This window comes from Ziziphus jujuba, chromosome 6 (genome assembly GCF_031755915.1).
Source record: "Ziziphus jujuba cultivar Dongzao chromosome 6, ASM3175591v1".
Taxonomy (NCBI): domain Eukaryota; kingdom Viridiplantae; phylum Streptophyta; class Magnoliopsida; order Rosales; family Rhamnaceae; genus Ziziphus; species Ziziphus jujuba.
Window position 1 is genome coordinate 29,716,659 of NC_083384.1, and position 72,089 is coordinate 29,788,747.

General features: G+C 32.8%; 5 protein-coding genes and 1 long non-coding RNA gene across 7 annotated transcripts; all 6 read right to left on the reverse strand.

The window, feature by feature from the left end:
• Positions 1-14,208: 14,208 nt before the first annotated feature.
• LOC107429756 (disease resistance protein RPV1-like) lies at positions 14,209-32,695 on the reverse strand. The gene is made up of 6 exons (XM_060817964.1): positions 32,235-32,695; positions 16,511-17,630; positions 15,979-16,332; positions 15,670-15,893; positions 14,819-15,365; positions 14,209-14,580 (listed from the first exon to the last, which is right to left on the reverse strand). The coding sequence occupies exons 1-6, from the start codon at positions 32,693-32,695 to the stop codon at positions 14,209-14,211; spliced, it is 3,078 nt and encodes a 1,025-aa protein (XP_060673947.1).
• Positions 32,696-37,338: 4,643 nt separating this feature from the next.
• LOC132803948 (disease resistance protein RPS6-like) lies at positions 37,339-38,314 on the reverse strand. Its single transcript, XM_060817801.1, has 2 exons — positions 38,090-38,314; positions 37,339-37,932 (listed from the first exon to the last, which is right to left on the reverse strand). The coding sequence occupies exons 1-2, from the start codon at positions 38,207-38,209 to the stop codon at positions 37,540-37,542; spliced, it is 513 nt and encodes a 170-aa protein (XP_060673784.1). The 5' UTR covers positions 38,210-38,314; the 3' UTR covers positions 37,339-37,539.
• Positions 38,315-44,839: 6,525 nt separating this feature from the next.
• LOC132804089 (uncharacterized) lies at positions 44,840-47,721 on the reverse strand. The gene is made up of 3 exons (XR_009639237.1): positions 47,521-47,721; positions 46,982-47,056; positions 44,840-45,106 (listed from the first exon to the last, which is right to left on the reverse strand). It is a non-coding gene; the product is annotated as an uncharacterized LOC132804089 (long non-coding RNA).
• Positions 47,722-51,163: 3,442 nt separating this feature from the next.
• LOC125419196 (disease resistance-like protein DSC1) lies at positions 51,164-55,727 on the reverse strand. The gene is made up of 4 exons (XM_060818004.1): positions 55,528-55,727; positions 53,255-53,602; positions 52,181-53,170; positions 51,164-52,086 (listed from the first exon to the last, which is right to left on the reverse strand). Exons 1-4 carry the CDS (start codon positions 55,585-55,587, stop codon positions 51,439-51,441), a joined length of 2,046 nt encoding a protein of 681 aa, XP_060673987.1. The 5' UTR covers positions 55,588-55,727; the 3' UTR covers positions 51,164-51,438.
• A 1,372-nt stretch (positions 55,728-57,099) lies between these two features.
• LOC112493346 (probable disease resistance protein At4g19530) lies at positions 57,100-60,137 on the reverse strand. 2 transcript variants are annotated; one of them, XM_060818122.1, is made up of 3 exons: positions 59,661-60,137; positions 58,769-59,566; positions 57,100-57,300 (listed from the first exon to the last, which is right to left on the reverse strand). In XM_060818122.1, the coding sequence occupies exons 1-2, from the start codon at positions 60,045-60,047 to the stop codon at positions 58,937-58,939; spliced, it is 1,017 nt and encodes a 338-aa protein (XP_060674105.1). In that variant the 5' UTR covers positions 60,048-60,137; the 3' UTR covers positions 57,100-57,300; positions 58,769-58,936. The 2 variants fall into 2 exon arrangements, with proteins under 2 accessions (XP_060674105.1, XP_060674104.1); XM_060818121.1 differs by having other exon boundaries at positions 58,765-59,566.
• A 6,144-nt stretch (positions 60,138-66,281) lies between these two features.
• On the reverse strand, positions 66,282-67,888 carry LOC112493430 (putative disease resistance protein At4g11170). Its single transcript, XM_060817965.1, has 2 exons — positions 66,804-67,888; positions 66,282-66,611 (listed from the first exon to the last, which is right to left on the reverse strand). The coding sequence occupies exons 1-2, from the start codon at positions 67,728-67,730 to the stop codon at positions 66,282-66,284; spliced, it is 1,257 nt and encodes a 418-aa protein (XP_060673948.1). The 5' UTR covers positions 67,731-67,888.
• Positions 67,889-72,089: the final 4,201 nt, after the last annotated feature.

The following is a 72,089-nucleotide window of genomic DNA, read 5'->3' on the forward strand; positions in this document are numbered from 1 at the left end:
ACCCATCCCAAACAAATTATCGACAAAAGCAAGATTAAGACAACCCATCGCAAACAAATTATCGACAAAAGCAAGATTAAGAAAACCCATCACAAACAAATTATCGACAAAAGCAAGATTAAGAAAACCGATCGTAAACAAATTATCGACAAAAGCAAGATTAAGAGAACCCATCGCAAACAAATTATCGACAAAAGCAAGATTAAGAAAACCCAGCAAACCTCGACAAAAGCAAGATTAAGAAAACCCATCGAACCTAACATTCGACTATAATGAATAAATAAATAAATAAAAAATAACCCGATCCACCACATGTCACCGCCAATCATAAAGTGAAAAGAAACTCATCGAAACCATGGAGACAAAGAAAGAAGAAGCCAAGCTAACCACGAGGGCGACATAGAGAAATCCAACTTCCAGATAGCAATGTAGGCAAATGTAAACTTAAACACGAAATATCCCACTCTTTAAGTCTCTTTTAGATTGCTTCCAATTCTAACACCTATTATGTAGTGTACTAACACGTATTTTGTGAAAGAAATGGTATTCAAAATCCCGCGTAAAATTTGAAAAGGCGCCAAAAATTTTAAGAAAATGGATAAACAGGCAACATATTGAGATAAACTTTGTCGCTAAAGGATAAACAGTTTCCTAGACGCCCTTTTTTTTAATTCTGTTAAAACAAAAAAGTTTCTCCAAGTACTGTTTATTTCCTTTTTAAACTTTTGGCAATAACTCTAAAATTGTAATTTTTCGTTTAAAAAACTAGATGAACTAGCGACTCATTGAAATAAACAAGCGATGCATTTACATATAAAAGGGTCGCCTTATCCAATAGTAATTAAAATTTATTTTTTAATTTTAGTTATTTTTTTTTCAAATGACATCTAAGAACATTTCCACATAGCATTCCAATGAACATCCAGTCAATTAATCTAAGAATAGAAAGCAGTTTTATCAATGCTCTTTTCAATTATTCACATATATGTGTATACACAAACACAAAAACACATCTCATGACATAATTTGAGATAGGATATAATAATTGTAAATTGATCTAAAGCAAGGACCCATAGTCCAATTGCTCGACGTAAGTATGTTCAACGAGTTAAACTTTCATGTTTTTGGCTATCAGTGATAGTTTATTTGAACTCAAATAAAATAATAGATTACATTTGTTTCTTCATTTGAAATAACGACCTTTTCGAAAGACAATAGGAGACGTATAATAATATTTATGCGTTGCTTGTTGGAAAATATTTTTTTATTATGGTTTTTTTTTTTAATTTTCAATCAATCTGATTTTCTTTCCATATCAAATATCCAGTGAAAATATTTAAGCAACTTATTAACTGAACATAATTTATTTTCTTTTAAATCATGGTAACAGGTGACAGATAACAATAATTGTGCATTGCTTCTTAGCAAATCGTTTTTTTGTTTTGGTGGGTGCTCTTCCTGTTTAATTAATCTGATTTTTTTTTCAGCATTAAATCACCAGTGAAAATATTAAAACAATATAAATGAGTATTTTTTTTTTTAAATCATGGTAACAGGCGACACATAAAAATATTTATGCGTCGCTTGTTAGCAAATAATTTTTTTTTTTTGGTGTGTAATCTTTCTGTTTAATCAATCTGATTTTCTTTCAGCATCAAATCACCAGTGAAAATATTTAAACAACATAAATTAGTTTTTTTTTTAATTATAAGTAATAGGCGACGCATAAAAATGTTTCCGTGTCACCTGTTAGCAAATATAATTTCTTTTTCTTTTTTTTTTTTTAACTCAATCTGATTTTCTTTACAACATCAAATATCCTGTAAAAATATTTAAGCAACTTGTTAAATTAACATTTTTTTTAAAATCATGGTAACAGGCGACGCATAAAAGTATTTATGTGTTGCTTGTTAGCAAATAATTTGTTTTTTTTTTTTTTGTGTGTGATCTTTCTCTTTAATCAATCTGATTTTCATTCAGCATTAAATCACCAGTGAAAATATTTAAATAACATAAACTAGTATTTTTTGTTTTTAATTATCAGTAATAGGCGACGCATAAAAATGTTTCCCCGTCGCTTGTTTGCAAATATAATTTCTTTTTTTTTTTTTAACTCAATCTGATTTTCTTTACAACATCAAATATCCTGTGAAAATATTTAAGCAACTTATTAAATTAATATATATTTTTTTTAAATCATGGTAGTAGGCGATGCATAAAAATATTTATGCATCACTTGTTAGCAAATAATTTTTTTTTTTTTTTGGGTATGTGACCTTTCTGTTTAATCAATCTGATTTTCTTTCAGCATCAAATCACTAGTGAAAATATTTAAACAACATAAATGAATCTGATTTTCTTTCAAGTATACTTTATTTTCGATTTAAACTTTCAAAACACTTAAAATTTATATGCTTTTTAATTTTTGATAGGTGATGTAGTTTCTTCTTTATGAGTTGCCCGTTCTAATTTCTTTTTTTTTTCTTTTGTATTTCGATTTTTTCATTTGTTTGTGTCTTTAAATATTTTTATTTGCCCCTAAAATGTTTTTAATAACCATTTTTTATTCCCCAATATTTAAGAAATATTAAAAATAAAATGGCACGTTATTCAATGGGCTTTCTTTTCAACAATTAATCCCAAGTACGGATACTTGAGAGTTGGAAGCAATCTAGGAAGTATGAGAAGATTTTGAAGGATCATGCTCTCATTAGGCATTCGTGTTTCTTTAAAGGGTTTGAAGGATTTTATGGGTTTCTTTCCTAAATTTCAAAGTTCCTTCTTCCTCTGCTTCTTCTTCTTCCCAGTGGCTGGGTTGGAAGCACTTCACCCTTTTGCCGTGGCCGTGGCCATCGCCATGTTGGGTGGGTCATGTACTTCGCCATCGCGGTGGGTGGCTGGGATTTTTGTTGTCTCATCGTAGGGATTGGGTTGCTGGGTTTCTGCCCTGCCATCGCCGTTGCCTGTTGTGGTGGCTTGAAGTTCCTCTTGATTGCTGGATTTGTAAAGATGTGTTGTTTTTCATCTGTTTTGGGGTTTGGTAGTGTATGTGTTTGCTTCAAAAAAATATTCCGTTTGCTGTTTTTTTTTTTTTTTAAATATTTGTTCGTTACTATAATTTTGGTGGGGTTTTATGTTGTCAAAATCATGTCTTGTCGTCGACAACGGGTTAGCTAAATTTTGTTTGGAAAAATAACTATATTTATTTAGTGGGGTTCGATTGTATGTAAAGCAAAATGATATGCTAATATTTGTATTATGTGTTTATATGTTTAAATTCAAGATATAGCCTTTATAAATTGTGTGGGAAATGTCAACGGTATCACAGATGGTGCTCTATTAGGGGTCTTAAAACGACGTCATTTGTACGGCTTAAAATCCATTAGTGATTTAGTTGCCTATTGTGTTTGAAAATCTTAATGACTGTTAAAGAGGATAGATGTTAAGAGAAGATACTATTACTGCATCACTTGGTAAATAAATGACATGAATTTATCCTTTATTATTGTTATTAATGCTTTATTAATTATACTACAACCTATGTTCATATTATTAGTAATATTAATTTGTGTTTATGTTTTTTGTATGTAGAATTATGGATCCTTTTAATGAACATGTCCTCTCGGATGGGGATGGCGCTGGATCACCATCCAGTGATATAGAAAGACCGAATACGTCATCCCTAAGGCATAGAAAATGAGGGGCTACAACAATGAAAGGCCTTAGGAAGTATTTGGCGGGAATTAAAAGCTTGGAACCTCAATATAATGAGGTTGGAGTTGCTATTAACTCTAAGGCCATTCGACTGAACAATTTGGAGGGCTCATTGGCTAGCAACACAATACCAATTAATATACCTAATTGGAGAGATGTGTCAGATAGGTTAAAAGATAACCTATGGGCATCAATAAAGGTATGGAGTGCATTATTGTTAAATATTGTTTATTATGAATCATATTTAATTGATGAAGATTTTATAATTCCTTTTTTGCATTTGTAGCTTGTATGCATTTTACTTGCATTTCTAACTTACTGCATTTACTTGTCAATCAATGTTACTAAATATATATATATATATATATATTTTAATTTTGCAGCAATATATGGGTAAAGATGATAGTTTTAGGAAGGTAACTTTAAAAGATTGTTGTGACAAATGGAGAAAATTCAAAACTTACTTATATAAATATTTTGTTCGACCATATATTGACACACCCGAAAAGTTGAAGCATTGACCCTCAATGTATGAATTCATAAGCCAAGAGGTGTGGGATGATTTTGTACAACAAAGGTTGTCGGATAAATTCCAGGTATAGTTTTATTTAATGCACGTTAATGTTGCATTAAATTGCGCTGTCATTATTTATATAAAAATTAAAATTTGTTATGGTGACTTAAATTATGTGGGTTTTCTAATATGTATGTTTATAACTTTTGTAGGCATTAAGTCAAAAATATTCGAAACAATGGCAATTAAACAAGTATCTGCATAGGATGGGTGAAATGGGCTATGCGAGATTAGAAAGAGCCATTGTATGCAATTTATTTTTATTTACATTTAACCATATTAATTTTGTCATTGTTACTTGATCACTTGCATTATTAAAATTAATTTATTTGTACCTTTTGAAGCAACTTGAAAGAGGCACCGAAGATTATGTAGACCGAGATGACCTATGGATACGAGCACGTATGGGGAAGGATGGAAAATATGCAAATGAAGAAACTGAACATGCAGTGGAAAAAAATGCGAGTATTGTATTTTTTATGAATATTTTTTGCATATATTATTATTTAGTTCATTATTATATAAACTGATATATTTAATCATTTAAACAATATATTGTAAAATGACTTAAAGAAGAAGGCAACAGAAAGAGAAATTCAGCCTTCACCTCCAGTGGATTTCCTCAAACAAGCTTTCGGAAAAGAGGAGTATGGAGGTAGGCTTAGGGGTCAAGGCAAAGGATACATGGTGACTAACTTTTTCCATACTCCTAAGCCGAGTTCACAAAAAAAGACCAAGTCGGAGGGAAGAGGAAACAATGCAATCTATGAGATGCTGCTTAAAGGTCTGGTGGTGATCGTCAGAAATTCAAGCAGCAGTAACATTGCTTAAGTTGATGCGCTCATATTGGCATGTGGTATTGACATTCCATCACTCACTCATCCAGTCGATGCTATTGCTGCTCTTAGGACCCAAGTCGATGATGTTGCTGCTCAAGGGACTCCCTCAGCCGATGATGTTGATGCTCCTAGGACCTAAGTTGATGATGTTGCTACTCATGGGACCCCCCTAACCGATGATGTTGATGCTCCTGGGACCCAAGTCGATGATGTTGTTGCTCATGGGACCCAATCTACATCTAGGGTTGATGCTCCTTAGATCTATCCTGAGGTAATTATTTCATTATATATATATATATATATATATATGTTTAAGTGGGTTATTATTATCTATATAGCTCCCATGGTTGAAGAGCCTTACCTACCGCCATGAGGTCATGGGATCAAGTCTTTAAGTTGAAGGAATATTGTCATATGAACATATATTAATTTTTTATTTTTTTATTTTTAACTTTGCAGGGTGTAAAATGCAATCTTGCACAAGGCAATGTTGGCCATATAGTAGCACGTGGCACTTTGGTACCTTCGCTGCCAATGGATATGTGCCATGGTGTGAAGCTAGGTGCAGCAAATTATAAGGTCACTGTTGATGATGTTATTGATGGATTTGCACCTTTGCCTATTCCGTCATTTGACATCATACGTGTTGGTGATGTTGAAGGTGCATTTGTTGCATGGCCAAGAGATCTTATTATCTTGCCATCTGAGGAGGTATTGTTCGATGCAGCTATATATAATAATGAAGTTTAAAATAATTTCATTTTTGTATATAATAATGAAGTTTAAAATAATTTCATTTTTGTTCTACTTTAAATGTTGTTTGTTGATATTTGTAGGGAAGCTCGAGTAGGTCAAATGTTGAGAATGATTAAGATGATAATGTTGATCCCTTAGTCGTTATCCCAATGATCCGAGAGTTGCTACGTCGGATCAAGGATGTTGATAGCGATCATTTATGGTTTTTTAATATGAAAAAAGAGATCTTTGGGGAAGACCAACAGTTGGGCATAGCGAGGAGTGATATAAATGATTTTTGTTACATGCAAGAATTATCTTCCGAATGCATCTTGTTCTACATAAGGTAAACTAAATTTGGATGTGTTTATAACTAATTCTTCAATTTAATTAATTATACACTATAACTACTTGTAATCGGATTATGTAGGCATTTATGTGAGGGATTGACGGGCTCCTTCGTAGGAATTATTGCTTTGTTCATCCGAATATTATTGCTTCGGTTGGTCATCCAAACCCTCATGAACGGATGATAAATATATTGAGTAGATGGCAAGATGCAAGAAATAATCAACTATGGTTCTTTCCCTACTGTGCAAGGTAATATTGTGTTAGTTTTAATTGAATTATGTTGTGAAAATATTAATTTCAAAAAACATCATATTAACTAAAATATTTATTGGTGTTTTTAAGAATCATTGGATGCTATGTGGTATTGATTTATACAAAGCAGTAGCGTGGTTTTTTGATTGTTTGAAGACTCATAATAATATAATTGATAAGGATCTAAAAACTTTGATCGACGAGTAAGTTAATAACTATAATTTTTTTAATTAATTGTTCTTATATTGGATTTGTACTTTTGAAGCTACAATATAATCTTCTACTATATTTATATTTCTATATAGTTCCTTCGTTGCATGGAACCAAAGAAAGACATCTGAAAAGAGACTTCAGTGGCAAAATACTAAGGTAATTATTATATATAAACTTAGCATTAGTAGTTGTTAGTTAATTTAAATACTTGTATATATTTGTATCTAATATTACACATAATTTACTGTTTGCAAATTTAGACACTGATGTAGCCCAGGAGTATGGAATGTGGTTACTATATTATGATGATAATGCGAGATATCATTAGGTGCAAAGTTCCTCCCCGGGACTTAAGAGGAATGGGAAATTATTATTAATTTAATGATTTCATTATATTTCTATTATGTAATAATTAATATTTATGATTAGTTGTATATGTATTAATATAAGTTTCTCATGTTTAGTATGAAGGTGTCACTTGGTTACAAGCTGAAAATGTCAACAAATTTAGAGATGAACGGGCAATAGCGATGATCACAAGTATCTCAAACCAATGAATATCTATGCATGGTAGTGAAATAGCTAGCTTTGTTAATAGCTTTTGTTTGTACATATAAAATATCGTAGACCAATTTGTAAAAATCGCTCATAAGGTAATATTTTTTTTGCATGAACTTTGGTTTTAAACATACCAATTTTAAAAAAATTCAAACAATATTAAAAATAATTAAAAGAGTAGAGACACAAAATGGAAAAGATGCTTGTGCATCGCCTGATATTGCAAAATGAATTGAAAAAAAAAAAAAAACAAAAATAAGCACAATTACGCTGCTTGAAAATTTTAAATGGTTATTTGAAGTAGAAAGTAAAAGTGATTGATTAATATTTTTAGACAAAAAAAATAAAATAAACAGTGAACAGGCAACGTACAATATGCTTGAGAGTCACCTGATACAAATAATGCAAAAAAAACAAAAACCATCACAGTTATGTGTTTAGATATTTTAACTAGTTATTTGAAGTTGAAAGTAAAACAGATTGATTTATATTTTTACAAAACCAAAAATAAAATAAAAGGTGAACAAGCGACGCACAATAAGCTTTAGCATCGCCTGATACAAATAAAGTAAAAAAAAAAAAAAACCATCACAGTTATATGCTTCAATATTTTAACTGGTTATTTGATGTTGAAAGTAAAACAGATTGATTAATATTTTTACAAAACCAAAAAAAAAAAATACCATAAAAGGTGAATAGGCGACACACAAAATGCTTGAAGGTCGCCTGATACAAATAATAAAAAAAAACAAAAACAAAAAAAACAAAAACCATCACAGTTATGTGCTTAAATATTTTAACTGGTTATTTGAAGTTGAAAGTAAAACAGATTGACTAATATTTTTAGAAAACCAAAAAAAATAAAAATAAAAGGGTAACAAACGATGCATAATACGATTATGTGTCGCCTGATGCAAATAATGCAAAGAAAACAAAAACAAGAACAGTTATGCTTCTTAAATATTTTTACTGGTTATATAAAGTTGAAAGTAAAACAGATTGATTAATATTTCTAAAAACCAAACAAATAAAATAAAATAAAACCAACACAGTTATGCTTCTTAAATATTTTTACTGCTTATTTGAAGCTAAAAGTAAAACAGATTGATTAATATTTTAAGAAAACCAAAAAAAAAAATTCCAATAATAACATAAAAGTGTAATAGGTGAAGCACAACGTGATTTTGGGTCGCCTGATACAAATATTTTGTACCAAAAAAAAAATTAAATCAAGCTCTCTGATGCTGCTTAAATATTTTTACTTGTTATTTAAAGTTGAAAGGAAATCAGATTGATTAATATTTTACGAAAAAGGAAAATAAATAATTTTTTAGTGAACAGGCGACGCACAATATGCATATGTGTCACTTGATAAACATATTTTTGAAAAAAAAAAAAAACAAAAACAAGTTTTGTGAAGCTGTTTAAATATTTTCTCTTTTTATTTAAAGTTGAAAGAAAATTAATTGATAAATATTTACAAATATATATATATATATATGTTAACAGGTGATGCGTAGAGATGTTTATGCGTCGTCTTATATCAATAATATGCTGACAAAAACAATAACAATCCAGCTCTATTATTTTTCTTAAATATTTTCACTGGTTTTTAAAGTTGAAAGCAAAATCAGATTGATTAATATTTTATGAAAAAGGAAAATAAATAAATATAAGGGCATCAGGTGACGCAAAATATACCTGTACGTCGCCTAATACAAATATTTTTTGTAAAAAAACAAAAAAAAAAAAAAACCTTTGTGTTGCTGCTTAAATATTTTCATTTGTTATTTAAAGTTGAAAGAAAATCAACTGTTTAATATTTACAAAAAACCAAAACAAAAATTAATAAATTAACAGGCGACACATAATCAATGCGTCGCCTGATATCAATAATGTGTGTTGCAAAAAAAAAAAAAAAATCCAGCACTGTTATTTTTCTTAAATATTTTCACTGGTTTTTAAAGTTAAAAGAAAATTAGATTGATTAATATTTTATGAAAAAGGAAAATAAATAAATATTAGGGAATAAGGCGATGCAAAATATACCTATGCGTCGCCTGATACAAATATTGTTTGGAAAACAACAAAAAAAAAAGGCTCTGTGATGCTGCTTAAATATTTTCACTTATTATTTAAAGTTGAAAGAAAATCAATTGCTTAATATTTACAAAAAGCCAAAAAAAAATTAATAAATTAACAGGCAATGCATAATGTTGATTATTCGTCGCCTGATATCAATAATGTGTGTTCCAAAAAAATAAAACTCTAGCACTGTTATTTTTCTTAAATATTTTCACTGGTTTTTAAAATTGAAAGAAAATCAGATTGATTAATATTTTATGAAAAAGAAAAATAAATAAATATAAGGGCATCAGGTGACGCACAATATGCCTATGCGTCGCCGGATGTATATATTTTTATTAAAAAAAAATCTCTGTGATGCTGCTTAAATATTTTCATTTGTTATTTAAAGTTAAAAGAAAATCAACTGATTAATATTTACAAAAAACCAAAAAAAAAAATTAGTAAGTAGAGTTTGTTATGCATCGTCGGATATCAATAATGTGGAGCGAAAAAAAATTAAAATCCATCTCTGTTATTTTTCTTAAATATTTTCACCTGTTTTTAAAGTTGAAAGAAAATCAGATTGATTAACATTTTTCTTTGGTGTAGCATTTAAACAATACAATTCATATAAAATATATGCACTCTATTAAAGGCGACTCTATTGGGCTGAATATTCAGTAACTCTTAATGAATGAGTCGTGTGCAGTTGTTTCTAGCGACTTCTTGACGTCGACATTTTTTGTATGCGTCGTCTATTTATTGAATTTTTACTAACGCATTAACCTCAGAGTCACGGTTTTATTTTTTTAGATGCATTTATTTTGTAGCATCGCTAAGTGGGTGTTGCTAGATCTTACTTTTCGCGTAGTGAATTGAAATTGGAATCAAACTCAAGGGTCCAAAAGTACAGTGATTTTTTTTAAAAAATGTTTTAGGAGTACTTTGAATTTTTTATTCCAAAAAAAAAAAAAAAAAACACAAAATTGAAAGAGCATATTATAATACACAATTTGATGGACATTGGGCTTTTGTTTTAGAGTGAAAGAGACCAGTGAAAAAAGTAGATTGAAGCTGGTAGCTCCGATAGTAACTGATTATATGTACACATATAAAATATTTTTAATATATTATTTATTATGATATCTTATTTTATTTGCCAACAAAATATATATATATATATATATATATATATATATATATATATATACTTCTTTATAAAGTGATCAGGTTGAAAATTTAAAGCAACTTTGCATGTGGAAGAAAGTCATACTTTTTATTGACACATGTGGAAGAAAGTTTTTACATTTTTGACTTAAGATTTCCCTTCATATTGCAGATAGAACAAATACTAGTTGATATGCTATACTCTATTCAATTCCTGCCAATTATTTCATCCAAAAAAAAAAAAAAAATACTGCTAATTACGTAATTGATTACTGTCATTTTTCCTTTAAAAAAAATTATGCAATGAGTCCAAAGAAGTTACAAAATTATGGAATTAGTAGTTAATTTCTTTTGTGGAAAGTAATTAAAGTATGTATAGCTTTTACTTATATTTATAATTTTTCTCTAATAATAGTATCCACCATCATTCTTTAATTGCAGATCTATGCATATCAACTTATATAATATATAAAAGTAGAATAGTCAATACAAAAAATTTACTACGTATCATTATAATATTCTTCTAAATTCTTTTCAAAATTATCAAGAAAAAATCATCTCTCCTTCTCTTTATTATTTATAGTTCTATTAAAATATTAATTAGTATCAAATATAGTAGCTATTTAAAAATATGAGATTTTTTTATCTTTTATTGGTTGTATTCAAAAATATATATTTTTATTATTATGATATTATATATAACATAAAATGCATCTCTATATATATGGTTTCGGATTGAAAGTATGAAATTTTTTACCTTCTATTTGTTGTACCCCAAAAATATATATTTTTCTTATTATAATATTATATGTGTATTTTCATATATATATATGGTTTCCTTAATCAAATGTACTTTAAATATTTTTACATATACAAATATGATTATATAGAAATTAATAAAGATATCTCCTTATCTGGATACAAAAAAATTTTCATAAATAATATAATTTTATTTTATCAGTAAAAAAATGAGATATCTTTTTCAGAATATAATTGTTAAATATGGCAAAGTATGATTTTATATTCAAAACAAATTATTTGATTATTTTATATTCAAAAAAAATTATTATATTTTATTCTATTTACCAAATAAGTAAAATACACTTGATTATAAATTAGTAAGTGACACCTTCTAGTTATTTAAAGTTTCGGTGTTTAATATTTTGATGGTTTTTGTTCTTTTCATATTTCTGTTTTGGTTATTAAAGTTTTTTTTATTTTTTTATTGTTTAATTTCAATTTAATTATTTTGGATGGGTCTTAATCATGATCATCTCATATGGATGTGAACCATGCTATGGATGTTTTGTTGAAGTTGACAATGCTGAATCAAGATATGCTGTGGAAACTGATCGAAAAGAACAAAATGTTTTTTATGAAGATTCCTTATTGATTATTAATTCATCTTTATGTATCAATTTTTTCAGGATAATGGAGGACAAATATATAAAAAAGAGAAGACATAAAAGATTATTTAGGCTGAGGGCATGCAAGAAAGAACAACACCATCATTTTGACAATAAAAATAGTATCGGAATTTCCAAATTTTGCAACAAATTCATTGAGCAAGAAACAACTTAAGAAGATTAAGTGTTTATCCTATACAGTATAGTTATTTTTTCTCTTATTATGTTTTATTTTTTTATTAGAACGTATTGTGTTTGAAAAATAATATTTTAATTTTTATTTGGATTGAAATAACAAAGATAGTTGTATTTTAGTTATTATAAATTACAATATAGTAACCTAATAAAATGAAATTTCATTAATGCCTAATAAATCACCCTTGTCCTTTGGTGCCTCCCCCCAATCCTTTGAATTATAACGCATGTTTGCTATTGTTATTATCATTGCTACAATAAAGATATGTTTTAATTATGTTAAAAAAAAGGTATAATATAATATAACATATAAAAGAAGGTTTCCAATGTATATTATTAATTCTCTATCTCTCTCACACTCTCTCTCTTTCTCTATCCCTCTCTTTCTCTCTCTTTCTATATATATATGTGTGTTAATTTTGCAAAGATGGATGATCTATCTAATACATAGAAATTAGAATCTTATGGTGTTGCAGACATATTTCCGTAATTAGATCCTTATAGTGTTGCAATTTTATTTTTTTAAAAGACTAAAGTTATAAAAACTAAAATCACGTGCAAGTTACATAATTTACCAATTATTTTTACTTACACCAAAATAATAATTTAATAATAAATATAATAATAATAATAATAAATATGGATAAGCCAAATGGACCTCTAAAGAGAGTTGGTTCTCTAATACAATGGCCAAATTGAAGTATTATAGAGGGTGTGTGTCTAAGGGTCCTACTACATGAATCAGTAAATAAGCCGGTTCTATTAATAGCACAAATAAGCCCTATAAATGAGTAATTGATTATTTTAAGTCCATAAAATATTTATATATCTTTAACATATTGGAGATTTATTCTATATTTAACAAACAGTATTCATGAGCCTATTATTTTTAGGCTACAACTTTGTTTTAACTAATCTTCCCAATAATATTTTTCTAGAGTTTTATAAAAATAATAAACCAAACGAGAACCCACAACATGTATTAAGAAATCAAACAAATACATTTGCATAGTTGATGCCTTGGTCATAAAAAAAAAATTTTGATTTATTTTGTGAAATTTATATTGTCCAAACTACAAGAAAATCTGTATGAGTCAGAATCTACTATATTGCCAGCGATGGAAAGAGTATTTATTTTGGCAAACAATTCAAAACACAAAAATAACCTACCATTTATAAAGACATTTTATCAAACATTTGGCAGAGTAATACCAAACTTTAAAAAAAAATAAATTAAATAGACAAATATTATCCTTGGCAACTTTTAAGTTAAGCACGTTTAACTTGATGTATATACCAATAAATTATGCGTCATAAAACAACTCTGAATCATATCCATAGGTAATATATTCTATATTTTATCTAATTTTCTCTGCTAATATATGTCAAATGCTCATGGTAGTTAAAGAAATTCATACTGATGATGTAACAAAAACAGGGTATTCCAATGCCAAAATAAGAAAAAATTGAAGGGGAAGATATAATTTTTCCAAGATACCACACCATTCATTTGAAGCTACGTGCAGTGATATCTGCATGGTTCACAAAGATTCTTTAAAAAACAAGCCAAAGTGTGATAAAACAAAATTCACCAATATATACATGATATATTAATAATGCAACTAAAATACTAAGAAGTGCATGTTCGAAACAGAGTATACATATAACTTCAACAAATTAACATGCAAAGAAGAAAAAAAAACAAAAAGAAAATTTAAATTGATTTACCTAAGAAATCATTGATTATATGTTTGATTTTCTTCGAATTAGTCCAAGGATTTGCTTCTTCCTCATATTACCATTGCCAATAACTTTACTTTCACTGATTTGACAATTATCACCAGAGCATGTCTTATAGAATTGTTCTGTTTTTCAGGTTGATCAACATCCAATCACTCTGCATCCATCTGTTAAAGAGCCGTTCATCATCGTCTTCTTCCTCATGAGACTCAACAGCTTCAGTACATCCACTTGATTCACAACATTCATCGAAGAATCTCTTATTCTTAATTACTTTTAGTTTCTGCATCAGATCTCTCTGTGTCTTCCTTGTATACAACACAAACCGCACCCAAACTTGTTAATCTTGCCATACTTCCAGTGTCGTTTTTGTCGCCAGACAATTGGCCTCAGTTCACTAGAATGTGTAGCTGAACGAACAACCTAGAGAAGTGGGTCCTGGTTCTGTGGCATAACACATGAACACGTGATCTGAAAAAACCATGTTATCCACAAGAGCCGAACCATGATGTTGGTACAAACGAACATCACCGTCACCGATGGTTTTGTAATCGAGTAAATTGAGTTTATCTTCAAGACAAAGAGATACATGATGCCCTCTTTTATGGCGTTCATAACCAATGCAGGTTGCATGACTCAATAAGTTATTACAATATGGCCGAAAAGTCTGAATCTCGATTGTAATCCTACTAATCTTATCACTACTACCACCAAGGAGCATCTTCTGAGTTTGAACTCCCGGATAAAGAAAATCATGAGAATTTGGGACCTTTTATCATGAATGGGAAATTAAATCAGTACTTGCTGAAATATTAAATTATTACAAAACAATGAGCATCTTCTGAGTTTGAACTCCCGGATAAAGAAAATCATGAGAATTTGGGACCTTTTATCATGAATGGGAAATTAAATCAGTACTTGCTGAAATATTAAATTATTACAAAACATCTTAATTGTATCTTGTTAAAGTAAAGAGAAAATAAAGGAAGATAAAAGATTGGACATACAGTAGTGTTTGTTCGGAGGAGAACTTGAAGTACTGGACGTTTAACATCGAGTATGCTGTTACGTATATTCTGATCCAATTTTTCACAACCATCAAAGTCAACATCTCCATAAAAGAATTTATGGTCAAGTGTATTCACATCTTGTGATGATGGATCCCTCCAATTTGAGATGTACTCCAGTGACGTGCAGCATCTTGCAGACAGACTAAATAATAGGGATGGAAGCTCTGGTATATACTTCAATCTCTCACATTCATCTAACTTCAAGATGAGCAAAAAGGGTGGAAGAGGAGGCAATTTTTGAAGTGTCGAACATAACCCAAGGTCTAACAACACAAGATTCTTTAAATTACACAAGCTGTTGGGTAGAGACTCAAGTTCCTTGCATCCTTCTATATATAATACTTTGAGAGAAACTGGATTTTCAATTGACTCTGGTAACTCTTTAATCCCTGTTTCGTTTAACTCCAGATATGTCAAGGGTTCCATAGGCTCTAAGATTTCTGGAAATTTGTCCAGGTTTAGGCAACCTCCCAGCTCTAGTTGTCTAAGAGATTTCAACTTACAAATGCTGGTGGAAGACTTTTAAGTCTTGTGCAACCCCTCATATCTAATAGAAAAAGACTGGAGAGATACCAAATTGATGGCTGTACTGCTTCTATTGCTGTCCCACTCAAAAGTAATTCTCTTTAATTTAATGGAATCTTTTGAGAAATGTGGGACTGAGATGAATAGAGGGATAAGTTGCGTGTAAAACTTTGGATCAAAGTTTTGAGAAACGTGAAATTCTTCAGCTGAAAAATGTTGTTCAAAACTTTTTTAATTCCTCCAATGCGGCAACTTCCATGTACCCTGTACTCTTCGATGCCTTTCTAAAGAAATCTCTAAGTTTTGAGCAGCCATTCAAATTTAGATAAGTAAGCTTGTCCAGATTTTGAAGAGATGAAAAAACCTGAACGAAGCTTGTACAGCCTTCAAGATTTATACTTTCCAGTTTTTGGGCCTGTGACAGATCTGGTAATTGAGTAAGGAACTTGGAATAACTCAGATCAATCATTCTTAGCAACGGAAGCGGCTGTAACAGATGGAGAAAAAGGGCTTACAATTATTTACTATTTATTTTTCTGATCTCTAAAACAATAAAACAAAATTAAACATACCTGAACTTTATAATTCCAAAGTTTTTCGACACGGCTTCCACGAAGTACAAGTTGAACAAGATTCTGCGGGTTAAATTTTGAGGGCAACGAATTCAAAGGGTAGAAATCCCACTGGAAGTATCTTAGCTTATCAGAAAGATAAGGATCAAGACCTTTAGGAGTGGACAGCTTAAACTCATGGCCAGCAATATTGTCAGTATAAACTTTGACAAACTCAGATATACCGATATCATCACAGCAATAAATTTTCAGAATTTGTAGGTTGTGCATATTTGAGAAGGCTCCACGACACAAATTTACATTTTCTTTAATTTCAGACATGTCCAATGATATGAGTTTGACTGCTGTGGTTCCCTGTAATTTAAAATGAATATTAGTATTCTAGATAAGGATACAATAAAAGGAAATTTAAGAGCTTCGTATAGACACCTAAGATGTTAGTTGGAAATAGCTTTGTGCTTTGTGTTTCTTTATCAAAAGGAATAATATAAATTTTGAAAGAGATATCAATAATTTATTCCTCTGTACTTACCATTCGATTTTCTATTGCGTTACGAAATGCCTTCGCATCGCACAATCTACTACAGTTACTAGATTGTATATGCTCATCTCGAACAATTGCCCGACCCATTTGTCTTATCAAATCATGCATCCATAGCAAATTGTCGACAGGATCTTCATTACTCTCAATTAAAGACTTAACAATGAGAACACTTATTTCTATATTCACAAAGGAATTACCATCATCTAGTATGCTTAATGCAATGTCTCTGGAAAAAGTTGAATTAAACAAGCAAGCAATGTCAAGAAATGTATCCTTGATCCCTTGATCATCTAGTCCTTCGTAACTGATTCTTAATACATCTTGAATTTCTGGGTTTGGAATTCTTTTCAGCTTCTTCAAAGCACTTTCCCAATCTTTTTCAATTCTAGAGCAAAGGAACGAACCCAAGACCTTTAGAGCTAATGGGTTTCCATTTGCGTAACTTGTCACTCCTAACACCATTTCATCATCAATGGCTTGAGAAATATTTTTACGAAAAGCATGCAAGTGGAAGAGCTCAAGAGATTCATTCTGATTTAACCTCTCAACCTTGTAAATATCATCAGCTACTTTCTTAAGGACTCGCTTATTTCTAGATGTAACAATGATTCTACTTCCAGAAGCAAGTTGATTATATCCTTCAACTAAAGCATCCAAGTGGATTGAATTATCCACATCATCCAAAACAGCGAGTACCTTTTTACGTTTAAGTCTATCAAGAATAAAAGGTGATATTACAAATGGGGTATCCATCCTTAGAATAGCTTCATCATTTAACAACTCGGATAGAAGTTTTTTTCTCAAATGATTTGGTCCATGTCTTGCATATTCTTCTCTAACATTCCAAACAAAGTAGCGACCTTCAAAGTGACAATATGATAATCTTTGATATACAGCACTAGCAAGGGTGGTCTTACCAATACCTCCCATGCCCCATATGCCTATAATGCGAACATTTGTTGAGCCAATAGATAATAATAATTCAATTTCATGGATCTTTTCTTCAATTCCAATGAGGTGGCTTCTAAGGGAATTCTCTTTTGAGAGATATTTAGTCAATTTCAATGATATGTTTTCAACAATCTTTTCAACCAATTTGCACTCAGGCCTACATGAAACAAGATAATACAGTTGTTAAGAAAAATAGGACAAACATCTTAGTAAAAAGATAGGTACACGGAGAAAAAGAAAGCAATTTAAATTATCATTTAGTTATTTGCATTGTTCAATTCTAAATGTTTGTTGCGATTTTTCTTGTGATTCAAGAATGAAAGCAATGGTATTTTTGACTAATTTTCATTATTTTTATATCTTTTATTTTATTGTCTTTATCATTTTTAAATAGAATTTATTGTTCATCATCATTTTAGAGCAAATTTTCAGTACTCCTAGAATTGTACCTCCTTCTCTGACAAATGTGTAGGGAATACAACTCCTGGGAGTAGTGTAGCTTTTTTACATTTGTCGTTCATTTAGGAAAAAATGCACTTAATAGTACATAAACTTTTATTTATTTATTTTTTTGTAATGCTTAAGCTAATGGTAGATGCATCAATCATCACTATATTTATATTTTTAATAAAATAACCACAAAGTTATAAATAATTAACAGTACTATGAGCTTTTCAAAAAATTAAAAGTGCTATAGCTAGCTAGTAGATATTAGTTAAAAGTATAGAGTGAATATATACATTGGAATTTCATAGAAATTAATTGATGAAGTATATACGTGAAAATTTTCCTAAAAATATGGAAGTATATACATACGGGATCGTTGCATGCAAATGAAACAAATTCAAATGTAGCTTAGAGAAATAAAAAATGTAGCTGAGAAGCAATCGCCATAGTTTCGTCTGACTGTAGAGCCATGAATCAAAATGAAAACATCTTAGATAGGCTATTCGTATAAATTAATGCAGATTTTTAGTCCGAAACTTATTGATAGAGAAACCTGCATGCGAAGAAAATTTACTACTTTACCTATAAAAAAAAAAAAAAGGAAAGAAAGAAAATTTACTGCAGTAAAATAGACTATGTCACAACTCAATAAATGTACATATAAAACTTTGTAACTAAAGGTTTTAATCACGATCAATCAAGCCATGACAAAAACCCCACGATGCAGTGCTGAGCTGGCTTATCTGTTGTAAAGTGGTTAAGCTGAGTTAGTTAAGTTCTAGAAACTACTGTGCATATGTTTAGCTTGTATAAAAAGATGATAAATTAATGAAATCCTTATCAGGAAACTTCCAGGAAAATTTGTAGCATGTTTCTCCTACCTTTTCTCTCAACTTTTCTTAGTTATTTAGATTTTCTTTTTAATTCTCTTTTTTGTGACATGGTATCCAAGCTGAGATAATTGATCTTGTGAATTCAAGCATGGAAGATTCAATTGTGAGTGCTAATGCAGACAAAATGAGTGGTTCATTGATTAGTCTTACTATTTCCAAGTAGTATTCCTAAGCTTGATGATGAGAATTTCCTAGTTTGGAAATCTTAGATTTAATGATTTTGAGAGGACACAAGCTTGATAAGCTTTTGCTTATGGATGAAGCAGAGTTTATGAGGGAATTTATCTCCAATGAAGTTGAAGTCACTGAAGAAAGCTTGCTGAAATATTATCTTGAGCAATAGTTGTGGATTTTCCAAGATCACCTTTTGCTAGGATGGTTAGTTGTTGCAATTTCTGTTGAATAGCTTGAGATTTGGTAGGTTTGAAGACATCAAGAACAATTTGGACTTCACTTGAGGAAACTTATGCTTCTTAATCAGAGGTAATGATGCTTCAATTAAGAAATCAGCTTACGAACTATAAAGAAAAGGGCCATGAAGGTTATCGATTACTACAAGAAGATGAAGAAAATTGCTGATCAAATGTTTGTAGGGGGATTTTTTGTGTCAGAGAAGGAACTTGTAATGTGTATTTTAACTGGCTTAGGTCTTGAATATGAGATGGTCAAACTCAATAAAATAAACAGAACTCCTTTACCAAGTTTACAAGAGGTAAAAAATTTCCTTATCCATTATGAAACTACAATTGAGCAAAAGAATGTTGTTACTATATACCATACTGCAAATCTTACCTCTGCGTTTAATAGTCAAATGCAACTTAGAAATAATACCTTATCCCCATTAACATTAGGAAATACCTCTTCTGTAAGTGTTAACTCATATGTTGAAAATATTCATTCATACATTGATGTTTCTAATCATGAGGGAACTGGATCTGGCAAGATAAATGTTAATGAGTATCACGTGAAAAGAGGTTTTTATGACAATAGAGGTAAAGGGTATTGTGGAAAAGGCAGAGGCAAAATATAAGTAGTCGAACTTGGAAGCCCTAATGTCAAATTTGTGGCTTAATTGGGCTCTTGCTAATGTTTGTTATTATAAGATTCTAACTCAGGAAGTTCTGTTTTTCAAGGATAAAATTTTGGTTCTCAAGGTCCTTATTTAGTTGTAAATCCAAATTTTTAGAATCCTCTTATGTCTTTTGGTGTGGATGTTCACTTTGCACAGCTGCACAGGCCTAGTTTTACTAATCATGTTTTACTTATTTCAATGCCTCAAAGTTAGTATAGTTAAATAACTCCTAGAGCTTTTGGGAATTTTATGTCACAAAATGTTAATAATCCTTCTGGTTATGGACACTATGGTATTGGCTTGCCACTAAAAAATGCAGAGGGAACTCATTCAGGTGGTCATTTTGGCATTAATTTGCCTATGAATAATTATTGTTTCTCTTAATAAGCTTCTGCTCATCTTGCAGCTACTCATGTGCTAATTAGAGATCTAAAATAGTATTTAGACAATGGAGCCATTAATCATGTGGTTTCTAATGGAAATCATTTGCTACAGAAGTTGGAGTACAATGGAAACACCAAATTGCTTGTTGGAAATGGTTAGGAGCTTGACATTACAAGTGTAGGTAATACACTTGTTCATTCTCTATCTTGTCCAACCTATGCTTTAACATTAAAAAGTGTTTTAATTGTGCCACATATAGCAAAGAACTTATTAAAGTGTCTTACAGTTAACCTCTGATAATAATGTTATTATTGAATTTGATGAAAATAACTGTTTGATTAAAGACAAACAGCTAGGGGTATTGGTTCTCAAAGAAACACTTAAAGATGGTCTCAATAAGCTACAAGTTCTATATCACAAGTCATCTTAAAAAAGCAACACATATTGGCAACTAACAGTTATCTTAAAGAGCTACAAATACAAAAACACTAACAAATACAACCATGTGTGTACCGGCAGGAATTGGTTATTCTAATATTAGTGATCATGGTTTTGTTTGTAGTCCAAAGTTAGGTCTTCTGATTTTGGTTGTTTCTTTTGTTTTTCCTGTAAAGAATAATTTTGGTCTTCATGTTACTGGCAAAGATTGTATTGATTTTGATATCTTGCATCAAAGGCTAGGACATGCCCCAGCTGTAGTGTTAATAAAGTTCTTTCTTTGTTTAAATTTAATCTGAATATTCATAAAGAGGTTTCATTTTGTGAGGCTTGCCAATATGGAAAGGGTCATTTGTGTACTTTTCCTCTATCTTCTTCTAGAGCTAATGCTCCTTTTGAATTGATACATATGGATGTTTGAGGCCCTACTTCTACTGTTTCAACAGAAGGATTTCGATATTATATTCATTTTATTGATGACTATTTAAGGTATACTTAGGCCTACCCTACAACAGTCAAATCTAAAGCTCTTCATATTCTCAAACAATTCATGTTATGGTTGAGAGAATGTTTGATGCAAAGATTAAATGTTTGCAACCAGATTGGGGTGGAGAACATAGGGCATTTCTTTCCTATTTAAAGACCTTTGGAATGAATATGCATCAACAAAATGGAAGGGCTGAGAGAAAATTTAGGCATGTTATTGAAATTAGATTTGGTTTGCTTGTTCAAGCTCACGTCCCTTTGTTGTATTGGTGGGAAGCTTTCAGTTTAGCAATATGTTTGATTAATCAACTACTATCAAATGTTCTAATTTCTCAAAGCCCTTATCAGTTGCTGTTTCAAAAAATTCTAGATTATCAATTTCTAAAAGTTTGTTGCAGTACTTGTTTCCCTTTTTTAAGGCCTTACAATGGTCATAAGGTTTAGTTTTCCATACTACTAAATGTGTTTCTATTATGTACAATGCTGATCATAAGAGTTATAAGTGCTTGGACTCTTCTAAGAAATTGTATATTGCTTATAGTGTTACCTTTAATGAGAAAGAGTTTTCTTTTGCTTTGAGTTTTTTAAAGAAAGGTTTTCATAGCAGGATAATTATAATACTCCAGAGTGCTTTATTACTTCACTGCTAGTGTTTAAACACACTCTTCCTTGCTTAGTACTTCTCCAATCAATTATGAAACTCATAGTATGCATAATGGTGCAACAAATTCTCATGATCTGTCTAATGGTGATATTGGTAGCTTAACTTCCTTCACATCTGATTATATTTCAAAACCTCCAAAACTATCACCTGTTTCATCAAATCTTGTTGATAATTCAGTTCTCTCATCATTATACTATAACTATGATGATCTGATGGACATGGCTTCTCTTGATAATAGAACAATCACTTATTTAATTCAGATCACTTGCCAGTCACAAAGTCACATCAGTTTAATTCTACTCATCCTCAGCAAACATGTTCAAAGAATGGAATTTTTAAAAAGGTTTACATTACAAATCAGTTACAAAATACACAAAATGTTAGTGAACCTAGGATAGTTCAGGAAGCTTTAGTTAATCCAAGATGGAAACAAGCTATGGATAAAGAGTATGGAGCTCTTATAAGAAATAAAACTTAGTCTCTAGTACCATATACTTCAGGGTTGACTATGGTTGGTCATAAATGGGTTTTTAGAGTCAAACAAAATGTCGATGGCATAGTTCAACAATATAAGGCAAATTTGGTGGCAACAGGCTTCCATCAATAGCCTGGAGTTGATTTTAATGAGGCCAACAACTATTAGAGTGGTGTTAAGTCTTGTTGCGGCTCAACGCTGGATGGTGAACCAGTTGGATTTTAACAATGCATTTTTAAATGGTGATTTGCAAAAAGTTTTTTATATGGCTAAACCTCAAGGCTATGAGAACCAACAGTTTCCAACATATGCTTGCAAGCTTCACAAAACATTATATAGTTTAAAACAAGCTTCTTAAGCTTGGTATGACAAGTTGAAAAGTGCTCTCCTTAAAAAAGGTTTTAAGAATTCAATTTCAGATCGTTCTCTGCCTTTCATTTTTTTTTTTTTTTAGAACCAAGATATCTTATACACTAGTATTGGTGTATGTTGATGACATTATAGTAACTGGATCAAGTTTCAAAGTAACTAAAAGTTTGACATCTAGTTTACAGTTTTCTTTGAAAGATTTGGGATATTTAAATTTCTTTCGGTATTGAAGTTAAAAGAAGTTCTAAAGGAATGTTATTGACTCAAACCAAGTATATTCAAGACTTACTTCATAAAATAGGAATGTAGGGTGCCAAACCTTCACCATTCGCAATGATGGCAAGTAAGCCTTTGTTTTTTATAGAAGGTGATATTATGGACAAACCTAAGTTGTATAGAAGCACAATTGGTGCTATTCAATATTTGAATATCGTTAGACCAGACATTTGTTTTGCTGTCAATAACTTGAGTCAATTTGTTTAAGCTTCAACTTCTTTACACTAGGAAGCTTGTAAATGATTGCTTAGATACCTTAAAAAAAACTATGGGTCATGGTTTGCAGCTTAGAGCTTTTGGGAAATTTGTTGTTCATGGTTTTTTGTATTCTGATTGGGCTAGTGATAGAGAAGGTAGGAGATCTACAAGTGGCATAAATCTAATCTCATGGAGCTCTAAAAAACAATCAATGGTGGCTTGCTCTAGTACAAAGGCAGAATACAGGGCATTGGCTCATGTTACTGTTGAATTAAATTAATATTTGTGGACTTGGCATAATCAATTACTCACTTACAGGGCCTATTTATGCCATTAATGGGACTGACTTATTTTATTATTTTGTAGTAGGGCCCTTGGTCACACACTCTCCATAAGACTCCAGTTGGCCCATTGGACTGGAGGACCAACTCTCTTTATAAGCCCATTGACTTATCCATATTTTTCCTAGTATAATTATATTATCAAATTATTATTATTTTATGTGTGTCAAAATTAATGGATAAGTCTGACTTGCAGAGACTATTTAAAGGGTCTAGGGCAAGCAAACATGATAGATACCATACAGTATTTTAAGATTAGGGTTTTCAGAAATCTGAGAGTGGTTTGAGAGTAGTGTGTCCATAGGCACTACATTACGTTGTTTTTTATTTTTTTATTTTGCAGGATTAAAGATCTAATTTATCAATGGCTGCATTTGGAGGTTAGTAATTTATGATTTATTGAATTTATTATGTATATTTAGATCCATAAAATTTCTAACAATTGGTATCAGAGCCTGGTTAATATACATAATAAATTATTTTTAAATTTGTTGTTATATTGATATGCGGCTTGTTTGGAGATCCAAATTTTAAGGATGGAATTTTATTGAATAATTTCTCTTCTCTTGTGCAATAACGGGTTTATATTGAGTTTGTGCAAATTATGTGAATTTTTTGTTTTAGTTCGAATTAAGACCTGGGTATGGTGAAAAATTCTTCTTTATTATGTTTTATATTGTTTATTATTTCTAATTGGATCTGAAGATCCTTAAAAAAAAAAAAAAAAAAAAAAACCTGGGTTTTCGACGACCCAATTTCACATGGTTGGGTGTTATAATTTTCTGGGTTTTGGACCAAATTGATTTGGGGAAAAAGTTTCCCAAGAAGACACGAAACAAACGGCACTAATTTTGCCTAAAATTTTCTGGAATTTCTTGTGTTTCCATGGGTGTTTGTTTGTGTTTTGGCCGAATATAAACCTTGCTTGGATGTTTATTTTGGGTTGATTTTGAATCAAATTGATTTGTGGGAAACGTTGCCCAAGGGAAGATGAAACTAACGCCTCCGGTATCGTCGGAAACAGTGGCCGGAACGGTAAGTTATGGCCGAGTAAGACTAGCGGGTCGTGTGACCCGTTTGGACTGGAACCGGGTCACCCGTGACCCGGTTGGGTGAAGAAGAAGAGAGCTGACATCATCTGCTGACATCAGCACGACACGACACGTCGTTTGCTGACGTCAGCAAATGACGTCAGCAGGCCAAAAAAAAAAAAACTTATTTTTTTTTATTGACATTTGTTGTTTATTTATTAATTAATTTAGTGATTCAATTGTTCAATTTATTATTTATTGTTTATTTATTTGTTTAATTATCACATTCCAATTTTATTAAATTAAATTAAATATTTGTGGTTGAAAAATTGGATTGTGTGAGCTTACCCAAAGAGGCTTTGTGCCTAGTTGGTATAGTAGTGTGGGATTTTAGGTACTCACCTGTCGTGAGACTTATTTTATCTGTATTATGTGTACCAATGTAATGTATATTGGCATAGTGGATGGGATGTTTTATATTTTCCTATTTCATAAAATTGCCAATATGTTATTTTTCTCCCACTTATTAACCACGGTCTATACGGGTAACTAGGCTATCCTGTCGGTAGTTTTAGTTGCTTTGTATGATGCCTGGAATGGCAGTGGAAGTTGATTGAATACCATGTATTGCAGATTCTGAGTTGCCCTATCGGTGGTTCAGTTCAATGCATTTGATTGTGGTTATTTGGTTGACTGTCCCTGACCCGCGTAAGGGTATCTTTAGTGCTACAAAGACCCTAAGCGATACTTATGTTTGTGTTTTTGTGTTGAGGGGCTGGAAAATAGTAATTGAATTTGTCTTAAATTTTTGAATGTCTTGTTGTTTATTATTTTTACAGCTAGTAGCACCCCAAACCTTCTGCCCATGACTGCCATGATGAAATTGGATGGGACAAATTATCAGAAATGAAAGAAAACCTTAGTTATGAATTTGACCTTCATGAAATTGGATTTGGTTTTGGAGATAGATCCACCAGAGATACCGACTGATGAGAGTACTGAGCAGCTAAGAAACTTTATGAGGATTGGAAGCACTCTAATAAGTGCTGTATGATGATGATGGAGAATTACATGGATGAGGCCATATATGCTAGTATTCGTAAAGTGGATACTGCAAAGGGACTTCTTGAGGAGATAGGAAAGAAGTTTATCAAGTTTGATATGAATGAGAAGCATCATTATTTGGACCTATTGAATAATACCAAGTATGATGGTATTAAAGGAGTAAGGGACCATATTATGCTACTTTCTTCCTATTATAATAAGCTTAAGGATCTTAAGATGAACATTGGAGAGGAGTTCTTGACCTATTCTATAATGAGGAGTCTTCCATCACAATTTGATAATATAAGGTCGAGTTTGAATACTAAGAAAGAAGGTTGTAGTTTGGAGGAATTGACTACTATCCTTGTCAAGGAAGAGGATGATATTAAATTAAGTAAGTCTAGGTCTGTTGCTATGGTTTCACATCAGGTAGATAAGTCCAAGAAGTTTTTCCAAAAGAAGGGACAAGGATTCAAGCCAGGACAAGGTTTCAAGCCTGGGCAGGGTTTTAACCCTAATAGGAAAAAGTTTTCTGATATGAAGCCTAAAGGGCCGAGGGATGGTGGTTTTCAGATTAGAGAAAGGAAAGAATACTTCAATGGCAGGTGTGAATACTGCAATAAAGTTGGGCACAAGAAGATAGACTGTTGGACCTTAAAGGGAAAGCAAGAGAAGAAAGGTAATATTTTAATGATTGAGACCAATATTATCGATGTGCCTATGAATTCTTGGTGGTTAGATACTGGAGCAACAATTCATGTTACTAATTCATTGCAGGGGATGATAAGTTGAAGGGGCCCAACCAATCTTGAGCAGCATGTTTATATGGGAGATAGCTCAAGAGTGAAGGTAGACATTGTGGGAACAATCAAGTTGAAGCTTGCCACTGGATATGCTTTGGAGTTGCAAGAAGTTTCTTATGTACTTTCAATAAGAAAAAACTTGTTATCTATTTCTGTTTTGAATAGTCAAGGTTATAGTTTTTTGTTTGGAAATAACAAAGTTGAATTATTTAAGGATGGTAAATTTATTGGTTTTGGAACTTTATGTGGCAATTTATATAAGCTTGATTTATTTAATAATGGTCTCAATTTCTTTGTTAATTCTATTGTTGCTTCCAAACGCCCAAAAGTTAATGACAATTCCTCAATGTTATGGCATAAACGTTTGGGACATATTTCTAGGCACAGAATGGAAAGGTTAGTGAAGGATGGGATACTTCCTAATCTTGATTTTTCTGATCTGTTGACTTGTGTTGAATGTGTGAAAGGGAAGTTAACTGCCAAGGTAAGAAAGGATAAGTTAGCTAGGTGTGGAGATGTTTTGGAGTTAATCCACACTGACATATGTGGACCTTTTACACCAACTGCTTTGGGTGGTTATAGATATTTTATTACCTTCATTGACGATTACTCTCGTTATGGACATGTTGAGCTTATTCGTGAGAAGTCAGATTCTTTAGTTGCCTTTAAAGAGTTTAAGGTAAAGATGGAGCTTCAAAAGAATAAGAAAATAAAAGCTATAAGGTTTGATAGACGTGGTGAGTTTTATGGTAGATATGATGAGACTGGAAGGAACCCAGGGCCTTTTGCTATTTATTTGCGTGAGTGTGGCATTGATGCACAATATACGATGCCTGGTACACCTAAGCAAAATGGCATAGCTGAGAGAAGGAATAGAACTTCGTTGGATATGGTGCGGTCTATGTTGGCAAATTCTAGGTTGCCAGATTATTTGTGGGGAGAGGCTTTAAGGACGGCAGCTTATATTTTGAATCAAGTTTCAAGTAAGTCCGTTCCTAAGACACCTTTTGAGTTGTGGTCAGGAAGAAAGCCTAATTTGCACCATTTTCGAATATGGGGTTGCAAAGCTGAAGTAAGGATTTATAATCCCCAAATTAAGAAGTTGGATCCTAAAACCATTAGTGGATATTTTGTTGGCTATTGTATAGGATCTAGGGGTTCAAGATTCTTTTGTCCTTCTCACACCACCAGGATCGTGGAATCAGACAGGGCCATTTATTTTGAAGATGATTTTGGGTTTGGTGATAGTAATGGTCCAAGGGAATCTCAATTTAGAGAAGAAAGTGTTTTCATTCCCAGTATACCTGATAGAGATATTGTTGATCCAGTAGTTGATAAACCAGTAGTTGGTCAGAATGAACTCATTGTTGAAGAGCAGGATATTCCAACTATTGCAAATGCTGATGTACCCTTGAGGAGGTCACAAAGGACTAGGAGATCAGCTATTCCTGATGACTATGAGCTTTACTTGCATGAGCATGAGTTTGACATAAGTGATGATTCAGATCCAGCACTTATGAGGAAGCCATAAGCAGTTCAAATTCAAATTTTTGGTTGGATGCAATGAAGATGAAATGAAATCCATGGCATTAAATGGAGTTTGGGATTTGGTTGAGTTACCAGAGGGTAGCAAGCCTATTGGGTGCAAATGGGTCTTTAAGATTAAAAAGGACTCTAATGGTCAAGTGGAGAGGTATAAGGCTAGACTTGTAGCTAAAGGATTTAGCCAGAAGGAAGGAATTGATTATACAGAGACTTTCTCTCCTGTATCCACAAAGGATTCTTTTAGAATCATTATGGCGATTGTGGTGCATTATGACCTGGAGTTGCATCAGATGGATGTCAGAACTACTTTTCTGAATGGTGATTTATATGAGGATGTATATATGGTTCAACCAGTTGGTTTCCAACAAACGGGGAATGGTAATTTGGTTTGTAAGCTTAAGAAATCTATTTATGGTCTTAAGCAAGCTTCAAGACAATGGTATCTTAAGTTTGATGAGGTTGTCACCCAAAATGGCTTTAAGGAGAATGTTGTTGATAGATGCATATATATGAAGGTCAGTGGGAGCAGTTTTATATTTCTGGTGTTGTATGTTGATGACATACTTTTGGCTACTAATGACACTGACCTATTAGCTGAGACAAAGCAGATGTTGTGCAACCATTTTGATATGAAAGATCTTGGTGAGGCTTCTTTTGTTTTGGGCATCAAGATTGTTCGAGATAGGACTAATTATGTGTTGCAATTGTCTCAGAGAGCTTATATTAATAGAATCCTTAAAAGATTTGATATGCATAATTGTTCTTCTGGAAGTGTACCGGTTACGAAAGGTGAAAAGTTTTCTAAAGATCAGTGTCCCAAGAATGATAGAGAAAGGATGGCAATGAAGAATGTTCGCTATTCTTCAGCAGTAGGTAGTTTGATGTATACTCAAGTATGTACACAGCCTGATATAGTTTTTACTGTGGGTGTGCTTGGTAGATTTATAAGCAATCCCGGTCCTATTCATTACCAAGCAATTAAGAAGGTTTTTAGGTATCTCCAGGGTACTAAAGATCATATGTTGACATATCGTCGCACCAACTCTCTTGAAGTAGTGGGTTATAGTGATGCAGACTATAAAGGTTGTGTGGATGATAAGAAATCTACCATTGGTTATATATCTATCATGGCAGGAGGTGCTATGTCTTGGCGGAGTGCCAAGCAGTCAATGACAGCATCCTCGACTATGGAGGCAGAATATGTGGCGTGTTATGAGGCTACCCGTCATGCAATTTGGGTATGGAATTTTATCCGTGATTTAGGAATAGTTGACTCCATTGAGAGGCCTATTATGATGTATTGTGATAATACTGCAGCGGTGTCTTTCTCCAATAATTTAAAAGGTACTCCTAGTGCGAAGTACATTGATGTGAAGTATTTTGTGGTAAAGGAGAAAGTTGAAGAGGGCCTCATTACTGTTGTTCACACGCCGACTTATAGCATGGTGGCAGATCCACTGACCAAGGCTTTACCGGTAGGCATATTTGAGGAGCATGTGTCCCGTATGGGATTGTTAGGCAGTTGAGACTGCTGTGGGTCAGTGGGAGTTTGTTATGTTTTCTGTAGTAATATCCATGTTGAGTATTATTTATTTCTTTGAATATTTTAATATATTGATGTATGTGGATAATTATTTATTTATGAGATGATTTATTACACATATTATTGCTCCTTATATTTACAGGCTTGTTGAGACTATTAGTCTATGTATATGTGTATGTTGATCCACAGGTGCCATGGTGAATTCCTACTACCTAGTTTGGGTATATTGTTGTATCCTGTTGATACACAATGTGCTTGAATGAAATGGTTTTGTGTGTTGGGGGATTGCACATGGTTAGGTAAATCTCTACTACCTAGACTGAGTTTATGGCATGCAAAGTACTCCGTTAAAATGGTATAATGTTTTGGGAGATTTACTGAGAGAATCTCTACTACCTAGTCTAGTATATTGTTGTGCCCTGTCGGTATACTATATATTTGGATGAAATGGCATTGTGGTTCGGGAGATTATATAGTAAGTGAGTTTGGATTTTATATGATGATGATTATGCAGTCTAAGTGGGAGAATGATGAATTAAATTAATATTTGTGGACTTGGCATAATCAATTACTCACTTACAGGGCCTATTTATACCATTAATGGGACTGGCTTATTTTATTATTTTGTAGTAGGGCCCTTGGTCACACACTCTCTATAAGACTCCAGTTGGCGCATTGGACTGGAGGACCAACTCTCTTTATAAGCCCATTGACTTATCCATATTTTTCCTAGTATAATTATATTATCAAATTATTATTATTTTATGTGTGTCAAAATTAATGGATAAGTCTGACTTGTAGAGACTATTTAAAGGGTCTAGGGCAAGCAAACATGATAGATACCATACAGTATTTTGAGATTAGGGTTTTCAGAAATCTGAGAGTGGTTTGAGAGTAGTGTGTCCATAGGCACTACTTTACGTTGTTTTTTTTTATTTTGCAGGATTAAAGATCTAATTTATCAATGGCTGCGTTTGGAGGTTAGTAATTTATGATTTATGGAATTTATTATGTATATTTAGATCTATAAAATTTCTAACAGTTACTTCTGAATTACATTGGTTACCAAATCTTCTTAAAGAATTACAGTTGTGTAAGCCAACACCAATGCTATGGACAAATAGTTTGAGCGTAGCTGCTCTAGCTGTAAATCCTATTCTACATCAGAGGACTAAACATATTGAGATGGACAATCACTTTGTGAGAGACAAAGGTTGGATAAATTCCTTGAAATTAGATATGTTCCAACTAAGGAACAGGTTGATGATGTTTTTACCAAACCTTTAGGTACTTTGAGATTCTTTTATATAAAATCCAAACTAAAGGTTGTTAATACCATCTTATTTTCTTTTTCAATTTTCAGGTGTAAGGGGGAATGCTATTGTTCAAACTTAGGTTTGTCTGATCTATATCAGCCAAAATGAATTTGAGGGAGAATGTTGTAAAGCTTTGCCATGTAAGTATATAAGGTGTACAAGTTTTGTGTTTATTGTAACTGAGCGCTAAGCTAGCTTGTCTATTGTAAAGTGGTTTAAGTTCTAGAAATTGGTGTGCATATCTTTAGCTCGTATAAAAAGTTGCTAAATCAATATAATTCTTATTAGGAAAATTCCAAGAAAATTTGGAGTGTCTTTTTCTTCCTTTTTCTCTCAGTTTTTCTTGGTTCTTTAAATTTTCTTTTTCATTCCCACAAATAATCAAAACTTAACCCCGTGATGAAAACCAAACCTAAATATCTTTTAGCCACAAACAGTTTATCCACATGACTAAATAATCATTTAGTCGCAACCCAGTTTATTAACTTGTTGTGACCAAATTAAAGTCACGTTCTTTTGTAAAGGTGGAGAGTGGAGATCTAGCTAGAATCAGTAGCCTTTCATAACTAAGAATTTTCTTGGTCATATGAGTTGTTTTCACTTGCAAATTGTGAGAAATAATTCTTCATTCTTCAGTCAAAGGTTTTTTACAAGTCAAGAATTAAGGGAAATAAGGGGGAAGAATCAGTCTCAAGAACAAGAAGCAAAAACGGTGTCACTTTACTTCCATGTCATTTAATGAAGTTGCGGTAAATGGTCATTTCATATGTGTTTGATTTCTCAGCTAAAATACATGTGGCCCATTAACCTGTTATAGGGAATCAAAAGGAACGACATCGTTTTTTGGTGATCAGTTGTATCAAACCAAGCACTGCAAGTGATGTTTCACATCAACAAGAGGTTGCAAACAGATAAAAAAACAGAGGACTGCTTCTTCCTTGGTTCAGAATGTGGGCTGCAGACCGAGATTAAGAGCTTTGTGCGAGGAAATTTCATTAGATTTAGGATTCATTCTTTCTTTTTGTTCTCAGCGTGGGTTTGAGAGAGATGGAGGACTGAATAGGTGTATTGGGATTTCAGTTATGGGTTTTGGGAATTCTTGTGTGAATCCACCATTAGAGGTCTGTGATTAGGCTTGTAAACACAACAATCTTTATAGCGCAGAAGCTCAAGACGTGAGCAACGAGGACTTAGCTCCTTCTTGACCGAACCTCGGTAAATTCTATGTGCTTGTTTAGTGATTTTATTTTTGCGATTAGTTCTAGGTTACTATAGCACAAACAAATAATTATAGTCATCTTAAATAAGTAATTAGCACATATATATTTGTAGAAGATTCATCTTAAATAGCTAGCAATAACAATAATTAGGATATATAGAAAATGCTAAAGTGATCACCTGAATAACTTAGAATCTGGATGCTTCTGTTAAAGCACTTCTCCATTGATGCACCTCTTGTCCATTCTGTCTGCAAAATGTTTTTCAAGTCTGCAAATGCAACTCCATAGCTACCCTCCTGCTTTCTTATAGTCGATGGATCTATGCCGTAAAAGATGGGCAAAACAGTAGTCTGCTCATTTCGTTTCTTGCATTCAAGTATATGCACCAGTTCATTCAGACACCATGTGGACGAACCAAAGTTTTGGGAGAAAATGATTACCCAAATCTTGGATTCCTTAATTCTTTTTCTAAGTGTGGATGAAATTTCATCACCTCCCTCAAGTTGGCAATCCATAAAAGTCAAGATTTTGTTTGCAGACAAAGCTGCATAAAGATAGCTAGCAAATGTATCATGGGTATCCTCACCTCTGAAACTGAGAAATACATCATACTTCTCTAGAAATTCAGACTTTTTTTTTTTGGAAGAGATTGCTGAAGAAAAAGAAGACGAAGACATGTTTACAAATTAAAGCTTCGTTTGCGAACAAGGGTAGGAACAGAGATCAATATAGATAACAGTTTGACTATAAAGAGGGAAAAAGTAGTGAGTAAAAAAAGAAAAAAAAAAGTGTAAGGATTCTAAAATCCCAAGTAAATATCTGGTTCTAAAATAATTTGGAAAAACAAAAAAGTAGGACGGAAAAGTATAATGGAGATCGAAGTCGGCAATCAATGCCGTCCGCGCTTGAATTGGGGAAGCCAAATTGTCTTATTAGGTGTATGTGCCTTGTCGGCGTTAAGTCTCTTTGTTTATCGGTGCTGAGTCGGATAGTTAGTTGGCTAATTAGGTTTTGAGTTAACTCTGGTTAAGCTCTGTCCGATGTATTATTATTACTCGATCAAATTCTATTATTACTTCCTCTGTTTTTCATTATTCTTCTCAGTTTTCTATTTCTGTGTACATAAAGTGCTTGTCTATTAGAGGCTCCTCAAGTTTCCTCTCAACAAATCATTTTCGTAAGATTTTTAAGTTTATTAGTCAAGTTTAATAAGGTTTCAGGGAAGTCATCGATCTTGTATAATTCTGCTATAAAAATAATATATATATATATATATTAATCGTTTCTTTTTTTTTTCTCTGATATATTAATTGTTTCTAATGATAATTTTTAAGCAGTGTTTTATTAATATAATAACTTTGTTTACGTTTTTAAGAAATAAAAATGTAATTTTCTAATTTGAAAAGTATGACTGGAATTTAGCCATGTTTTAAAAAACCAATAATTTTTTAGCGAATGATTTTTTCCCTCTTATAATAATTATTAGACATATTATATTTTTAATACTTTCTTATATTTTAAAACTATTTATTGATAAATGGATAAAAATATTCTTAAACATTTATTATTTTGGTTGAGTACATCAGAATGTAAAAGTATCTCCAAAAATACTCTTTAAACTAAAAACATATATTTTTATAATAAAGATTAATTTTGAAATAAAGAGTGAAGTTTTAAAATATCTTCCAGTAATATTCTTTATTTGTTTTTTTTTTTTTTTTCTAAAAACTTTTATAACGTATCTTCTTTTATATATGAATTATTTATTTAATATTACAATAATAATACTAGAATATATAATATATTAAATTAAATTAATTAAATTTGACTCTTTAAGTTTGAAAAGGCAATTTAACTTTTTAAATTAATAAGTTAAAATAAAAAATCCCTTGAAACTATGATTCTTTAAGTAATAACTATGGATATTCATTAATACGTAATTAATAATTTCAAATAACTTGTTGTATACTACAGTAAAAGATAAAAAATAAAAAATAAAGAATAAAAGGAGAAAGCTTTATTAATTTGGGGTTGTCTGGCGGTAATTTTCAAGGTGGCCATTTTTACCAACTAATGAGTGAAAAAAAATTATAAAAAAAAGACAAAAAAAAAAAAAAAAAGCAGCCACACGCGGAGACGTGAAGTTGACAACAAAACCCAGAAATTTCTTTGAATTGGATTTGTTTACGTCATTTGAAAAAGAAAATGTAATTGTCTAATTTAAAAAGTATGATTGGAATTTAGCATGTTTTGAAAAACTAATAATTCACTAGGGTTGATTTTATTCTCCTTATAAAAATTATTAGGCATATTACTTTTTATTATATATTTTTGATAAATAGTTGGAAATATTCTTAACCACTTATCATTTAAATTTAATATATACGGACTAATATCGCCCATGTCAAGTATATTATCCTCTTATGTTACAAATGAAAATGTAAATCAGATTGTACGAACTAAATACTTGATTCTAGGACACGGAAGAAACAGGAACACATGGAGTAAAGTGTCATTTTTCTATATTTGAATCTTCCTGTCATGTAGTAGTTTAAATCTGTACAGACTTTATATTTAAAAAATAATAATAATAATAATAATATTCAGAGTTCATATGTATCTACAGACAGATGCACTGCTTAAAATAGGAATATCAATATTTTGTAGTTCATGAATTTTGCGGATAATGATAGAACCATATAAATTAACTAAATTAATTTGCAAAGAAATAAACCGGTTAAATTGATTTAGCTAAGCAATCAAAAATATATGCTTGATTGTCTTTGAATTAGACTTAGGATTTTCTTATTCCTCATAGGTCAGAGCCAAGAACTTCACATTAAAAGTTAATTTGGTTTCATAATCTTCGCATTAACTGAGTAATTTGACTGTATGACGAAACAAAGAAAATTGACGGCAAGTTTAAAAGCCTATAGGACAATTCTCGAGCCCACCTATATATAAACCCAATTTCACACTACATATATAAAAAGTGTCATTGTTTAGATTTAATTCACTGTCAAAAGCCTATTAGTATAAATCGGTACAAAATTTATAAAGTACTCGGGTGTTCATACATATCAGTGAGTACGGACAGAAACACTGCCTAAAGTGGGCATGCCAATATTGTAATTAACATCAAGAACATGTCGACTTACCAGTTCATGTATTTTACAGACTAATGCCAGAACCATTCATTTGAAGCTACCTGCCGTGGTGTCTGCACAGCTCCACATATATTCTTTAAAGCCTGAAACTTAAAAAACATGCCAAATGGTGATAAACAAAACTCACCAATATATATACATGAAAAATCCACCAAATACTTTTCATGACAAATATTTTAATCTCCCTGCATGTATTATTTTTAACTAAAGACAAAATGTTCCTTTGCAGGTTAGCATTCAATTTGTAAACTTATTAGTTTATACATTAATACAACCAAAATACTACAAAATGCATATTCTAAAACAGAGTACACCAACTCCTACAAATTAATTTGCCATTAAAAAAAAAAAAAAAGAGTGTAAATTCGGTTTACCTTACTGCTTCGGCGAGTTTTGTTTGTTATTAGATAGGAGAAGCATCATCTGAATCATCAACTAAAGCATCATTTGCGGAAACAGATTAAGCAGAAAACAAACAGAAGAAGAATCGGAAGAGTGCAGAAACAACAGACAAAGATGATGCCTTAGCATCAACTGATTTGATATGCATAAATGCTTTCAAAATTGGTTGTTGGTGTGGCATCATCTCACTGTTTATAACCTCGAGTTTCTTAGAATGTGATTCATCATCGTCTTCTTCCTCAAGAGAGTCAACAGCTTCACTTCCACTTGATTCACAACATTCATTGAAGCGTCTCTTATTCTTTCTTACAGTTTTTGTATCTAATCTATCTATGTCTTGTTTGTATACAAGCCGAACCCCAAACTTCTTAATCTCGTCAGACTTACGTCCATAGACTCTTGAATCATAATACTCATGCCAAACGTGGAAAAATGCCTCAGTGCTACAAGTAGATGGCCAATTTAGTCCATTCATTTCTTCTTTCAAAGTCGGTTTTGTTACATACCACATGAGAACGTGATCTGAACTTACCTCCTTTCCCTCAACATACGTGAAGAAATGATATTCATACAGATGATCATGATCGATGGTTTTGGAATCTAATTTGCAATCAATATCAAGAAATATATGAGGGTTAATTTTATTCTGATGAAAAACAATGCAGAAAGCGAAGCCCAAGAAGTCATCGTTATTCCAATATGGAGGAAGCATAACATTATTGATTGAAGTCCCACAAGTTTGATAGTTGAACCACCTTGGAATTTCATCTCGTGGATAGCGAAAATCATGACACCTTTCGCTCTGCATCATAAACATGAGAAATTAATCAAACTTAGCCAAAACAAAATTATAAACATCTCAGCAAAGGAAAAGAAATAGATGCACATACAGTTCTTCCAAATTTCAACCGAGACACAATATGAATTACTGCTTGATCAGTGAGCATGTTGCGTGTATTCTGATCCAATTTTTCGCAACCATAAAAGTCAATATAATCATAAATTCCTTTCAGTTTTTTAGTGATGTCAAGATCAAGTAATATTGGAGCCCTCCAATACGAAATGTTCTCCAGTGACGTGCATCCAATTGCAAACAAACTCAAACATAGTGATGGAACCTCTGGTAACGATTTCAATCTCTCACAATATTCCACCGCCAAGTCGAAAAAAGACGGTGGAAGGGAAGGCAACATTTGAAATTTTGAATAGGAGTCGAGGCATATGATCTCACGGTTCCTTAAATTACGTAGACTGTTTGGGAGAAACTCAAAGTCCTTGCATACTTGCATATATAAAGCTCTGAGCGATACTAGATTTTCAATCGACTCCGGCAACTCTTTAATCCCCGTGCCATTTAACATAAGTAATGTCAAGTGTTCCATAGGCTCCAAGATTTCTGGAAACGCCTTCAGTTTCTCACACCAACACAGATCCAAAGATTCAAGAGATTTCAAATGACAAATGCTTGTTGGAAGCCTTTTAAGTCTTTTACAAGACCACAAATCTAATTCCACAAGACCTGATAAATACCCAATTGATGGGGGCAATATTTCTATTGACGTCCCACTCAAACCTAAATACCTTAAATTCGGTGCAAACTTTTGAGAAATGTGAGCCTGAGTTGAGTAGAGACATAAATTGCTTGTAAAATTTTGGATGCAACTTTTTGATAATCCCTTTGTTCTCTTTGATATCTCGTGAAAATCTCTGAGTTTAGAGTAGCCATTCAAATTTAGATAAGTAAGCTTGTCAAGATTTTGAAGAGCTGAAAGAACTTGAACCAAGCTTGTACAGCCTGCAAGATTTATACTTTCCAGATTTGGAGACTGCGAGAGATCTGGGAGTTGAGTAAGGAACTTAGAATAACTAAGATCCATCCTTCTTAACACCGGAAGAGACTGTAACAATATCATGGAAAAGGGGTTAATCATTAGTACATATATGCATGTATATTAACATCTATTATAATATAAGTAAATTAAGCATACCACAACTCTATGATTATTCCAGAGCTTTTCAACACGGCTGCCACGAAGTACAAGTTCAACAAGATTCTCAGGAATAAAGTTTGATGGCAACCATTTTAAAGGGTATAAGTCCCATTGAAAATACCTTAGCTTATTAGAAAGATAAGAATCAAGATCTTGAGGAACGAACAGTTTGAACTTATTGCCACCAATATTGTTGTCACAAACTTGGAGAAACTCATTTGGACGAATGTCATCAAAATAATAAATTTTGAGAATTCGTACGTTGTGCATATTTGAGAAGGCTCCATGACGCACTTTCACATTTGTTTTAATTTCAAATATGTTCAAAGATATGACTTCAACTGCTTTGGTTCCCTGGCATTTAAGATGAACATTAGTATTATACATAAGGATAATAAAGGGATTTATTTGGAACTTGTTGGTATACATGGACCTAATTTTGCTTGTTTGAAATGGTTAGAAGAATTAATCAAACGATTTTAGAAGAAATCAATAATGCATTTCTACTTACTGTACTATTTTCCAATACCTCGCAGACTTCCATAGCATCGCACAACCTACTACGATTACCGGGTTCTTTATCTTCATCACGTATGATTGCCCTACCCAATTGGCGCAACAAATCATGCATCCATAGCACATTTTCCCATCGACCTTTAATATTTTCAAGTAAAGAATTTTCAATGAGAACATTTATTTCTATTTTCACAGAGGAATTTCCATCATCTAATATGCTTTCTCCATGGTCTCATGTAAAAGATGACTTAAATAAGCAAGCAATGTCAAGAAATATATCGTTGTTCCCTTTATCTAGTCCTTCGTAACTGATTTTCAACACATTTTGAATTTCTAGATTTAGAACCCTTTTCAGCTTCTTCAGTGCACTTTCCCAATCTATTTTACTTCTACAGCAAAGGAAAGAGCCCAAGACCTTAAGAGCTAGTGGGTTTCCATAAGCATATCTTGTTACCTTTAACACCATTTCATCATCAATTGTTGGAGAGTTTTCACGAAAAGCATGCAAATGGAAGAACTCAAGAGATTCATTGTCATTTAAGCTCTCAACCTTGTAAATACCATGGGCTGCTTTCCTAAGCACTTGTTTATCTCTAGTTGTAACAATGATTCTACTTCCAAGAGCAAGTTGATGACATCCTTCGATTAGATCATCTAAAAGGATTGACTTATCCACATCATCTAAAACAATAAATACCTTTTTATGTCGAAGTTTGTCAAAGATATTAAAAGGTAAATCTTCAACTAGGGTATCCATCATTATTCAACAAGTTGATATAAGTTTCCTTCTCAGATGATCTAATCCGTGTCTTTCATGCTCTTCTCTAACATTCAGAAGTAAACAGCAACTTTCAAATTGAGAATGTGATAATCTTTGAAATACAACTCTAGCATGAGTAGTCTTACCAATAACCCCCATGCCCCAAATACCTATAAGGCGAATATCTTTTGAGCCAATGGATAATAGTGATTCAATTTCCTTTATGTTTTCTTTAATTCCAATGAGTCCCTTGAAATATTGTTCATCTGATGATAGATATTGAGGCAATTTTTTCAAAACATCTCCAACAATTCTTTGAACTAACTCACTCTCCGGCCTACAAAAACGCAAAAAAAAAAAAAAAAAAAAAAAACAGTTCTAAGAAAAATGGTACCCAAGTCTTGATATAAAAACCAAAAAAAAAGAAAAAAGCCAGTTCTAGGAAAAATGGTACCCAAGTCTTGATATAAAAGCACAATAGTGAAATTTTAATACCCTATTGAAACTATTTGGAATTATTCACTTTGAAAATCCTATATTTATTGTCGTTGTTAGTTGTTAGTTGTTACCAGTTAAAGTGAAAATAATATTATTTATTGGATGTTCTTTTATTATTAATATATTATTTCAGTGTCTTATTGTTTTAAACTGGAATTTATGAATTAATCTATTGAATCAATCATGTAGCGGTTGGTAAAAGGTGAAGAACCTTTTTTATTTTTTTTTGTGGGTAAATAAATGGTGAAGAACCCTTCTTTTTTTTTTTTTTTGGGTAAATAAAAGATCTTAAACACAAGAATACTACGAATTCAACTTAATTTCAGTCATTTCGAAAATCTACTTGATGATAACACTTTACATTCTTTTGCAAAAAGTGAGGAATTTAAAACATAAGAATTATGAGCTCTTTATACATTTTAAAAAGGGGCAAATTTCAATTTGATTCTTTGGTTTTGCCTTTGTTACATTAAGAACTCATTCATGCAAAAAATATCGTTAACCTCCATCTAGTTTTCTAATTTTAACAGTTAAAACTCAAAATAGTATTTTTACTAGTTTATTCAATCACAAACATTTATTTATTTATTTATTTTTAAAAAGAACCAACAAAGCACAAATACACAAAAGAACACGTCATTAAATAATAATGTCTGTTTTGATAAATATATAAATTAAAAGAAGGTTAATTATAATTTTTTAAAAATATGAGGTCCAAATGTAATTAGGAAAAAGAACCTTAAGTATTTAAATTAAATTTATTTAAAAAGTGCTATTTGTTAAATAATTACTGATCGCAAAAGCTGAAGCCGTTAGGATGTAGGTTTATTGCATATATCAAGCAGATCTTAAAAGTTTAGACTTTTAGAATATGGGTTTATTATGTATATCAAGCTAATATCTGAATTGTTAGGATGTGTGTAGGTTTATTTTGTATATCAAGTTAATGTCTAACATTGCTATTTTGACCCTAACAAATATCAGTTGTTTAAATGGGTTGTTATGATCCTTACAAATATTAGTTTTTTAAATAGGTTGTTAGGATGTGAATTTATTATACATATCAAGTTAATATCTAACATTGCCATTGAACCTAAGTTTTTAACATTTTAAAATCTGATATCATGTTAAATCATCATTGATTTTAAAAGCTTTTATATATATATATATATATATATTAACACGAATTACAATATATCGTAAACTAAATAGGAGAATTTATAAGTATATTGTTTGTGATTTTACTATATTGCAGCAAGCCTGCCAATAAAAAATAATAAAACTGCTAGGTTTTAGATGTGGTAATTAAAAGTGTGAAATAAATTATTGGGCCTTGCTGTTAGGCACATCCTATTTTGCACTACTTACTGGTATTAATAAATTAAGGTTTTTTCGAAAACTAGCCACCCCGTAATACGATTTTTGAAGAATAGCAAATTTAAAAAAAAAAAAAAAAAAACTAGCCACTTTGGGACAAAAATACCCTTGACCAAATTGAAAATTACTCAATATGTTTTTTCTTACCCTTTCCTTCTTCCTCTACACACCCGTTCATGTTTTGTGCAAGGGTTTCTCTAATAGGCCACAAACACTCTTTACCTCTCATCTACTCTCACTCTAATTTTCTTGTATTTTCTCATTTCTGACACTAAATTCAGGTAAAAATTTTATCTTTGTTCTTATTAGATGAAACTGAAGAAATATGGGTATGTATTTTTTTTTTCTCTTTTTTATCTTTTTTCTTGTATTTTTTGTTAGTTTTGCAATTTTTAAGGTTTTTATTTAATATGGATCTATAAGAAATTAATTTATGAGCTGTTATATATGAGTTTAAAAATACTTAGGTGACATATGGTTTGAAAATGAGGGAAAATTTGCGTAAAACTGAAAAATTGCAAAAAATAGTAACAACAGAGAAAATTTGGCGAAAAAGATGAACTTCCGCCATTTTCCTCTAATTTGTCAGTTTTCGCAAGTTTTTCGCTAATTTTCCACCAGTTTTTCGCTACTTTTCCCCCAGTTTTCTGCTACTTTTCTGCCAGTTTTCCACCAGTAGGAAAAAGCTATATTTGGCCCAAAAAAAAAACAGAATCGACTTTTTTAATACAATTAATATGTTTGTTTAGTATTGTTCAAAATTTTATATATTTATTTATTTAGTTTAATGTTATTCATTTAATTTTGTAGTAAAATGGAAGATGATGATATTGTAGTTGCGATTTTATACAATGGAACATTGGTACAAAATGATGGTGGTAATTGGGAATACCAAAATTGTAAAAATATAATGGTTTCCATCGGCAAGAGATGCACAAATCAGAGTTAGAGGACGAGATTTTCAATTCTATTGAAATAGATCAAAATGAATATTTGCTAAAGCTAAAATGGATATATGGACGATGTGCAAAAAAGTTGGATCCTACAGAAATACGCTGTGATAGAGATGTGAAATGCTTTCTTCAAGAAGTGAGGAATGGAGGGATGACAATGATTCGGCCTCCATTGTATGTTAAGGTGATTTCAAAAGTTGAACATGTATATAGAAATGTTCATTAAACAGCCTTTGCTTCGGAGAGTGAGAGTAATCTTCATTCTTTTGCTTGTCCTCCAATTGGCGTTTGTCTACCATAAATTTCCGGTACTGAACCTATTCAGGCTACATCTCAGGAAATTATGGTTCAAGAAACTCAGTTTAGAGATCAAGTTGATGTTTATGGGGCCTAGACATCATTTAACATCCATGAAAGAGTTGATGTTAGAGGTGACTATGCTGAATGGTTTCCTAACGATGAGGAGAATGAGCAGTTGCATAATATTGATCATGATGAGAATTACAATCCAGCAGGGGATGATGTTGATCATAATGATGTAGATTTTGATCATGAGTTGCCAAACAATGATAATGATATGCATCTTGAAATCAACAATGAAGGAGTTGATGATGTTAGAGTTCATAATGCTACAAGTGACCACATATCATCGAGCAACAGAAATAGTTCTATGGCCATATTTTTGTCAAAGTTCACTGGCTGTGAGAGCATAGTAGTTGGACAATAATTTTGCAACAAACATAACTTACAGAATAAACTGAGTATCTATTGCATGCCTGAAAATAAGGAGTTTAAGGTGACACGGTCAACTACACAACGGTATGAGGTTGTATGCTTGGAAAATACTTGTAAATGGCGACTACGTGTAACCACATTTAAAAATGGAGAAATATTTGTTGTGAGAAGTTTTGATAATGTACACAATTGCTCGTTAGATATCGTACATCGAGAACATAAGTAGGCTAGTAGCCGGGTTATCAGGCAATGTATCAAATCTAAATATAAAGGGATTGCACGTGTTTACAAACCCAAAAAAATTCAACATGATTTTTTATAGAAATATGGGATGAATATAAGCTACAACAAAGCATGGAAAGGTAAAGAGTATGCACTTAACAGTGTTAGGGAATCTCTAGAGGAGAATTTTGCTAAGTTGCCTGCCTACTATTATGAGTTCGTGTCAAAGAACCCTACGACTCTTACACGTATCAAAACAGATGATAATAACAATTTTGTATATTTCTTTATGGCGATTGGAGCAAGCATTAGGGGATTTATATCCCACATAAGACCCGTATTGGCTGTTGATGCAACTACATTGAAAGGGAAATACAAAGGGTACATGTATATTGCATCGGGCATGGATGGCAATAAGCAAATATATCCTTTGGCTTTCAGCATTGGAGATGGAGATAACGAGCAAGCATATACATGGTTTTTCCAAAATCTCAAGGATGCCATTGGAGATTTCCCGGATTTGGTGTTTGTGAGTGATAGACAACCCGCTACTGAAAAAGCATTACGCAAAGTTTTTCCTAATGCATACCATGCACTGTGCACTTACCATATAAGCATAAATATTAAAGGAAATGGACATGCGAAAGATGAAACAATAATACAATGTTTCATGCTCGTAGCTAGTGTATATTGGTTGAAGATTTTGAGTTTTATATGAGGCAAATTGAGGTGAAAAATAGTAGGGCTGCCCAGTACATTCTATCATGTGACCCTACAAGATGGGCACGTTCTCTTTCTCCATATAGAAGGTACACTATCATGACCACCAATATTGCAGAAAACTTGAATGGTATTTTGCTAGATGCTAGAGAGATGCCAATAGTAGCATAAATTGAGCACATATGGGATTTATTGCAAAGATGATTTTATGAGCGACGTACTGCAAGTGCAAAATTGACGAAGCCTGTGACTGACCATATGGAAAAGCAACTCAAACTACAAAATTTGGGGTCTATCGGACTACGTGTGAAGGCCATTAATATGCATGAATTTTTTGTGGAAGGTGGGAGTTTGAGGGGTATAGTTAATCTCCAATCAAAAACATGCTCATGCAAAATCTTCGATCTTGATCAATATCCTTGTGATCATTGTATTGCCACTTGTAGAGAACGCAAAATTGCTCCTTATGGCATGTGTTCTCATTACTACACCACGGATGCATATTGTACAGCTTATACTAAATCCATTTATCTTGTGTTAGTTGACAAATAGTGGCATACTTCGGATGATGTGGCAAGTCGTATTGTTCTTCCACTGAGATGGACACGTAGGTGAGCCGGTAGGCCGACTATGCAACGCATACAATCCGAAGGTGAAGATGTTATCGGATGTAGATGTAGCCGATGCGGTGGTGTTGGACATTATAGGCAGAGATGTACAAATCCATTGTCTTATGCTTCGAATTAGGAAGTTTTAATTTAGTGTTATGGTTTAATATGTTTTGATAATATTTCATATTTTGGGTATTATATTATTTACTCGACCGTGGAAGATTTATTAATAATTTTTTTTTTTTAAGAATTTAATCCCAAATGAAAATAGGCTTTTTAAAGTTGATTTTAAATCTTTAGTTTACATCTCATTTTATGAAATGTCCAAATGATTTTGAAAAGAAAAAAAAAATGTATATCATTTTTTCTTTTCTTTAAACAAATGTATAACATTTTTTGTTAAATCCATCTTCATCTTATATAACATTTGTCTCCACTTTCAATTTTTTTACCCCACTATTAACTTAAATAATCTATTAGAAATTGATTTTTCAAATGGAAAAAATTAGTTTCCGATAGGAGTAAATATTATGCAACAATTTCCACTGGATGGAAATATTTTCCAACAGGAGGAAAACGATTTCTGTTCGGGGAAAAAATTTCCGCCTGGCAGAAAATTATCCAGAAGCTTCAATTGGTCTCTATATGGGATTTCCACCAAGAGGAAAATTTTTCCGCCTAAAGGAAATATTTTTCGACAAGCGAAAAATTTTACAAAATCTGTAATTGAGCTCGTAAGATGTTTGTGCATAATGGAATTCTAATAAATAAACATGGCACATTTTCAATAAGGTCAATTAGTTATCATTACATCAATAACACATCGTTATCTTCGTTAAATGAACATTATAATTCACTATTATCTTTACTACTCAAAGGCTAATATTAGAAAGAAAAAAAAAATGCATCTATAAACATGACAAAAGTAAAGAAAAATGCATCACCACCCAGCTCATATGCTTAGTTCTTTGTTGTAAGCCTCATGAGCATACTTCCTTCTGAAGAACTCTATTTATCTCTCTCTTTCTCTATCTCTGTGTATGTGTATGTAATTTTCTTAGCATGCACTTGTAACTCTACGATTGCAAATTTTGTGCTTCAATTTTCTACTGGATCCATTACTTGCTTCTCCAATGCTGAAAGAAATAGAAAATCAATATTAGCAACAAAACTTAATTATTTATATATAGATCATATTGTTTAATGCCATATGCAAGTCCTCAAATTCTTAATGACGTCACCAAAGGGGAAAAAAGAAAAAAAAAAAAAAACACCATTAAAAACCTCTCTTGGAATTTTTCAAAAAAAAAGAAAGAAAAAAATTAAAAGCATATTGAACAGTCAAATTTTAATTTGTAGCATAGATAACAGTGAGATCATACCCAGTTTCCTCTAATATTTGTTAAATCCTTCTTATCCACTTTATCCATTCATTGCCATCAAAAGATCATAAAATAACTCAAGAACCAGAGAAGGGGAATTATGAGTAGATATTGTATTTTAAAACTGCATTAGGAGCTGACTGTCAAAATTGTTTGACTTTAAAAGGAGAAAATTTTCCACCACAAGCATCAGAAATTACAAATAAGAGAAAGAAAACAAAAGAAGTTTATGAATTATTGTTTGCATGACAAGTAGCCAACCCAAGTATAGCATTTAAGTAGACACACCTTTAGGTGCAATGAAACAAGACAAGCCCCAAACATGGAGAAATGACCTTATCATTCTTTTAAACAAACACAACTTCCACTCCTTTAATTAAGAATACACCTAATGCCTTAAAGCATATTGCATATATACCCCAAAAAAAAAAAAATGTCCCTTACATAAAGAAAGTAAATGATACAATTTTTGAGAATTTTGCGATATCCTTCCTAACAATACTGACGAAATAAAAATTACAAACTTAAAACATAGAAACAACTTTAACCTTTCTTTAAACATACACCCCAAACAAAATTTAAAAGGAACCTAGAGCCACCTACCACTTGACTACAAGACACACAATACTTGTTATGACAGCATTAGTTTATTATTTTGGTGTTGGAATTTTAATTGATATTTCAACCTTATTCTTTTATCTATATTCCACTCTTCTTCCCCTCTTATGTAATTTTCACTTTGCCATTTCTCATAGGTATTAATTATTTTTTCCATAATTACAGGAAAAGAAATATAAAAGAAACTGTATTCATGCACGAATTCTATGAGGCACATGCCACACCTCACCAAGGACAAAGGTTAATAGTTTCCTTCCAAGATCAGTCAAACTATGAATATGTAGACTTGCGCAAATTAGCAATAGAGTGGTCAATTACTATTTATGAAGTTTCTTGAAGGCCAAATTATCAAATGAACCCCATCATCCTAGCTTTCGCTGAAGTGTCCAAAGTCTAAAACCACTAAATATGCTGAACTGTGAAGAGTATTAAAACCAACAAATATACATTAAAAAACGTGTCAAGAATAGGCAGAATATAATGTGAGTGTGACATGCAATCATTTCAGATTCTGTACTCTAGTACTTGCAACATTTTCACCATTCATTTCTTAATTTTTATAGAAAGACATAAAATAGAAAAACTAACACTTAAATCAAAGCCACCGGTTTTATGGTTGTTAGTCATGACTATCACATATTAATGACCTAACGCTCTATAAAGCATTCTGCTTATGACTTTTCACTTGTTATAATGGGATAGTGATTGCTAAAAAATGTAAAAAAATTCTTTGTTGTAGAATTTAAAAATAAAATAAAACAATACATTGCATATTGAGCATCTAAACAATTATAACTGCACATGTATCCAGATATTGGACCATTAACATATCCATCAATACTGATATTCTAATCTCAGCCATTATATGCTAGACAGGATAAGGTGAACATAAGATTTGCTCTACAATGAAAAATAAAACAATTATAAAAATAGCTTATAAAAACATTCACTAAATCCAGAATTGATTAGTAACCGATTCTCATAAGCTTAAAGGCTGAATAGAAAATATACCTATCTTTCCATGGCCAATATCAACAGTGCATCCTGAGATTCGTCCTACTGCATAGAGTGACAATACTGCTTGCTCTGAAGCATAGAAGCCCGATATGTTAAATGTTTTAAACATCAGTTGTGCTAACTATTCTCTAACAGCCTGGCAGAAAATTTCGCATTACTTATTCTTGAAGAGAGACAAAGCAAAGCAACCATAGGAAATTTGGATCAACTTCAAAACAACATGAAAAAAAAATAAAAGGAAAAAAAATAAATAAAACATGCACTTGCACATTTATGCAGGCATTCGCATAAACAGAAAGAAGTGGATGCATCTAAAAGATCGTCTGCATTATTCATAAACAGAATGTTTCTATGCTATACATTCTAGAAATATTCGAACGTTATGCATAGTTTGGGAAAACAACAAGGTGGTGGTTGTTCATCGTCATGAAGAAGAGATTGGAAACAGTTTTTGCAAAGATTCTGGGAGATCTTATCATGGAGGAAAGCATAGAGATTTCGTTAATGGTTTTCATACCAGTGAGAGAACTTACAACATCAGACGTTGTGGGTCTAACAGTGGTGAATATATTGGTGCACTTCACTGCTAATGTTAAGATGGTCAATTATCCACTAATTCCAACAGCTTGTGTTTTGATTCTGCAAGACAAACTTGCAATATATATTTAAACAAATTAAGTTAATTAACACATAATATTGAAGTTTAATAAGTTTGCACCCATGCTTCTCTACTTGCTTACCTCCTCTGCCAGAAACTCATGCTGCTTCTGGTTGAATTTATTTTCTGCATTTTTCTTCGCACTAACAATTTCAAGTACAACAACACCATAACCATAGACATAGTATGTTTGCGATATCTTTCCGTATATTGGGTACTCAAGAGCCATTTATGATGTATCCACTGTATCAATCCAGAAATACTGGTTGTTATAGTACTTGTTCTTTCCCTTAGAATTTGATTATATGTATAAAATTAAATAGCCATTTCATTTACAAATTAGTACAAATTAAGTTCAAAGGGGGTACTGGTTCTTTGTTTACTCACCGTGTTGCTTTTACTTTGATGACCTTAAATTCATTGTCCTGTCCATCCTCTGCATAAAGGGTAGGATTCCCAAAGTCTGATATCTTAGCGTTTAGAGCATCATCAACAAGGATATTAGCAGTTTTAATACCCCTATGTGCCATCTTCAGTTTATAATTCTCAAGTAGATAATTCAAACCCCTTGCTATTTGAAAAGAAACTGTAAGCTAGGTTTTCCAGAGGTTGAAGAAGATAAAAGAGAGAGAGGGAGAGAGAGAGAGAGCAGGGGTGTAAATGGAGAGAAGAGGAGGAAGAGAAGAGAAAGAAACCTGACTCCAAGAGCCGAGATCTATTGAAGAAATGCGATTGGAGACCTGAATTGGGCAGAAGGTGAAAACAGATGATTTCATGACCTCGTATTTGGCTGCTTCTTTACAGTTTGTTTTGCAGATGCGGTGTTCAAAAATGGAGGAAATCTGTGGAAATAGAGAAAGCAATATCAGTGGTGTTGAGAGCACAGAGAGGGTGTTTGAAAGGGAAAGTAGAAAGAATCCCTAGCTGTTGAAAGGGAAAGTAGAAAAAAAACCAAAAACAACAAAAAAATAAAAAATAAAAATACAAGCGTTTTGATAGAGAAAAGAAAGAAAAGAAAAAAATCTTTATGAAGGGTATTCTGGTCTAAATTGGTTAAAAGTGGGTTAGTTTAAAAAAAAAAATTGCTATTTTTAAAGTTTACATTTATACGGTGGCTATTTTTCGAAAAAATCCAATAAATTAATTACATGAAACTCTTTGAATCCAATCCACATAGATTAGACGCTTCTGTCAATGCAGCCCTCCATTGATGCATCTTCTCCATTCCATCTTTAAAACGTTCTTCAAGTTCAGCAAATGCAACTTTACAACTTCCCTCCTGTTTTCGTACATTCGATGGATCTATACCATAAAAGATTGGAATGACAACACTCTGCTCATTCCTTTTCTTGCATTCAAGAATTTCCACCAGTTCATTCAAACACCACATAGATGAAAGCATAATTTTATGAGGAAATGATAATCCAGATTTTGGAATCATGGATTGCTTTGCTAAGTGTGTGTGAAATTTCATCACCGATCTGAAGTTCATGATCATCCATGAAAGTTGAAATATGCTTTGCAGATAAAGCAGCATAAAGATGGCTTACAAATTGATGGCGGGTGTCTTCACCTCTAAAACTAAGAAACACATAATATTTTTCTTGAATCTCATGCTTTTGTTGAGGAAAGATTGCGGAAGAAAGATAAGAAGAAGAAGAAGCCATGTTTACAAATTAAAGCTTTCTTAGTGAAGAATGGTGTAGATACAAAGCTCAATATGGAGAACTTTATAATGTAGATTCTCTCTCTCTCTCTCTCTCTCTCTCTCTCTCCCCCCTCAGTAAGCTGCAAATTGTCGACCAAAAAACCTAGATAACACTTATAAGTGTGAGTCAGCGGTCAATGCCGATATGTGAATATAAAGTCCGAGTTTAAAGTCGGCAGTCAATGCCGATATGAGTGTATCTTTTGAATATAAAGTCTTAGTCTAAATATAAAGTCCTAGTCCAGCTATTAAGGGATCCTCAAGCTGGGAGACAGGAGAAAAACATAGTAACTCAGACTTAAACAGAGATCAATAAAGATAACACTTTTGATTATAAGCAGAGAAAATATAGTGAGGAATAAAAGGAAACAAAAAGTGCAAGGATTTTAAAATCCCATATTTGGTTCTAAAATATGTATAAAAGAAAAACAAAAAGGGCGGAAAAGTGTAAAAGGAGAAGATTCAAGAATTGTTTAAATTCTAGCTCTCCTCGTGAACTACAAGTTGTTTGAAAAAAAAAAAAAGAAAAAAAAGTAAAAAACAAACAAGAAGTCACAAAGTCAGCAGTCAATGTCGGTCTTATTGGGTATATGTGGTTGTAACATTGATCACTAACTTTGTTTTTTATCAAAGCTGAGTCAGACGGTTAATTAGCTAAGTTTGAGTTAACTCTGGTTTAAGCTCTGCATATTGTATCAATTACTTAATGTTAAAAAAATAATATGTAATTTCGGTAACAGCGGCAACTTCATTACTTAATGGGGAAAGGAGTTACCTTGATAACGTGGATGTGAACGGTACTATAGCAAAATTGCTTAACCATATAACTTGTCTTATTACAGAATCATATCCATATGTAATATACTTCTATATTGTGTTCACTTCTCTGCAAAATGACTCACAGTATTAGAAGTTAAAGAAATTGATGCTACACCATTCCTATGAAGCTGTGTTGTGACGGATTCTTCATAGCCTAAATCTATAAAAAAAACACAAACCGATAAATGAAAAATCCATCAAAATGCTTTTCATAACAATTTTATTTTTTATTTTTTATTTTCCCTCTCTTTATATCATTTCAAACAAAAGAAAAAAAACTTTTCCTTTCGAAATTTCCTTTTTATCCAATGCAAAATCAAATCTAAATGCTGAGTCAGAATCTATTGTTTAGCTAGTAATGGAAAGAGTACTCATTTAGGCAAACAATTCAAAATACAAAAATGACCAACTATGCATAAACACATTTTATCTAACACTTTGGCACAGAATAGTATCAAACAAGGAAATTAAATCAAATAGATAAATATTATAAACTCAGAAAGATAAGAATGTTCAACTCAATGTATTTTACACAAAAAAAATTCATCACAAACAACTCAGAATCATATGCAAAAAGTAATACATTCTATATTTTATTTAATTTTCTCTCCAAATATATGTAAAATGGTTCGTAGGAGTGAAAGAAATTCATATTGATATCACACAAACAGGGTTTTCTATGCCAAGATCAGAAAAATAACAAGGGGAAGAGAACTTTGTAATTTCAATGTTAAGGCTGTCATGCACTCATGCTGCATAGGTACACAGTTTCTTCATAGCCTGAAACTAGAAAAGACATGCAAATTTTGTAAAAACAAAATTCACCTATATGTACATGAAAAGAATTTTTGTAACAAATAGCGTTGTTTTTTCTTTTTTTCTTTTTGTTTTTTTTTTTTCTTTTGTTGTTGTTGTTGTTGTTGTTGTTGTGCATGTATTGTATCATTTCAAACCAAAGATAGCCAACCTTTCTTTAGAAATTACCATGTAGTTTGTAAACCTGGTTATAAATTAATATAATTAAAATACTACTGAATAGATGTTGTGAACAGTGTACCTCAACTTTGTACAAATTAAATTGCAGCAAAAAAAAAAAAAAAAGACTTTCAATTGACTTACCTAAGTGGTCACAGATCACCGAGAAACTGGCTACATAATCTCAATTCATGATCAAAGCCTGCTTCTTAGTTTAGTTGTAGCACAGAATTTTTATTTTTTTATTTTTTGGGCTCCTCAACATTCAATTGCTCTATAATCTCTTAACAGTCATATAAGTGACATAACCTTGAGTTTCTTCGAATGCAATACATCATTTTCTATACCATGAGAGCCTTCACTTCCACTGGTTTCGCAACATTCGTCAAAGCGTCTCTTATTTTTACTTTTAGTATCTACATCAAATCTCTCTATATCTTCCTTGTATACAAACCAAACCCCAAATTTCTTAATCTCCCCATATTCATTTCCATCTATGTAGGTATCAGCATTGTAATTGACGTTAACATCCTCATCAACATCATGACAGTATCCACATTCAAGCGACAAATGTAAACAGGCCATGGTGCAACAATTTGAGCGCCAACTTAGTCCTGAATTTTGCAAAGTCAGTTCTTCGACATACCACATGACCACGTGATCTGAACTATCGTCGTCGCCCCCAAGACGCATAAAAGAAACATGCTCACACAGAAGACTATCAGGGATGGTTTTGAAATTGAGTTTACAACCAATTCCGAGAAACAGAGGATGGTCGATAATTTTATGCTGGTAAATAACAACACAGAAAGCCAAACCCAAGAAGTTGTCATTATTCCAATATGGAGGAAGCCTAATATTCATTGAGGTACTGCCACTTTGGTAGCTGAACCACTTTGGAATTGCATCGTCAGGATAACAAAATTCAAAATCGTCACACTGTATCAATAATGGGAAATTAATCAATCTTGCTGAAAAGTTATAAATATATTAATAACTGATTACAAGAGAAAAAGAAGAGAAAGGGACATACCATTCTTCCAAATTTTAAACCAGACAGAATTTGAAATATTCCACGGCCAGCCAGTATGATGTTGCGTGTATTCTGATCCAATTTTTCACAACCATAAAAGTTGATTTGCCCTCGAATATGATTGCTACTTAGATGGTGTAATAATGGAGCCTTCCAATTTGATATGGTCTCTAGTGACGTGCAGCATATTGCAGATAGACAAAAACATGATGATGGAAGCTCAGGTAATGATTTCAGCCTTTCATTATGGTCTAACAACAAACTGAGTAAAGCATTTGGAAGGGGAGGCAACTTTTTAAGGTTTGAGCACCTCTGGATGTCTATATGCTCAAGTTTTCTTAAATTACACAGGCTGGTGGGGAGAAACTCAATGTTTTTACAGCTAAAGATACATAATCTTCTGAGAGAAACTAGATTTTTAATTGACTCTGGTAACTCTTGAATCGGTGAGTGACCTAATTCAAGATATGTAAGATGTTCCATAGGCTCTAAGATTTCCGGAAACTTAAACAGTTTTACACAACCACACAATCTTAGAGATTCAAGAGATATCAACTTACAGATGCTGGTAGAAATACTTTCAAGTCCAGAGCAATAATTCAAATCCAATCGAACAAGACTAGAGAGATGCCAAATTGATGGGGGCACTTCTTCTATTGCTGTCCAATCCAAATGTAAGTCTGTTAAGTTCACTGGAAACGTCTGATAAATGTGGGCCTGAGATGAGTAGAGAGGTAAGTTGTTTATAAAGTTTACAATATCCCAATACCATGTGTTCCTTGATATCTCTTTCAGATCTCTTAGTTTGGAGCAACTATTCAAATTTAGATAAGTAAGCCTGTGCAGATTTTCAACAGATGAAAGAACCTTAACCAAACTTGTACAGCCTTCAAAATTTATGCTTTCCAGATTTGGAGCAAGAGACATATCTGGTATTTCATTAAGCATCTTGGAATAACTAAGGTCGATCCTTCTTAATACCAGTAGAGACTGTGACAGATAGAGAGGGAAAAAAAAAAAAAAGGTTAAAGAGTTGTTTTTAGCTTCTAAAACGATAGATCAAATTAAATATACCTGAACTCCATGATTCCAAAGTCTTTGAAGACGGCTGCCACGTAGAATCAGTTCAACAAGATTCTCCAAGCTGACATGTGATGGCAACGATCTCAAAGGGTATAGATCCCATTGAAAATAATTTAGCTTATCAGAAAGATAAGAATCAAGACCTTGAGGAAGGTATAGTTTGAACTTATTCTTGTCTTTACAGTCACAAATGTACCACTTATTCTCATCCATATTATGGCAAACAAAGATTTTGAAAATTCGTAGATTGTACATCATAGAAAAGGCGGCACGATGAACTTTCACATCTCTGTTCATTCTACACATGTTGAGCGATATGCCTTCAACCATTGCAGTTCCCTGACAAACAAATCAACATTAACATAGTTGGATACAATTTGTTGGCTGTTGAACAGCTAACTGTGACCTGAAATGGAAGAAATATATAGAACAAGCATGTATATATTGTAGCAACGGTATAATCAGCAGAGTAAAAACAGAGGAGGTAAAAAGCATTTTTCTTTTTATTTTATTTTTCTATTTTCTCTAGTGAGCTTTTACAAATCCAAGGTTACCTTTGAACTTTTACGGCACATTAACCGTCTACACAATATAAGAAGATTTATTAGGAACTCAACATACATATAGACACCTAGTTTTGCTAGTCAGAAGTTTGTTTGCCGTTCTTTTCTTGCCAAAAGATATATTCATGTTTATATAAATCAACAATGCTTTTTCACTTACCGTATCTCTTTCCAATACGTGGCAGATGTCTTTAGGATCCCACAACCTACTGCGATTTCCAGGCTCTTTATGTTCATCACAAACAATTGTTAGACCCATTTGTCGTATCAAATCATGCATCCATAACTTGTTTCCTATAGGACTTACCCTGTTTTCAATTAAAGACCTATCGATGAGAACACTTATTGCTATTTTCACAAACGGATCACTGGCCTTTAATATGCTTTCTACATGATCTCTTGTAAAAGATTGATCAAATAGACATGCAATGTCAAGAAATATACTTTGAATCTCTTTATCATCCAGTCCTTCATAACTTATTTTCAACACATCTTGGATTTCCGGGTTTGGAATTATTTTCAATTTATTCAATGCAATTTTCCATTCTTCTTTGCTTTTGGAGTGAAGGAAAGAACCCAAGACCTTAAGAGCTAATGGATTTCCATTTGCATATCTTGTCACTTCTAACACCATTTCATCATCAATTACTGGAGAATTTTTGCCAAAAGCATGTAAACGGAAGAGTTCAAGAGATTCAGCGTGATTTAATAGCTCAACCTTGTAAAATCTATCAGTCACTTTCTTTAGCACTTGCATATTTCTAGTTGTAACAATGATTCTACTTCCAGGGGCAAGCCGATAATACCCTTCAACTAAAGCTTCTAATTGGTTTGAACTATCCACATCGTCCAGAACAATGAGTACCTTTTTATGTCTAAGTCTATCAAGAATACATGGAGATGCTACAAATGGGGAATCCATCTTTAGAATAGCTTCATCGTTTAACAACGCAGATAAAAGTTTTTTTCTTAAATGATTGGCCCCATGTCTTGCATATTCTTCCCTAACATTCCAAATAAAGCAGCAACCTTTGAATTGAGAATATGATAATCTTTGATATACAACACTAGCAAGAGTGGTCTTACCAATACCTCCCATCCCCCAAATTCCTAGAATATGAACATCTGTTGACCCAATGGATAATGACAATTCAATTTCTTCGACTTTTTTTCCAATCCCAATGAGGTGCCCATAGAAATGCTCATTTGAGATATATTTCGGCAATTTCAATAAAACATCTTCAACAATCCTTTGAACTAACTTGCACTCGGGCCTACATGGTGAAGATGATACAGGAAGTTAAGTATTTGGAGAAAAAGAGAGAGCACTAATTCTCTAGTATTTTATTTACATTCTTCAATTCTCTATATTTTTTATGCTTGTTCTTGGCAAGAAAAAGTAAAAGGTGTACTATTTTTGACCGATTTTCATTAAAGCAAAGATAGAGAAACTGGCAAGCAAATAGAGTTAGTTAAAGCAAAGAAAAGATGGATGGTTTACACAGATTAGTTATGATTTAGAAATTTCTTGCAAGACTTCCACCAAACAGTACTGTTTTCGGTTGTAAATATATATACCGTGTGATTATTATATGGTTGTAAATATATATACCGTGTGATTATTATATAATTTTGTAGAAGATTCATCTTAAATAGCTAGCATTAATTAGTAATTAGGACATATATATAGAAAACCATCACCTGAAATCCTTTGAATCCAAGCCACATAGATTGGATGCTTCTGTTAAAGCAGCCCTCCATAGTTTCACCTTCTCCATTCTATCCTCAAAACGTTTTTCCAATTCTTGAAATGCAACTCCATAGCTACCCTCCTGTTTCCGTACAGCCGATGGATCTATACCATAGAAGATGGGCATAACAGTACCCTGCTCATTTCTTTTCTTGCATTCAAGTATCTCCGCAAGCTCATCCAAACACCATGTGGATGAAGCAAAGTTTTCCGAGAAAATGATTACCCAAATCTTGGATTCATGGATTGCTTTCCTAAGCGTTGGTGAAATTTGATCCCCTCTCTCAAGTTGATGATCATCCATGAAAGTTGAGATATGCTTTGCAGATAAAGCAGCATAAAGATAGCTAGCAAATTGATTGCGGGTGTCTTCACCTCTAAAACTCAAAAACACATCGTACTTTTCTTGAATTGAGATTGCTGAGGAAAGAGAAGAAGAAGAAGAAGAAGCCATGTTTAGGTAGATACAGAGCTCAATGTGGATCAGACTTCATAAACTAGATCCAAGAAAATGTTCAAACTCTCTCTCCTTGGTGAACTATAAGTTGTTGACGAAAAAGACTAGGAGTCAAGTTACAACAATAAGTCAGCGGTCAATGACCTCTTTTTTTTAATTATTTTTTACAACACAACTATGCGCACAGGGGATCATAGCGCAGGCCCATTGGTGGTGGAGATTTGGGCCAATGGGCAGGGCCCATTAGATTTCTGTTTTTTTTTTTAATTAATTAATTTTGAGAGATAACAACTTCATTCATTTCTTTTTTTCTTTTTCTTTTTCTTTTTTTTTTCCCCCCTTGATTTGTTAGGAATTTTGGTTTGAATCGTTTTCAACTGTTGTTAGGAATTATGGTTCCATTCAAGATTAAAAAAAAAAAAAAAAATTGTATGTATTGTAAAAGGTCAGTAAGACCTTTGTTCTTTTGGGGAGATTGAGAGAAGCAGGGGGAAGTCAATACTTTGGAGTGTAAATGGGTAAAATTACAATGAATATGTTTAGATTGTAGCTTTAGTTGTGCTCATTCTTATGGCATTTTTGACGTGCAAATTTTGAAGAATCACAGATAATCACCGACATTGAAATTTTGGATATGGTTTGTAAAATGGGATTATTAGCGTCAATGGTACTTGTTTTGTCTATCATGTTTGTTATGTATATTATGAAGAACCTTAGGCTTTTTCTGAATGAAACTTAGCTTTTTTCATTTTCCATTTTTTCATTTTTTATTATTTATTTATTATTTATTAATTAAAGCACCAGTTTTATATTAGTCTTTCTTTCTTTCCATAGGAAACAGAGTAAACAGAGTACTTCTAGGATATGAAAGAAACAAGAACGAACATATGAGAATAAATAATCCCACAATCTGGAGGATTAATGGAAGTTTAAAAGCCTATATATTTTATGGATCATTTCCTAAAGGCCATATATAAGGAACAAACTTCGGGGATAGTCTTATAGTTTGACACATAAGCAAACTGGAGAATGGCCATAAAACTTGCTTGCTAAATATTACACCACATTGCCCCTCAAAAAGTGAAAATAATAATAATAATAATGATACAATCCAGATTGAGCAATTTCAAAATCAATAACAAAATCAATCAAAATGAAATGAGTCAATACTTATAGAGGCCAACACCATCGTTTACCAAGAAAATTAAAAGGCTCCCAAGTGTCAAGTTGCATGTTGCAAAGGTGTCCATGTATTAAGTCAATGGTACTGCTCAAGTTGAAAGATAGAGATTGATTATGATCAGTTGAAGGAACAAATTACAAGAGAGAAACAGCAGCAAGCTCCAAACAAATCTTTCAAATACATGCAAGTTGATGCCTTGACCAGAAAGAAAAAAAAGATTTATTTTGGCAGATTGGCATTATCCAATTTTTAAAGCAAATCCATATATACTGAGTCAGAATCTACTATTTAACTAGTGATGGAAAAGAGTATTCATTTGGCAAACATTTCTAAACACAAAAATTACCAATCATGCATGAACACATTTTATCAATCACTTGGCACGGAATACAGCCATACCAGGAAAAAAGATCAAATCAAACAGATAAATATTATACTCGGCAAGTTTTATATCAAGAACGCATCATAAACAAACTAATAATATCCAAGTAATATATTCCATATATAGTTTTAGAATTTTCTCTACAATTGTATGTAATATGGCTCATAGTTGTTAAAGAAATTCATACCGATATTACAAAAACAGGGCATTTCCTGTGCCAAGGTCAGAAAAAGACACGAGGAAGAAAGAACTACTACTTTTCGTTTAGAAAATTACCTTATAATTTGTAAATATAGTTTATAAATTAATACAACTAAAATACTATGAAATAAATGCCTTAAACAGAGTATATTAAATTCTACCGATTAATTTAAAACTAAAGAAATCAAACTTTTCATTTAAAAATTAACATAAAATTTATAGACTTAGTTTATAAAATTAATAAAACTAAAATATTGTGAAAATGCATGTTGTAAACAGGGTATATTATAACTTATATTGCAAACAAAAAAACTAGTTTAAATTAATTTACTTAAGCAGTGAATATGTTTGATTTTCTTCTTCCACATACATCAGAGCCAACAATTTTTTACTTTCAGTGCTTTCATAATTATCTGAGAAACTTTTCTCTAAGGTATTTTATGGTATTGTTCTGTTTTATGGTTGCTCAACATCCAAATTCTCTGCATCTTGCCACCTTTTAAACAGTAATATAACCTTCAGTTTCTTAGACTTAACTTTTAGATCTCTAAGATTGGAGTAACCACTCAAATTTAGAAAAGTAAGCTTGTCAAGTTTGAGCATCCAACAACAAAAACCCATTTCGTCAAACATTTGACAAAGCTAAGGGTTGTCATGCTTCATGGCTCATACCGTTTCTTCATACCATGAAACTAAAAATAGAAGACACGCCAAATTGTGAATAAACTAAATTCACCAATATAAACACAAAAAAGTCAATCAAAATACTTTTTTGTGAAAAATAAGTTTTTTTTCTTTTTTTTTTTGCCTTTTTGTGTCACGTGCAAAAGAAAACCATACTTTTCTTCAGAAATTACCTTAATTTGTAAACTTAGTCCATAAATTAATATAGTTAAAATACTACTAAATGCATGTTGTAGATAATAATTTGCAAAAGAAAACAAAGCAAGTTTAAATTAATTTACCTACTTCTTTGAATGATCAAAGGATTTTCATCTTTGTCGTATGTCAGAGCCAACAATTTCACATTGATTGGTTTCATAGTCATCACCAAATTGTCTCTTAATTACAGCACATGACTGTTCTGTTTTTCTTTGGCTCCTCAATGCCCAGTTGCTCTGCATGATCTTCTAACAGTCACATAACCTTGACTTTCTTAGAATGTGATTCATCATGGTCTTCTTCATCATGAAAGCCAAAAGCTTCATTTCCACTACTTGCTTCGCAACATTCATCAAAGCGTCTCTTATTCTCACTTTTAGTTTCTCGATCAAATCTCTCTATATCTTTATTGTATACAAACCGAACCCCAAACTTCTTAATCTCACTACGACTTCCAATGGCACCGCCATTGGCAAAATATTCAAGCCATACATGTAAAGAGGCCTCTGTGCTACAAGTAGAGGGCCAACTTAATCTTGAATTTTGCAAATTCAGTTCTTTGACATACCACATGATCACCTGATCTGAACTATGCTCGTAATCCATAAGATTCGTATAACGATATTGTTGGCATAGACGATCATCATCGATGGTTTTGAAATTGAGTTTACTACCAATGAAAATAGTTATACCAGGGTTAATATTATTCAGATCAAGAACAATACAGAATGCCAAACCCAAGAAATTGTCATTATTCCAATATGGAGGAAGCCTGATATTGATGGAAGTGCCACAACTTTGGTAGCAGAACCACTTTGGAATTTCATCTCCTGGATATCGAAATTCACATGTTGTGCTGTCTATCTCCAATGGGAAATTAATGTCCTGTATGATGAATATGGGAAATTATTCTAACTTGCTGAAAAATTATAAATATTTCATAACTGATTAAAGAGCAAAGGAAGAGAAATGGACATACCATTCCTTCAAATTTCAAACGAAATAGAATTTGAGTTATTGCATGATCGCGTATGCTGTTGCTTGTATTCTGATCCAATTTTTCACAACCATGAAAGTTTACTTGTTCTCCAATATTATAGATATTAACATTGTGCAACAGTGGAGATCTCCAATTTGATAAGTTCTCTGGAGAGGTGAAGAACCTTGCATACAGCCTATAACATAGTGATGGAAGCTCTGGTAACGATTTCTGGCTCTCATAATTGTTTGAGCACAATGCAATCAAAGCAGGTGGAAGAGGAGGCAATTTTTGAAGTTTAGGACACCACTCGAGGCTTACCAACAAAAGCTTTCTTAAGTTACACCGGCTGTTGGGACGAAATCCAGAATTTTTGCATAATATCATATTGAATTGTTGGAGGGAAACTAGGTTTTCAATCGACTTTGGTAATTCTTTAATCCCTGTTTCACATAAGTTAAGATATGTTAAGTGTTCCATAGGCTCAAAGATTTCTGGAAATTTATCCAGCTCCAGACAACTTGACAAATATACTTCTTCAAGAGATTTCAAATTGCAAAAGTTGGTTGGAAGCCTTTTAAGTCTTTTGCAATCACTCAAATCTAGTAGGACAAGACCAGGGATATACTCAATTGATGGTGGCAATGCTTCTATCATTGTCCTAATCAAACGCAAAACTGATAAATTCATTGGAAACTTTCAGAAATGTGGGACTGAGATGAGTAAAGAGATAAATTGCCTGTAAATCTTTCGACAAAACTTTTGAAAAATGCGAAATTCTGCTGACCAAGGTTGTTCAAGAAATTCTTAATGCTTCCAAACCTTTCAAGATCCAAGAAACAGCCTGTGCTTTTTGACATCTTGTGAAGATTTAATCCACAAATTCAATCTTGCAAAGTTTCTGGTGTGTGGTCAACACTTGGAGAGGATTTAAGCTGGTGTGGCTTCTCAGACTCGATGGATAAGTTGCAGAAGGGCAAAACGCATCGTTTCACTTACTTGGAAATAAAAAAGGACAAAATGGTCATTTCAAGCCTATTATAACAGAATAACTGCAAGCTACGTATCTTAATTTGAGTGATTCCTCATAATAAGTTGGACGACATCGTTTTGAAGCTGTTATGTAATATATATACACAGAATTCTTCCTCTTCAAGGTAAGTAACAGAAATACCAGTTTTTCTTCAAGATTGAGAGAGAGAGAGAGAGAGAGGAGCTCCAAGATTCGTGTTCTACATTTTCTTCTATTGTGTTCTTTTTCTTAGTGAAAAAAAATCTCTGAGTGAATTATATTGAATACACAAAGTAGAAAGGGTGTAGAAAGGGGCTTCAGGTTTGGTTGTGTTTTCTGTGTGAAAACCAGATTTTGTACAAGTGTTATTTTCTCTGTAATTGCTGCAAGATTAATAAGAGATCAGAAGCTCTCACTGGAGCAACAAGGACGTAGGCTATCTTGGCCGAACCTCGATAAGATTTGTGTTTTTTGTTTGTTCTGATTTCCAACAGTGGTATCAGAGCTTGGTTAAGTGTTCTTGATTCTTGGTTTTTACATTTTCTGAGAGAATCATCTTTGTGAGGGTTTTCAATTTTCTGAGAAGTCAAGAATGTCTACAAAATTGGAAATTGATGTTTTCAATGGAAAAGGAGATTTCTTGCTGTGGTGTAAGAAAATGAGAGTAGTACTGGTGCAGATGAAGGTGGCTAAGGCAATCGATGGAATTTATGCTGCTGATGTTACTGATGAAAAGAAGCATGAGATTGATGAGATTGCAATGAGCACAATTATATTGCATCTCTCTGATAGTGTTCTAAGGCAAGTCGATGATGTAAGTACCACTTCTCAAATGTGGCAAAAGCTTGAACAGCTTTACTTGGTAAGATCCTTACCTGATAGAATTCTTTTACTTGAGCAATTTTTTGGCTTTAAGATGGATACTACTAAGGATTTAGACACAAATCTTGATGCCTTTAATCATTTAATCTTAAGCCTTGCAAATTGTAAAGTTACTTTTGATGATGAACATCATGCTGTGATCTTATTAAACTCATTACTTAAGACTTATAGAGAAGTAAAGAATGCCATTAAGTATGGTAGAGACTCCTTGACCTTAGATACTGTTGTAAGTGCCCTTAGATCTAGAGACTTGGAATTGAAGTCTGAATCCAAAGGTGAAAGACTTACTATGAGGGGTAGGAGTGCTACTCGAAGTTGGGGTCATGGTGACCACAGGAGTAAGTCTAGGGAGAATTTCAGGTCTAAATCTTGAACCAGGGGTAGAAGGTGTTATTACTGTAAAAGAGAGGGACACATTATTAAAAATTGTTTTAAGAAGAAGAAAGATGAAAAAGAAAAGAGTCAAGAATCTGGAGATTTAGCAGTGGCCTACACTGGTTTAGAACCTGCAGAAGTCTTGGTAGTGTCCACATGCCAAAATCACACTGAATGGGTGTTGGATTCTGGCTGCTCTTTCCACATGTGTCCTGATTTGAGTTGTTTCAACTCATATGCTAAGTGTGATGGTGGCTAAGTTTTGTCAGGCAATAATCGATCTTGTTCAATAACTGGCATTGGTAATGTGCAGCTACAGTTAGTAGATGGTACCATTAAGACTCTTACTGCAGTAAGGCATGTGCCTGATTTGAAGAGAAATTTAATTTCTCTTGGCATGTTAGATGAATCTGGTTTGTCCTGTAAAGCAGAGAATGGTGTCATGAAAGTGACCAAAGGATCACTTGTAGTAATGAAGGGTCAGAAGAAAAATGGCCTATATGTCTTACTTGGTAAGCCATTAGTCAATTCGAGTAATGCTTCTATAAGTTCACCTGCGGATAAAACTGCTTTGTGGCATAAGAGATTAGGCCACATTAGTGAAAAAGGCCTGTATTACTTGAATAAACAAAATGTTTTTGCTAAGGATGTAGTCAGTAATTTAGAGTCTTGTGAAACCTGCATTTTGGGCAAACAGCACAGGCTCAGTTTTAATTTGAGCTCAAATAGGGCCAAATCTGTCTTAAACTATGTTCATGCTGATTTGTGGGGATCTGCTAGGGTGCAAACACAGAGTGGAAATAGATATTTTTTGTCTATAATTGATGATTATTCTAGAAAAGTCTGGATATACTTGTTAAAGACTAAAGATGAGGTTTTTTCAAGGTTTAAAGAGTGGAAATTGCTGGTTGAAAATCAAACCAGCAAAACTGTTAAAATTTTAAGAACAGAAAATGGTCTTGAGTTTTGTAATAGAGAATTTGACGACTTTTGTAAGTCAAATGGTATTTTAAGGCATAGAACTATGAAATACACACCACAGCAAAATGGTGTGGCTAAAAGAATGAATAGAACCTTACTTGATAAGGTAAGATGCATGCTAGTGTCATCTTGGTTACCTAAGCTGTTTTGGGGTGAGGCTGTTATGATAGCCATGTATTTGGTGAACTTGTCACCTTCTACAGCTTTAAATTTTAGAACTCCTGAACAAATGTGGCTTGGTAAGAAGCCTGATTATAACAAGTTGAGGATTTTTGGCTGTGCTGCATATGTCCATCAATCTGAAGGGAAACTTGAACCTAGAAGTTTGAAATGTATTTTCTTAGGCTACCCTCAGGAAATTAAAGGCTATAGGCTTTGGGATAGAGAAAGTAAAGGTTTTAAAGTCATTATTAGCAGAGATGTCATTTTTGATGAAAATTCTATGCCTTGCAAAGATACTAATAGTGCAGGTGATGAAATGAGCAACAAAGTGGAGACAAGAAGTTTAAATCTGTTACCTGGGGTGGAAAACCAAGATAGTGAAGATTTGGATGGAAGGCCAACTTCAGAAGGAGTAAATGAACCTGCAAGAGGTGATGAACCAGAAAAACTAACACCTGCTCAGTCTGATGAAGATTCTGAAGATGATCACACCCAACAGCAGTCACCAAGTACAAGAAACAAAAATATAGCATCACCTAGCTATTTGCTGACAAGAGATAGAGCTAAGAAGAAAGTGAAACCAAACAGGAAGTACAGTTATGTAAACATCATAGCTTATGCCTTGGTGGCATTCGAAGAGCTCACTGATAATGAGCCAAGGAGTTACAAAGAAGCAGTGAAATATAAGGAATCAACAAAATGGAAAGAAGCCATGAAGGAGGAAATGGAATCTCTTCATAAGAATAGAACTTAGGACTTAGTACCAACACCAACAAATCAAAGAGTTGTAGATTGTAAATGGATCTACAAGGTCAAGGAGGGCATGTCTAAATCTGAACCAGTGAGGTTCAAGGCCAGATTAGTGGCCAAGGGGTTTACTCAGGTGGAAGGAGTAGACTACAATGAGATTTTCTCACCGGTTGTGAAGTATACAAGCATAAGAGTCATGTTGGCATTAGTGACTCATTTTAAATGGGAATTAGAACAAATGGATGTCAAGATTGCCTTTCTCCATGGTGAATTGGAAGAAATAATATATATGAAGCAGCCTGAAGGTTTTGAGATTAAAAGGACAGGTGGAGATTTGGTGTGCTTGCTTAAGAAGTCACTGTATGGACTTAAGCAATCACCAAGGCAGTGGTATAAATGTTTTGACCCATTTGTGGTGAAATCTGGTTTTGAAAGAAGTAATTTTGACAGCTATTTATATTTTAAAGACCCTATGACAGATAAAGCATCTACTGTTATATGTAGATGACATGCTTCTAGCTGGACCAAATGGCAAAATCATACAAATTGTGAAGAACTTATTAAAGTCAGAGTTTGAAATGAAGCATCTTGGACCAGCCAAGAAGATTTTGGGAATAGAGATAGTGAGAAACAGGTCAAGATGTGAAATGAAGTTGCTGCAATCTTCATATATCCAGAAGGTAATTTCAAGGTTTTCAATGGAAGATGCAAAGCTTGCAAGTGTACCTCTTGGTGGACATTTCAAATTATCAAGTGAACAATGCCCATCAACTGAGCAAGAGAAGGAAGACATGACAGCAGCTCCTTATTTTAATGCTGTGGGGTCAGTGATGTATGTGATGATCTTAACTAGGCTTAATTTAGCTCATGCCATTAGTGTCTTGAGTAGATACATGGCAAATCCTGGCCGAGATCATTGGGAAGCTTTAAAATGGCTTCTAAGGTATTTGAAACATACAGTGAGTGAAGGATTGATTTATAAGAGGGATTCGAGTGGAGTGGAGCTAAATGGATATCTAGATTCTGATTATGCAGGAGATAGGGACAAGAGAAGGTCAATATCCTCTTATGCATTTACCTTGTGTGGAAATTGCATAAGTTGGAAATCTCAGTTACAGACTGTGGTGGCTTTGTCAACGATTGAATCAAAATATATGGCAGCAACTGAGGCTGCAAAAGAAGCTATTTGGCTTAAAGGGCTACTAAAAGAGCTTAAAGCACTCAAGTAGGAGGTTACTTTGTACTCAGATAGTCAAAGTGCAATACATTTGTGTAAAAATCCAGTGTTTCATGAAAGATCTAAGCACATTCAAGTTAGATATCATTTCATTCAAGATATGACAACTCATAAAGTAATCAAATTGGAGAAGATCCCTACAGAGTTTAATCCTTCAGATATGGGAACAAAAGTACTTACTGTTGGCAAGTTGAACACTTGCAAGAACCTGCTTCGAATACGAGCAGGCTGATTAATTTGTGAAGAAATCTTGCTGAGATGGTGATGAGCTTCTGTGTTTGTTAAATTTGGGGATTAGGTGGAGATATGTGAAGATTTAATCCATAAATTCAATCTTGTAAAGTTTCTGGTGTGTGGTCAACACTTGGAGAGGATTTAAGCTGGTGTGGTTTCTCAGACTCGATGGATAAGTTGCAGAAGGGAAAAACGCATCGTTTCACTTATTTGGAAATAAAGAAGGACAAAATGGTAATTTCAAGCCTATTATAACAGAATAACTGCAAGCTACGTGTCTTAATCTGAGTGATTCCTCATAATAAGTTGGACGACGTCGTTTTGAAGCTGTTATGTAATATATATGCACAGAATTCTTCCTCTTCAAGCTAAGTAATAGAAATACCAGTTTTTCTTCAAGATTGAGAGAGAGAGAGAGGAACTCCAAGATTCGTGTTCCACATTTTCTTCTATTGTGTTCTTTTTCTTAGTGAAAAAAAAATCTCTGAGTGAATTAGATTGAATACACAAAGTAGAAAGGGTGTAGAAAGGGGCTTCGGGTTTGGTTGTGTTTTCTGTGTGAAAACTAGATTTGGTACAAGTGTTATTTTCTCTGTAATTGCTGCAAGATTAATAAGAGATCATAAGCTCTCGCCGAAGCAATGAGGACGTATGCTATCTTGGCCGAACCTCGATAAGATTTGTGTTGTTTGTTTGTTCTGATTTCCAACACATCTCTTTCATATCTTTGAGTTTGGTGCAGCCATTCAAATTTTCATTAGTAAGCCTCTATAGATTTTGAAGAGATGAAAGAACCTGAACCAAACTTGTACAGTTTTCAAGATTTATACTTTCCAGATTTGGAGTAACAGAGAGATCTGGTAATTCAACAAGAAGCTTGGAATAACTAAGATCCATCCTTCTTAATGCCGGAAGAGATTGTGGCAGATAGAGAAAAAAAACATTAGTTATTTGGTATTCGTGAATTTTTGACATCTAAAATTATAGATTAAATGAAGTATACCTGAACTTCATGATTCCAAAGTTTCTTTAGATGGCTGCCACGTAGTATCAGTTCAACAAGATTCTCCAGAGTAAAATGTGATGGCAATGACTTCAAAGGATATAGATCCCATTGAAAATAATTTAGCTTATCAGAAAGATAAGAATCAAGACCTTCAGGAAGGTATAGTTTGAATTTGATATCATGCCAACGGCCACAGATGTAAATTTTGAGAATTCGTAGATTATGCATCTTAGAAAAAGCTGCATGACAAACTTTCACATCTCTGTCAATTGTAGACATGTTGAGTGATATGCATTCAATTGTTACAGTTCCCTGACAATCATATCAGCATATAATTTAGTTAAAGATACAATACAAGAAAAATTTATTAAGAACTCTATGTACAGACACCTAATTTTGTTAGTTAGAAGTTTGTTTATTGTTTTTTTTTTTTATCAGAAGATTTATTTCATATTTAGGAGAAATCAGAAATGCATTACCACTTGCTGTATCTCTTTCCAATACGTGGCAGATATCTTTAGCATCATACAGCCTGTTACGATTACCAGGTTCTCTATGTTCATCATGAACAATTGTCCGACCCATTTGTTGTATCAAATCATGCATCCATAACTCATTTTTTATTTCACCATTTTCAATTAAAGGCCTATCCATGAGAACACTTATTCCTAGTTTCACAAATGAATCACCGGCCTCTAACATGTTTTCTGCTTGATCTCTAGTAAAAGATTGATCAAATATACAAGCAATGTCAAGAAATGTACTTTTGATCCCTTGATCATCCAATCCCTCATAACTTATTCTCAACACATCTTGGATTTCCTGGTTTGGCATTATTTTCAATTTATTTAATGCAATTTCCCATTCTTCTTTGCTTTTGGAATGTAGGAAAGAACCTAAGACCTTAAGAACCAATGGATTTCCATTTGCATACCTTGCCACCCTTTCTAATAGCAATTGATCATAGCCCATTATAGAAGAATTTTTTCCAAAAGCATGCAGATGGAAGAGCTCTAGAGATTCATTATGACTTAATCCCTCAACCTTGTAAAATCTATTAGCTACTTTCTTGATAACTTGCACATTTCTAGTTGTAACAATGATTCTACTACTAGGAGCAAGCCAATCGTATCCTTGAACTAAAGCTTCTAACTGGATTGAACTATCCACATCATCTAGAATAATGAGTACCTTTTTACGTCTAAGTCTACCAAGAATGAAAGGTGACGCCACTAATGGAGAATCCATCTTTAGAATAGCTTCATCATTTAACAACTCGGATAGAAGTTTTTCTCTCAAATGATTTGGTCCATGTTTTGTGTATTCTTCCCTCACATTCCAAAGAAAGCAACAACCTTCAAAATGAGAATATGATAATCTTTGATATACAACATTAGCCAGGGTGGTCGTACCAATACCTCCCATTGTCATAAATACCTACAATACGAACATCTTTTGAGCCAGTTGATAACAATAATTCAATTTCTTTGATCTTTTTTCCAATTCCAATGTGTTGCCCATATAAATGCTCATTTGATAGATATTTAGGCAATTTCAATGAAATATCATCAACAATCCTTTGAACTAACTTGCACTGAGGGCTACAAAAATGAAGACAATACAGATGTTAGGGGGGACAAAAACAGAGTCCTAACGAAAAGTTAGCTACATAGAGAAACAAATAGAGAAATTTTAATTCTCTATTATTTATATTTGCATAGTTCAAATTTTTCCTGCATATATGTTGTGGCTCTTCTTAGTAATAAAAAAAAAAATATTAGGAGTAGTTTTGTTTGGTTTAAGTTCTACAATAAAATTGTTTTTTCATTTTTTCCACAATCATAAAAATAACAATAATATGAGTTCGTCAAAGATTTTAAAAAGTGCTAGCTAGTAGATTTTAACTATATATACATGTACATGTGTTTTGTAGAAGATTCATCTTAAATAGCTAGATTTGATATTTAGGGATATCTAAAAAGTGATCACTTGAAATTCTGCGAATCCAACCCACACAGATTTGATGCTTCTGTTAAAGCAGCCCTCCATTGATGTACCTTCTTCATTCTATCCTTGAAACGTTTTTCATGTGCAACAAATGCAACTCCGTAGCTACCCTCCTATTTTCGTACAACCGATGGATCTATGCCGTAAAAGATTGGCATAACACTACCCTACTCATTTATTTTCTTGCATTAAAGTATATGCACAAGTTCATCCAAACACCATGTGGATGAACCGAAGTTTTCTTAGACAATGACTACCCAAATCTTGGATTCCTCGATTGCTTTGCGAAGAGTGGGTGAAATTTCATCACCTCTCTCAAGTTTATGATCCATGAAGGTTAAGATTTGCTTTGCAAATAAAGCCCCATAAAGATAACTAGCAAAAGTATTACGGGTATCCTCACCTCTGAAACTGAGAAACACATCGTACTTTTCTTCAAACTCATGATGCTTTACTTGACAAGAGAATTCTAAAGAAGAAGAAGAAGAAGAAGAAGCAGCCATGGCTATAAATGGCTGTAATGATCAAATGGAAATGAAAATTTGCTTAGCTTTTCTGTATGTATAAGATAACCCTCGGTGAAGAACGATAGAGAGAGAAATTTAGAGACCGAGAAAAACAGGTAGGACTTTGAAAATTAGACATCCAAACCGTGTGGGCTTAATAGCACTCATTTCATTTTTCCTGTTTGTTCAACTTTTTGCAAAGATTCTCTACCTTTTGGCCCTTTTAGCCCTGCTCATCAGTCAAGTTTCTGCTATCTCCAGTGTCCTATTTCCACTGAAAGCTACCTTTCGTTAGATGTTGAATAAGCATAGTTGCATTGCCTTAAGGTCAAACTATACCCACTCATCTAAGCTGGTTGTTTGGGAATTGATGACGACCCACTCATTAAAGCTGGTTGTTTGCGTTCAGTTCAAGTTGGTTGCTCCTATTCCCTTTGAATTAAGTTTTTTTTTTTAATTTTAAAGAAAAGAAAGAAATATATTCTTGTTGCAAGTAAATTTGTGTTGGAATAAGGCCTAAAAATAATCAAGTTTTGAAAAGAAAAACAGCGTACAAACTTGAACATACGAAATAGACAGTATAGAGTCCTGATTAATTGTTGCAAAATTGACCTGAAATATTACTACATGGCGTAAGCTAAGATTATCTAAATTTACGTATATTGAAATGTGTTGAGGGAAATAAATCACTTATATTATGTTAATGACTTATACAAAACAAATACATAAATATAATATACAATATTCATACCTTCAGTGGGACCCACATACATAATAGCATTTGAGACTCACACAGACACCTGACAGTCTATGCTGACTCTAACATAAGAGCTCTCTCTGTTTAGAAGCCTACTCTATCATGTAAAGGCCCAAGCTTCCGCTTATACTTTGACAATATCGGTTGCTTTCACTTACTCAAGGCTTTGGACTTTTCTCAAAGTCGGTATTCCATATTGGAATATTTTCTTCATCAATTTCAAAGCTGTACTTGCTGTCTAAATATATTAAATGTAATATTATAAAAGTTGGTGATCTGAATTTTTATTGATCCAATCCAAAAAGATTACAGTATTATTTATTTGGTAAAATTTATTTTGAAAAAAAAAACAAACGCTCTGTAATGGTCACGGAGAGTTTTTCTCTCTCTATTTGCTCATCTTACCTTTCTTTATCTATGGTTTTTTTCTATTAAAGATTTTCTACGTAAATTTGTATGTGTTTTTTATTTTATTCTTCTATTGCTATTATTTTGTTCTACTTTTTGTAACAAATATATAATTCTAGAAACCCAAGTCAACGTTAAATATCTTTAAAATGGTCAATAAGATCTCTGTTCTTTGATGCAGGCTTAGAGAGGCAGAGCATTGTGGAAGTAATCGTAGAAAGGAAGTTGATCATACTAATTGTATAAGCTCAGTAGAATCTCACCTATATTCTACCAAATTGAATCACTCGGACTCGGGATTTCTCAACACAGAGGAAAAAGTTTTTGATTCAGTATTATCATTAGCTCGAAAAAATTTTAACTCTTAAAAAATGGACCCAGCATGTAAGTTAGCTTTCACAAGAAACAATTAACATTAGCTTCCATTAAAATTAAATTCTTAAGCTCTTATCCATGGTTAGGTACTTGAAAAACAGGCCTCGAAATGGAATTGATGAGGAATTGAATTATAAACTTGGATAAAGTCAGACAATAGAAATTAACATACTTATTGTGGGCTATAATATTGAAGTAACTATCAAAAGCCGAGAATTGGGATTAATAATTTTAAGTTAGTGTATGATCCTGATATGACTGTTGTAACATCCCGTCCCAAATTACATCAGAATTCTTGCACGTTGACCGAGGTTGACCTTTGATTGAGTGGGTCAAAAAGTTGACTTTTTGTTCCAGGTGAAATTTCTAGTTGACCGTGGTACCGTAGCGAAGTACATGATGCCCCGAGTACCGTTTAAAAGTTATGGGCAAAATAAGTTGAGACCAAAACTGTCCAAAGGTGCCAGAAGTTGACTTTTTATGGTTGTAGAATTTTGTTTTGACTTTTGTATAGTTGTAAAATACTCATTGATACGAGTTCATAGACTAGCGACACGCTTAAATTAGACATCTGGTTAAAAGTTATGGGTATGCAAAGTTTTTCGAATACTATAACATTTTAATATATTTGGCTTGAATGAATAGTATGTGCCACATGTCGCAATTACAGCCAATCCTGTGAGTGAACAGTGTCACCCACGGGTGGCTTTTATTCAAGCAAAAACGCGTGAGCTGGCAGAAGGAGACAGAAAGAGGGGAGGAGAGAGAGAGAGAGAGATAGCTAGAGAGAGAAACCAACTAGCCACAGCCGCTTAGCCATTTTTTGGCCACCCTTTCCTCACATACGCCACCCCACCTTGAAGCCCACCTGAAAACCGATCGGCCAGCCAAAAACCACGGCCAACCGACTGCCGACGCATCCGGATCGAGGCTTTTTTCGGGGGTGACGTCGATTCCTCCAAACCCAGATTTCTCCCTATTCTGGCCACCGTTTGCCTCATCACCGATCCCATTGAGTTACCCATCACCAGATCTACCTTCCCACAAAAAATCACGACCAGTGGCCACGGGACGCGCACCAACGGTGACGGGTTACAATGACCACGACGGCTTGCCGGGAAATCGAGTTTTCGGTTGCACCGCCCCTCCTTTCCCACTAATTCCGACCCTCTGAACCCAAATCTGATGTCCCCTTTCCTCAATTCTCAACGGATTATGAGAATCAAGGGTCTAAAGTCTGTGAGCTTTCCGACGAGATTCGAGGCACCTCGGATTCGATCTCCGGGAAGTAAAACCAGATTCATAATCCTCGTTACTCAAGCTTCGATTCGGTATATTACTCATCAATTTTGGTTGTCGTTTATGTCCGTTCCCCGGGTACCCATTTGGGAGTTACCCAATTAAAATATTAAAATAATTAGTTTTGTGCATTGTGAATATTTTAGGTGCACGTCTAGGTAGTGGAGTTGATCCTGCAGAGGATCTCGATTGATACACGTGCTTGAGGTGAGTGACCCACCTTTAAAACTATTTTGGGGTGATTAATTATATTTATTTTGTGTTAATTTGATATTTAGAAATATGCTCATGTGGTGGAATTTAAATATAATTGTGGTAAAAAATTTTATTATATATATATATATATATATATGCGCTTATGGATGCTAAATGAAAATTTGGTTTATCAAGGAATTCTTGATTATTATTGTTGTGATTTAATTGTATTTATTACGCATG

Bases quoted from the DNA above. Each gene is read 5' to 3' on its own strand.
- LOC107429756 (XM_060817964.1), bottom strand. From the start codon at position 32,695: ATGTCTTCGTCTTCTTTTTCTTCAGCAATCTCTTCCAAAAAAAAAAAG. The intron at 17,631-32,234 runs GTGCTTTAACAG...TGTTTCATGTAG, and splicing joins AGAGGTGCATCAATGGAGAA to GCCTGAGTGCAAATTGGTTG. The intron at 16,333-16,510 runs GTAAGTACAGAG...TTTAAATTACAG, and splicing joins ACGCAATAGAAAATCGAATG to GGAACCACAGCAGTCAAACT.
- LOC132803948 (XM_060817801.1), bottom strand. From the start codon at position 38,209: ATGCATGATTTGTTGCGCCAATTGGGTAGGGCAATCATACGTGATGAA. The intron at 37,933-38,089 runs GTAAGTAGAAAT...CTTAAATGCCAG, and splicing joins AGGTATTGGAAAATAGTACA to GGAACCAAAGCAGTTGAAGT.
- LOC125419196 (XM_060818004.1), bottom strand. From the start codon at position 55,587: ATGGAGGGCTGCTTTAACAGAAGCATCCAATCTATGTGGCTTGGATTC. The intron at 53,171-53,254 runs GTATATTTAATT...TATCTGTCACAG, and splicing joins TTTGGAATCATGGAGTTCAG to TCTCTACTGGTATTAAGAAG. The intron at 52,087-52,180 runs GTATGTCCCTTT...TTATTGATACAG, and splicing joins GTTTAAAATTTGGAAGAATG to TGTGACGATTTTGAATTTTG.
- LOC112493346 (XM_060818122.1), bottom strand. From the start codon at position 60,047: ATGATATTATGCAAAAATTCTGGATTTCGTCCCAACAGCCGGTGTAAC. The intron at 59,567-59,660 runs GTATGTCCATTT...TTCATCATACAG, and splicing joins GTTTGAAATTTGAAGGAATG to GACATTAATTTCCCATTGGA.
- LOC112493430 (XM_060817965.1), bottom strand. From the start codon at position 67,730: ATGACAATGGGAGGTATTGGTACGACCACCCTGGCTAATGTTGTATAT. The intron at 66,612-66,803 runs GTATTGGAAAGA...TATGATTGTCAG, and splicing joins ATGCTAAAGATATCTGCCAC to GGAACTGTAACAATTGAATG.